This window comes from Centroberyx gerrardi, chromosome 5, assembly GCF_048128805.1.
Source record: "Centroberyx gerrardi isolate f3 chromosome 5, fCenGer3.hap1.cur.20231027, whole genome shotgun sequence".
NCBI lineage: Eukaryota > Metazoa > Chordata > Actinopteri > Beryciformes > Berycidae > Centroberyx > Centroberyx gerrardi.
In genome coordinates this window covers 22,081,109-22,151,495 of record NC_136001.1, presented here as the reverse complement: position 1 = coordinate 22,151,495, position 70,387 = coordinate 22,081,109, and the positions used below count along the sequence as shown (strand labels likewise).

The 70,387-nt window shown below is 41.5% G+C and overlaps 5 protein-coding genes across 6 annotated transcripts; 3 read left to right on the top strand and 2 right to left on the bottom strand.

Annotated features, from left to right (window-relative positions):
- Positions 1–3,572: 3,572 nt before the first annotated feature.
- On the top strand, positions 3,573–9,663 carry prph (peripherin). The gene is made up of 9 exons (XM_071910134.2): positions 3,573–4,120; positions 6,091–6,151; positions 6,906–7,001; positions 7,574–7,738; positions 7,829–7,954; positions 8,110–8,330; positions 8,988–9,040; positions 9,289–9,362; positions 9,506–9,663. Exons 1-9 carry the CDS (start codon positions 3,573–3,575, stop codon positions 9,584–9,586), a joined length of 1,425 nt encoding a protein of 474 aa, XP_071766235.1. The 3' UTR covers positions 9,587–9,663.
- A 1,700-nt stretch (positions 9,664–11,363) lies between these two features.
- Positions 11,364–25,875, top strand: timeless (timeless circadian clock). The gene is made up of 30 exons (XM_071910114.2): positions 11,364–11,496; positions 12,341–12,472; positions 12,648–12,801; positions 12,969–13,083; positions 13,275–13,337; positions 13,469–13,570; positions 13,743–13,898; positions 13,984–14,117; positions 15,198–15,285; positions 15,452–15,628; positions 16,743–16,960; positions 17,053–17,156; positions 17,333–17,502; positions 17,600–17,725; positions 18,913–19,064; positions 19,158–19,255; positions 19,378–19,498; positions 19,738–19,939; positions 20,090–20,229; positions 20,400–20,485; positions 20,599–20,722; positions 20,839–20,921; positions 21,099–21,253; positions 21,500–21,728; positions 22,651–22,719; positions 22,907–23,025; positions 23,269–23,497; positions 24,631–24,676; positions 24,777–24,838; positions 25,180–25,875. The coding sequence occupies exons 2-30, from the start codon at positions 12,376–12,378 to the stop codon at positions 25,302–25,304; spliced, it is 3,744 nt and encodes a 1,247-aa protein (XP_071766215.2). The 5' UTR covers positions 11,364–11,496; positions 12,341–12,375; the 3' UTR covers positions 25,305–25,875.
- A 3,697-nt stretch (positions 25,876–29,572) lies between these two features.
- On the top strand, positions 29,573–43,764 carry LOC139920597 (transmembrane protein 198-like). 2 transcript variants are annotated; one of them, XM_071910647.2, is made up of 5 exons: positions 29,573–30,038; positions 40,344–40,596; positions 41,343–41,918; positions 42,129–42,206; positions 42,484–43,764. In XM_071910647.2, exons 2-5 carry the CDS (start codon positions 40,443–40,445, stop codon positions 42,534–42,536), a joined length of 861 nt encoding a protein of 286 aa, XP_071766748.1. In that variant the 5' UTR covers positions 29,573–30,038; positions 40,344–40,442; the 3' UTR covers positions 42,537–43,764. The 2 variants fall into 2 exon arrangements, with proteins under 2 accessions (XP_071766748.1, XP_071766740.1); XM_071910639.2 differs by having other exon boundaries at positions 42,129–42,277.
- Positions 43,765–44,201: 437 nt separating this feature from the next.
- On the bottom strand, positions 44,202–49,155 carry mmp19 (matrix metallopeptidase 19). Its single transcript, XM_071910753.2, has 9 exons — positions 48,971–49,155; positions 48,613–48,698; positions 48,286–48,416; positions 47,165–47,377; positions 46,794–47,039; positions 45,846–45,971; positions 45,420–45,584; positions 45,119–45,246; positions 44,202–44,970 (listed from the first exon to the last, which is right to left on the bottom strand). Exons 1-9 carry the CDS (start codon positions 49,064–49,066, stop codon positions 44,740–44,742), a joined length of 1,422 nt encoding a protein of 473 aa, XP_071766854.1. The 5' UTR covers positions 49,067–49,155; the 3' UTR covers positions 44,202–44,739.
- A 4,964-nt stretch (positions 49,156–54,119) lies between these two features.
- suox (sulfite oxidase) lies at positions 54,120–63,705 on the bottom strand. Its single transcript, XM_071910814.2, has 5 exons — positions 63,535–63,705; positions 60,905–60,975; positions 58,856–59,036; positions 57,724–57,996; positions 54,120–56,528 (listed from the first exon to the last, which is right to left on the bottom strand). The coding sequence occupies exons 2-5, from the start codon at positions 60,961–60,963 to the stop codon at positions 55,305–55,307; spliced, it is 1,737 nt and encodes a 578-aa protein (XP_071766915.1). The 5' UTR covers positions 60,964–60,975; positions 63,535–63,705; the 3' UTR covers positions 54,120–55,304.
- Between the last annotated feature and the right edge of the window lie 6,682 nt (positions 63,706–70,387).

Below are 70,387 nucleotides of genomic sequence, written 5' to 3'. Positions count from 1 at the left end.
ATCTGGTATGCGACAGATTGTAACATGAATTACAGTAGTTGATGGTTTGGGTTTTTCCATGTTTTATTCCTCAAACTGATTTGGGTGTCAGAAATATTGTATTTCTGACAAATAATGTAAGAAAATGAGTTGAGTTAATGGTGCACTGTAGAATACCATCCATTTTGTTTAATGTTTACAACCTAAAGCTGCACTAGGCCGCTTTGCACGTTGGCGGCCCCAAGTGGCAGCAGTGGCAACTGTTTGGATTTTTGAAAGTTTACAGGACTTCATTATCCAGAAATTATGCAACATGAAATAGAAAACTGTGCTCTCTTCAGACCTAAATTTCTTGTTCTTACAGTATAGTGGCTGGTGGAGGTGGAGATGGTGAAGAAATCTTTTGGCAGCAGGTTCAGCCGTTGTTGGTGAGTCCAGCTTTCCCCGGTCACTGCTGTTTAGGAGAAAGGTTCGATTTTCTGCCAGTAATCACATGCGACCAGACTTTTATCTGGGCAAATAGGGTGGATCAACAGCGTCTCAATAAGGGGGCATGAGACACTCTTCTAAAACTCTTGCCTAGTGCAGCTTTAAGACACCACTTGAGATATTAAATGGCAGTTGTTTAGATTTGCAGCATGTCACATGTACTATGAGTTAGGAATGTGTAAGTAAATGCCGGATCAGGAGAGGAAATTCTAGCTCATGGTTCTGCTGCAGAAGCAAGATTATGCCCCTTAGGGAATTCCCATTGAACCAAAAGGATCAATGGCTAATGGTAACGTTGAGCTGATGGTTAGTGTTACTCAGTCCAGTCTGCTGCAAAATCATTAATGTATTAATGTGTATTAAATAAATGGTATGTGTGTGTGTGTGTGTGTGTGTATGTGTGTGTGTATGTGTGTGTATGTGCGTATGTGTGTGTTTGTATGTGTTTGTGTGTGTATGTGTGTGTATGTGCGCTTGCATATATGCCCTTATTAAAGTGTGGTGATGCAGATAGCCTTAACACTCAGGACATAGAAACCTTCAGTGGCCATATGAGGGGGTTGGGATATAGGTTCTCTACTGGGAAATATAATTGAACCAGTGAAATGTGCTCTAGCAGCAGAGAAGGAGGGGGGAGAGAGAGAGAGTGAGTTATTGACCATAAGGCAGGTTGATTAGATTACAGAGCTCAGCCTCACACAGGACGTTTATTACAGAGAAAGCCAGACATCGGCAGTAGCTGCAAGAGCTGTAGTCATGCAGACTTCAAAAGAGGAACACAAAATGTGTGTGAGAGTGACAGAGAGAGACAAAGAGAGAGAGAGTGAGAGATCTATATTTATTTTTATTATGGTGTGGTCCAGATGTCCCCTCAGGAATAGAAAACCCAGAGTTCATTTTCATTAGAAAACGGGCTGAGAGGTTTAGAGGTTTGTTGCACATAGTGGTGAGGTTTAAGGCAGAGGGTTATAAGATCCATGTCAATAGAATGTCAGTAGAATCTTCTCACGAGTTATCAACACGTGTGTGTGTGTGTGTGTGTGTGTGTTTGAAAGTAAGCGACATTTTGTAAAAAATATAAATGAAAATAACGAAAGATGTCATATTTGACTGGACGTATTGATGGATTTAAGAGAGTGTTAAAGGACAGGATTCGCTTCAAGGTTCAAAGAGTCCGTCCTGAGACAAAGGAAAGAGAGAGGGCCACACCCAGTCTACACTGAGCATGCTCAGCACTGTCTCAACATTTTACTACATTGGCACCCTGTCTGCAGACCTCAATTAAAATGACTGCGGAAAACCGTGCACACACATACAAACACGCAAACACACATACACAGAAATTGTGAAATCATGATGTTCACAAGGAGAAACACCAAACATTCAATGCCAACCTGTGAACTTTTTTTTAAATGTCCCCATCACCACAGACACACACACACACACACACACACCCCGCATACAAAGAATTACATTCTTCAGAAAGAGGGGAAGGTGCCATTTCACAGACTATACAAGACCATTTAAAAAAAATTCAAATTTCAAACGTTGCACCAAAAAATAACGAAATATTACAATTTTTAAGCGCTGAATAGTGTTTCGTTTTTGTAGTTACATGCTTGTTATGTCATTGTATTGCACTCTTAATGCTTAAAGCTTGCATCAATAGTTGATTCAGCAATTTCATACTTTTGCACAATCAATAGGCCTACAGCAGATATCATGATGGGTAACTTTAAAGATGCCAGTTCTCATGCTTTTTTTTTTTTTATCAATAAAGCCATTAGGATTCATTCATCTTTAAAGGAACTTCAATAACAACGCTACTGAAGCTCTCACAGCAGAGTCTTGTTTGTCCCTGGCAAGAGAAACTTCAATTGACGTCCAATATAAAGGTCTTATATGGGGAATATTACTGCAATAAGTCACATTCAGGAAATTCAGGAAAATTTGGCAACATATTCTCAATATCTTCTCTGGTTTGTAAGTTGTAAATATTGTAATTAATAATAAAAATAATAAAAACAATAAATAATTAAAACAGAAAAAGCCATGTCCCCTGTAACCCTAGTTCAGAGTCCATGACACTTCCTGGTACATTACCCACACCCCAAACTCATGGTTGAACAGAAATACCCATAGAGTTATTAGACAACCGGTACTCAAACACAGATAATGGAGATACTGTAGTGCACAGTGTTTCTAAAGGATAGAATAACTGCACAGTCATGGCTCTGCCCCAGGCTCCCCGAATATCAATAAAGTATTCCATTACTGTGAAAGGAGAGAGAGAGAGAGAGAGAGATAGAGAGACAGACAGACAGACAGACAGACGGACAGAGGGAGAGAGGGAGAGAGGGGGTGTGTGGGGTGTGTGGGGTGGGAGTAGAGGGGTGAAAGAATCAAATTAATTTAGCCATATGATTACATTTAGGCTTAAATTGCACTTTCTCTTATAGACACAGGTGCAAGAATCCTTGACATACATTTAATCATAATATAAAGAACATGAAAACTACAAGCAAAAACAGAGACATGAAAACTATATGAAGAGGTAACAGTGAAGACTTAGGAAAAGACTTAGATTTAGGCCAAATAAGCAAGCAATGATGCACAGTGTCAAAGAGAGCATAAATCAAGGTGAGGAGGAGGGTGGTGTGAGTTCAACAATGGACACATCTTTAGTTATTGAAGCAACAATGAGGAAGTGAGTCTGGCCTCTTGCCATGTGCTATAAGGGAAGAACTGGTGAGACAGAGAGTGCAAGACAGAGAGCCAGTGGAAGCACAGAAAGGCAGGGTCTCTCTCTGAAGGATAGGGAGTGGCCTAATCTTGTATGCTGAAGAGTGATTGAAAAAGGAAGGGCTCTGTGGGTGGGGTGAGGAAAAAAAGGGTGGAGGTACGGGGAGGGGTGGGAGAGAAAGGCGTGAGGAGGATGGGATGTCCAGCTCGAGCGCATAAAACCCCGGCGCTCTCCAGTCGGACGTCCTGTTGCTTCACGCTCCAACTCCAAGCCCTCAGCTCTCCAACCTCCAGCCTCCTGTGAGAGAACAGGGACAGACACAGAGAACAAAAGGCAGAGAAGGAAAAGGCAAAGAAGAACCATGAGCCACTCTTCAGTCCGCACCTCCACTTCCTACCGCCGCACCTTTGGAAGCCCACACTCCATCTCCATGTCCTCTTACTCCCCTGTGTCCTCCCGCATGCCCCACTCCGGGGGGCGTTATATGAGTTCCATGTCCCCTGTGGCGGCCACCCGCTCCACCACCTACCATCAGCAGCGTTCACGGCCCGCCGCCCAGCCCACCCGCCTCACCTATGACAAGGTGGACTTCTCTCTGGCCGAAGCCATCAACCAGGAGTTCCTGACCACCCGCAGCAACGAGAAGGTCGAACTGCAGGAGCTGAATGACCGCTTCGCCAGCTTCATCGAGAAGGTGCGCTACCTGGAGCAGCAGAATGGCGCCCTGCAGCAGGAGCTCAACCAGTTCAAGGGCCAGCAGCAGCACGGCCAGCCCAACCGCGCCACTGAGCTCTTCCAGGACGAGCTGAGGGAGCTGAGGCGCCAGCTGGACGCTGTGGGCAAGGAGAGGGACCAGTACCAAGTGGAGAGGGACAACCTGGCCGAGGACATGGCCACGCTCAAGCAGAGGTAGGTGGCAACATGATGAGAAGAGAGAGAAAAGTGTAGGGTGTGGATACTGTAAAAACATATCTATCTACACAAACACACATATCTATAGATAGATAGATGGCTAGATGGATAGATGGATAGATACTGGATTCGTGCATGTATGACATTGTAAGGTATTTTGGGACAGATGGGTGGAGGACAGGTCCATTGGGAAGGTACACATTGGGTTTGTTTACAACCGTTTCAGAGGAGCTGGTGAGTTTCCCCCCTCTTGGTTTACACAGTGTCAAGATGTGGGTTTGTTGCTCATGTAAGTTGAGGAGGGGAAACGGCCGTGGGTGTGGGCAGGCGGTGCTTGTCACATTACCACCAATGCCGCCATCACATCCTCCACCGACACAGCTACACTACACTGTGTTGATTGTTCACTTTTAAAGCACCGATAAGGTAGAGAGTCCTTGGGTACGTGTGCCACTGGAGTCCAACAGCAGTGGTGGGGTAGGGCGTGGCTCACAGGCAGGGTGGACACCACACAGCTGCAGCACACCGCTGGACGCCCTGCACTGCATTGTCTTCATGCGTCTGTGTTGAATGTCTCATCTGTGGACAGGGTTCAACATGACACTAGATAAAGCACCTTAGCACATGACAACAAAGTGCTATGAATAAAACTGCTTCTGAACCAACACATAATGCTTGATGTTGAATTGCATCTTGACATATTTGGTACTAAAATTGCTTTCCTAAATTTTCCTACAAATTTCCCCCCCAAAAATGGGTAGACTTTCACAAACACACCCACAATTATGTATGCAAACATTCTCCACGTTATTGAGGGAGATGACAAGACCGGAGGATGAATGGACCAGACTCAGGGTGGGGCCGGCCGAGGAGAGGGGAGGGGAGGGGATAGAGAGAGGAGGGGAAAGAGGAAATGGGACAAGAGACGGAGAGGTAGGATGTCAGGCGTGGTGAGAATAGCATCAGGAAAAATCAATGTGACTCAATGACTCCATTAGGGTTTTCAGTGTCCCTCGGTGCTGATGGGCCGGTGCCAGAGACCCCATTAGGAAACGAGGACCCCTGTAACGCTACATGAATTAAAGATGAGGGAGCAGGCCCCACTATGTGATGCATTCCCACTAATCGACTTTATGTCCAGCCTGGGCATGACTCCTCTCTGAGAGGACAGAATCCAGTTGGGGTCAAGAGCACATCCACACATCGACCACACAGACACACAGTTATTACCGGTTCGTACAGAATGAGCATCCTGCATTGTGCAGTGACATAACATGTGATGACTCATCACAGTGACTCATGAATCGTAACTGCTTTTGCGAGCCAATGCTAATAATATCAATATCAGTATCAATTAATACCATATTTGTTAAGGTTTGAAAGCTGAAATAAGAATAATATTTATGTGTTAGGAGCCTCATGCATGGGCAGTAAATGGTATTTTCCCATTATAACCCTATAGGGGACAGTCAGTTGGTGAAGACATATTCCACGTACTGCTGTAACATGCAGATTCAAGATTATTACCTTTGTTGCATGTCAACCCCTCTATGCAACTTCTTTTTTGTCCCTCTGTTATACACAAAAAATCTTTAAAAAGATGGAAAGTGTGTGTAGATGACCTTATTGAACTGTGGAGACCATATTAGCTGAAAGGAGCAGCTGCTGATCCCACTGGGAACACACAAATCCTTTTACAGGACAGTGAATTAACAAATTGATCCAGCAGCTTTCTGCCAGCTGATGCCTTGTCACGGAAAAGCCCTGATGCAACCTCAGACATGGAGGGGGTTGTTGGACAAATCCCACCGTCTCTTCCCTCCCCCTCTGCAAAGAAGAGATTGAAAGAGATCTCTAAAGTGAATGTGATTTTTAACATTTTGTCTCTCTCTCTTTCTCTCTTTCTCTTTCTCTCTCTCTCTCTCTCTCTCTCTGTCTCTCTCTCTTTCTATTTATTCTAATCAAAGGCTGGATGAGGAAGCCCACAAGAGGGCAGAAGCTGAGCATAACTTGGTTATCTTCCGCAAGGTAAACACTCAACTCATTCAACCATGAGTACCATAATTGTTACAATGTCCTCAGGCTCAGGTATCAGATCACAATCAACAGCTTTTTACCCTCTCATTCACTTCCATAACAGCGTCATCCTGCGGTGACCAGTAATATGATAGAGCAAACTGATTTGTTTCTCTCTTCTTCAGCAGAAAAAGCTTTTTTCTTTGTCTAAGGCTAGACTTCATCTATGCCTGTGAAACAATAACGTATCAGATTTAATCTTAGTTGTTATTAATTGACATGACTTATATATTTGTAAAAAAGTTTGAATACACTATCTTGAATTTCAAATTTCAAGTATATCCACATAGAAAGCTTTTTGGAGGCCTTTTAACTTGTTATAACTCACTATTTGAGTTAGGGTTAGGGTTAGGATTAGGGTTAGTGACTATTTGAGTGAGACTATTAAACTATTTGTAACCACTGGAGGAAACATGTAAACACACCTTTTACAGCCTCAGAATACATGTAAAACAAATACTGCCAGTTGTTACAGCAAAAGCTCAGACAATAAATTCCAGCGTGATTAAAGTTTTAATTTAATTAATCATAATATGAATATGAAGCTGTTGGGAGGGTGACAGTGTTTCAACAAAGGATGACATATTGCAATTATAAAGTTGGTCTTTAAGGTCTGACTGTTCATTTGTAAGGATAAGCTAAATGACAAATAGTGATAAATTATTGGATGAAATTATAAACAGAGTTTATCTCTTATAATAACTAGGATGTGGATGATGCCACACTGTCCCGCTTGGAACTGGAAAGGAAGATCGAGTCTCTGATGGATGAGATTGAATTCCTTAAGAAGCTCCATGATGAGGTAAGTGCTGCTTCCTCTGCACTTTCCCTCTAGAAGCCCCACATGTAAAACAGACAGAAGAAAGTTTGGTTTTATTCCAGAAGCCATAAGACTTTTGAACAGTAAATGTAAAAGGAATGGTCGTCTCACACAGCATATAGACTGATACATGCGTTTTTTTTTTTATATCTATCTTTTGTTGTTTATGAACTTGCTGTCTTGATTTGCCCCTTAAGGGATGAATAAAGTATTTTGACTGATTGATTGACTTTATTTAGGAATTTTATTAATTATTCAAAAATCACTTCTCACAATGTCTTATACAGAGACCTAGTGCAGGGTATCATTTAACATAAACTCTGGTTTATCACACACTCATAACACCTGAATAAATGCAACGTGTTACCGTTTACCTTTAACAGAATTGTTTATTGCTAAATATAGCTACCAGATGGGTGATGTACGTTGAAAATATGATTCTTGGTAAGGTTTTGATTTGAGTGTGTGTGGTGTTTCTCGTATTGGCCATCATGATTTTACCATTTATATGTGTGTGTGTGTGTGTGTGTGTGCGCACCTGCTGGTATGATCAGGAGATCCAGGATGTGCAAGTGAGTGTCCAGACCCAGCAGCTGAAGATGGAGGTGGACAGCACCTCCAGGCCCGATCTCACCGCCGCTCTGAGGGACATCAGGGCCCAGTATGAGACCATCGCCTCTAAGAACATGCAGGAGTCTGAAGAATGGTACAAGTCCAAGGTAGACAGACACACATGCATAAATACATACATACATACATACAGACAGACAGACACATACAAACACCTGTATTTCTGTTTCTTCCTGCAGTTTACTGATCTGACTGAGTCTGCAAAGCGCAACACTGATGCTCTAAGGCAGGCCAAGCAGGAAGCCAATGAGTCCAGGAGGCAGATTCAGTCTCTCAGCTGTGAGGTCGATGCACTGAAGAACACGGTGAGGCCTAACACCTGTCATTTTACTATACTTTGCTATACCCCACTGTACACTTGTATTAGTATTCTCAATGGTTCTTATCAAATACCCCTATAAGAAAATTCTGCTTCACATATCCACCCCTGCTGACATTGTTGTACCTCTGTGTTTTTCAGAACGAAGCTCTGCTGAGGCAGATGCGTGAAATGGAGGACCAGTTTGGCAATGAGATCGGTAACTACCAGGACAATGTAGCCAGACTGGAGGACGAGATCCACCACCTGAAGGATGAGATGGCGCGCCACCTTCGGGAGTACCAGGACCTCCTCAACGTTAAAATGGCTCTGGACATTGAGATTGCCACTTACCGTAAACTGCTGGAGGGGGAGGAGAGCAGGTGAGGGAGGGAATGTCAAGTGGAGTTTTTCCGCCATTTTTGGTGCCGTTGCATATCATGTAGTGTCAATTTAGATTTTTCTTTCCTTTAACTTGGGCTGGAGGTTGGGCTGGTTTTCTGTGTGGACTTTACAATTTTCTCCCGTCTTTGTGTGGGTTTTCTCTGGGTGCTTCCACATTAAAACATGCAAGTCAGGTGGATTGGAGACTCTAAATTGCCCATAGGTGTACTGTGTTAGTTCTCCCTGTCTTCCACCCAGTCCAGCCCCCCGTGACCCTGAAGAGGGACCAATTTCAATTTTTATTTTTTTTTCTACTTGGACTAAAACTGTCCATTGTTCATGATAGGAAGATTGATGAATCCAGTGCCAATGGAATCCATTCAAAAGGCATTGTGTGATTTAAAAGTGCTTGGGCTCAATCAGAGTAGACCTGCTTTGTGTTATTACAAAGTTTTCACCTGTCAGCTGCAAAATTTTTCTGTTATGTTCATTGTAATGTTTTTCATGGTCTAGTTGCTAGACTTTAATCTATGTAAATTAAGAACCTTGGAGAAATGTAATATGCCAAGCAATCTAGCCTTAATAAGTAAAGCACATACACACTTTTCATAACAGGTTGCTATTAAATAACACCCAAATGTTATATTCTTCTTTAGGATTACTGTTCCCATCCTAAATATTGGCATGAGCAATCACCTTGGTGATAGAGGTAAGATATAGCTCTCTTTTTTCAGCATCAGATATAAGAGAAAGATGACAATCAAAAGCCTTTCATTTATATACTTTATTACCATTCTATAACAATTGGTGAAGTGATTGATGAGTGAGGATTCAGCAATCATAGTGAATCATCAAAAGGTGATTCAACAATTCAAAAATTATGATTTATGAAACACAAATGTATTTGAAAGTAACAATCTCAGCAGGGCTTTAATCTGACTTTACCTTCCTTCACAGATTATGAACAGACTCCAGACAACCTGAGCAAGAGGACTGTCGTCATCAAGACAGTTGAGACTCGTGATGGAGAGGTAAAGTGATATAGACACTGTGCGGACAATAGTGACATGACAGAAGCACAATAACTAGGAGGAATAAATATATATAGTATATTCAGAGTTGAAAATGAATTGAATGAATTGAAACTGATTTGACTGTGTTTCCTTTCCATCAGGTGGTCAAGGAGTCCAGGAGGGAGAAGGAGAGGGAGTCAGCCCGCAGTGAGAGGACTGACATGGACGACAAGGATGAATAGTTAAAAACGACTTAGATGATGTAAAGGTCCTTGCCAAGAACAAAAAAAAAAAAAAAGATTAAATAAAAAAGACAAAAACTAGAAGACAATAAATTCAAATCTATATAGTCCTCATTTTCGCTAGTTATTTGTATCATTGTCTAGCAGAGAGTCTGTGAGTTTAGGTGCCGCGTTAAAAGAATCCCTTTAGACAGTGTCACTTTGGTGCTATTTAAAACCAATTGTTGCTGAAGAAACTAGTAAACACTAATCTCTAGGGCTGAGCAAAACCACTTTTTACCACTTGAGGCCTTGATTTACAGTGCAATCCCTTGAATCCTTAAATGACCACATTTTTGTAGCAAAGCATTAGTACAATCTAAAGAAATAAAAATAGGCAGTTTAACTAAACAGGATTAGAATGATTTGGGCCGGTTCTTAAGAGGCCTATTTGTCTCCTGGATGTGATTTGATTTTGATTTAGCTTTGAGAGAGACTGGTCAACACACCTCGAAAGAAACAAAATGCATTTGTTTTAGTAGCTTTGCTGTTCTCTCATTGTAAGGATCACCAAAAACACAGATTGATAATAGACATGTACCACACAATAAATGATGACAGCAGCCAACTGAACTCATCCAGTGAAACAGATTATTACAGAAAAATGTGCTTTGCAATGATGTGTGTATCTAGCACCCACTGATGAATGACTATGTAAGTGCAAATAAAGTTAATTGGAGCAGAACTGTGTTGTTTGCACACATTATTTATTATGATGTTACTGCGACAAGCCTCTTGTTCTTTGCTCCACTACCAATTTCCTCTTTTCTAACAATAATGTGTTGTTCCAGAAATTGATTGTTTGTGCCAAGGCCGAAGTCTCCATGACCTTGTTGCATTTTACCTACAATATCTGAATTGTTTCCATTTCCACCCAGTTGCTACAGTAGGTGCTACACATCTTAGTGTTGTGTCTTTAGACTCTGATAGCATCAACTCCATAGTCTTAATTTTAGTTTTATTTTTAGTTACTTTTCTGTTTGACTAGCCACAGGTCACTCAAGGACCCCCTTCCTATAGAGCGCTACACTGCTTACATACCATGGGACTTCTGGCCACCTCCTAATATTTGGACTGATCATTTTCTCTTCTCTGCCTTCATTATGGGTATTTTATTCAATGCCAATGCCCACATCAGCTGTGGCATCAACCTGAACTGTAGACATCGTAACTTTAACTTGCCTGGTAACACTGACCTCTCTATGCACTCTAAACTTCTCATTACATCCTGTCTGAATCGGTCTTTGTAAGGTTTCTTCTGTCCTAAGCAGTTGAGAGGTTTCTCTGTTATCGCTGATATTGCCCCTCGGCATTGCTGTCAGCAGAGTGGTAGTGAACAGCAAGCTTTTGCTTTATAGCGTCCCCTTAATATTAGAGATACTTCTTAATTTGCATGGTTTTATTGCATCCAAGCAAGAATACAACAATGTTTTATTTTTGGCCAACGAGTTTCTAAATTTTTCCTCCTCCTATTCCCCCGATCTGATAACTTTTAAGTTATAGCAGGGTTTAGACCCCAGCTACATATCAGACCTTTTAAAGCTTTTAAAGCGTTTGTTTTGCTGCAGTTTTTATTAGATAACTACATCTTTAGGAACCAGCCAAAGAGATCCACATGCGTTACAGTAGGTGGCAGCACGCACCTTCTATCTTGGTTGCAATCCGCCAGAAACTCAGAGAAGAAGAAGAAAATCTACATCCGCTTTCAGAGTTTTCGCTCGCTGTCTTGTCTTGGCGCGGGACTTCGGATTTAATGTGTCAAATAGCAAGCTAACAAAACAAATGTTGGTCAAAATGAGAATGGCCGGCGTACTGTACCCCGCCGGGTGCTGAACAGAGCAGTTAGAGAGTAACAACATCTGCTTGATCTGGTAAGTTGGTTATGCAATTAAGTAACTTCTTTATGTACTGAAAAGACTGGACTGAAGTCAGTGAGCGGTCGCCAGGGACCAAGCTGCTAACTGCTAGCTTCCAACTCGTTACTTTAACGTTAACGTACTTCATTAACGTAGTGTGTGGAGAAGATTGTTACAGATTGTTGAAGATTAAACATGTTACGTTAAACGTTAACTGACATTGCAGTTACAGCTTCACGTTGTAGTCGACATTGGTAAATTGCAGTTACAGCTTCACGTTGTAGTCGACATTGGTAAATTAGACTTAACGTTAGTTAAATTATCTTAACTTGACATGATCAACAGACATGTGTTAACGTCAATAAGGAAATGTTGACGTTCACAAAAGACAAGTGACTGGGACCATGTTCCAGTTTCATCAAAAGTTCAGTTAAAGTCGTCAGGATTATGGTTATATGCTGGTTTCCAGTGGGTCCATACAGGAAATAACGTACGTAAAAGGCGACGTTTATACCTAGAGCCCTCTGAAACCGATCACAATTTCACAATGTCCTTATTGTGCAGTTGCACAGCAGAGACAGGCATAGGCGCAGTGTATTTGAAACGTGACAAATGTCTATGTTGACAAATATTGTTTGGACTGGCCTTGTCCTTATGAATAATATACAAAATATGAAATTAAGTATTATTTCCCTTAAACACAGTATGTATCTCTTTTTGTGATACTCTATTGATCCCTGAGCAGAAATTCTCTTTTTGCCTGTTGGTCTTCTTTGTATAGGATTAGGACTGTAAATTAGTTTCCTTGGCCTTCTCACGTTATTCTTTTCTTATCTTTCTCCATATTGCTGTATGTCAGATTAGGCACCATTACCTGAGGCAGACTGGTGATATATGGACTTGTTCATGATGAACTGTGAGCTTTTAGCAACGTGCAGTGCCCTTGGCTACCTGGAGGGAGAGACCTATCACAAGGAAGCTGACTGTTTAGGTGAGTGTCACCTGATTGATCTTAATAGAAATGTTAGCACTATGGAATGTTTACAATGTTTACAATTATGCTGCAAAATCAGAGAGCAACAGGGAAAATATTGATGGGTTAAGTTCAGGACAGGAGGGCACTTTCCCTGGTCATCGTCTAATCCTCTCCTGTCTCTGTGTTGTAGAGAGTGTGAAAGACTTGATCAGATATTTACGCCATGAAGATGACACACGCGACATCCGCCAGCAGCTGGGGGCAGGCCAGATTCTACAGAATGACCTTCTACCTATTATCACTCAGCATGGGCAAGACAAGCCCTTATTTGATGCCTGCATCAGGTAAACGCTGCGATGGAACTCCCCTCTTGAAGTTGAAATATGTGTTCAGGAATATTCCTCAGAGAAATGAACTGAAACACCCGTTTTTCCTCAAAGCTGTATGAGCTGATGAGTCAGAAAAGATAAAACTGTGGCTCATATAACTCTGCTTCTCTGGTCTTTCACAGGCTCATGGTCAACCTTACTCAGCCTGCCATGCTTTGCTTCGGTAAAGTCCCTGATGACCCAGCTTTTAGACATCACTATTTACAAGTGATGTCTTATTTACAGGCCTATAAAGAGGTATTTTGATCGCATTATAATTGCAATACCATAGTTTATCTGACAAACATATTCCAACATGTAACAATATTGGTGCGTTGAATATTTACTGGTCGGATAAGTTCTGTCATTATTACCATAAAACCTTTTGATTGTGTGTATATGCTGTCAGTCGCAAGTATTTAGCATGATAATTTTATCATTATTTGCAGGCATTTGCCAATGAGAGGGTGTTTGGAGTTTTTAGTGAGACATTGTACAACCTTCTACAACTGGTGAGTGGTTCACTTCTCCTGTTTCCTAGATTACGTTTTTAAAATGCTTTATTTTATATATACATGTGTGTCTCACACTTTCTCCCTCTCTTTTTCTCCTTTGTTTCTTTCCAAACCCTCTTCCCTGTCAGGACTGGGAGCAGAGGCAAGAGGAGGATAACCTGCTAATGGAGAGGATTCTGCTGCTGGTCAGGAATGTGCTTCATGTACCTGCCGACCCCTATGAAGAGAAGGTCTGAGTTTAACATGGATGCCAATATGACCACATTCTTCTAAGTCCCAACGGGGGGTTGAGCTAAATCTGCCCTGTAATAATTTAATATAATATAAATCCCCTCCCCCTTCTTCCCTTTACCCCCTCTCCACTTCCTCCATCCCCAATCTCTGTCTCTCTGGTGGCTGCAGAATGTGGATGATGATGCCAGTGTCCATGATAAGCTGCTGTGGGCCGTTCACATGAGTGGTTTTGATGACCTGATCAAGTTCTTGGCGTCGGCCCAGAGTGAGCAGCAGTGGAGTATGCATGTGTTGGAAATCATCTCCCTCATGTTCAGAGACCAGGTTAGAGAGAAGCACCTTTTGGAGCTGCACAGGTCATTTGCCAGCTGTTTTTTTCTGTGTCTGAGCTTTTCCCGTGTTCCTGCAGACGCCGGAAGCCTTGGTGAGTTCTGGTCAGGCTCGTTCAGCCCAAGAGAAGCAGAGAGATGCTCAGGAGCTGGAGGTACTGAGGCAGAAGGAGCAGGCGGCGAAACGCTCTCGCACCTTACAGAGAGGAACCAGGTAAATACAAGCAGTTGTATTTTGGTATTGAGGTTACACTTTCGGAATGTTGTTGGCACTGTGTGTGTGTGTGTGTGTATGTATGTGTATGTGTATGTATATGTGTATGTGTGTGTGTGTGTGTGTGTGGGGGGGTGAATGGAATTGCCAGCTTTGAATGGTAGCTTTGTGTGTTATTTTGGTAAAACTTAATTTTTTCCACAGGTGCAAGGTTCCTACAGTTACAGAAAACATGGAAAAGTCATAGAATTATAAAATTGTTTTTGAGGCCTTGAAAGTTTACGGAAGGCAATACAGGTCCAAAATGCTTGGTCACAGTGTCAGTGTCACTGATTTTTTTTTTCTGTCACTGATTTTTTCCCAACGAGTCAGAGCTAATGAGGCAGCTTTTAAAAGATCTAAAATAGCTGCAATTGTAGTGATAACTAATTCACATTTTCTGTATGCTACAATGTTAACAATGATAAAAATAGACCACCATGCCACTATTGAGAAGCAACAAGTCAAATCTGCGAAATTTGAGAACAGCAATATAGCTTCACAAATCCAGGAGGAGGAAGCGCTCATTGTAATCACATCTGGGTGGTGACTTCAACCTCTATAGCTCGCCCATGCCCTAAATGACTTACCTGCAACATTTCATAGTGGATCATAAGAATGTAGGCCACAGGCGGACCACAAGTCTATTATTCCAGCTATGTAAAGAAAATAATGTTTCTGTTGGCATGGGTAATTCGTTGTTTATGTCATAGAACACATACAGCTTAGTTGGAGATAGCTTTTTTGCTCTGATTGAAATGCATTCCTCACATAAATATAAATTATACTAAATTATACTCTGGGATGAGTTACAGCTGGTTATAAAGGGAAAGTGAGGCTGCACCTCCAGGCATTCACACTTCAAAATGTCTAACAATATGCAATATGTTAAACCACTGGGCAATGTATGGGCCAGCCCAAAATATCAGAAGGTGGTATATATTGCTTAATGCCAAAGGAAAGTGTGTAAGTGTGTGTAACTGTCTGTGTATACATTTGATTATAAACGCTTTCCATTGCCTGCCTTTTTTACCTTCTCAGACACTCTCGCTTTGGAGGGTCCTATGTTGTTCAAGGTCTCAAGTCAATTGGAGACAACAATGTGATCTATCACAGAGGCCTTCATAATGTGAGTAAATGGTGCCATAGGGATCCTTAAACCCATTTGTGATAGAAGTGAATCACTGAGAAGCACCTTAATATTAGGAGTGGTGCTGTTTGCAGAAAATAAAAAGTAAGTAAAGTTATGGAATGACCGATTTTAATGTAAATCCTGCTTGTTTTTTTTTTCCTAGTTCAAAAACTATACTCATGACACAGGGAAGGCTGTGAGACGTGTTCCTAAGAGGAATCGTCAGGCACAGGACTGTGAGGGCAAACGCCGTTCTGCCCTAAATGTGCGACTCTTTCTGCGAGAGTTCTGCATGGACTTCTTGGAGAACTGCTACAACCACCTCATGTACCTAGTAAAGGTCAGGACTTTCTGCCACTGTCACATAAATGGCTTTTTTGTTGTGTAGCGTACACTCAGTGTTGTGAACAGAACCTACTTTAAGAACAATGTTTTGAGTTCTCTGCAGCAGTGTTTGGCCCTGTGATTGCTGTTGCTGATGGATCCTCCAGACACCAAAAACGGATCAATATGATTTGGACCAATGGACTGAGAAAACCAAAAAAACCACACAACTCAGTCCATGCATTTGGAATGCTGTCTAATGCTGGGGACACAGTAGAAGATTTTTAAAATGCATTGTGTCACATATTCTTGTCTCTCCGTCATAAATTTGCTCACACTAGAAAGACGAGGTATCACACAGTTGACACGCTACTGACATCAGAACCTCTAATCTCACAGGAACTTGCACAATCCAATGTGACACCAATTAAAACAACAAGGGCAGGCAGACAGCCAGACTCAAACTTTTGCTGTTGGCTTCTGACTCACCTCACTGTAAACTTGGCTTTCATTGGTTATTGGCATTTTCCGCTGTTGGAATGAATCTGTGATCAACACACACCACAGCACCCTGCAGATGTCGCGTCATAAATACCAAGCATGTTTGATATTATCAGGATGGGTCAGATCAGTCTGGTGGTTCAAATTGAATCTTTAAACTCCTCACACTACCAGATAATCTGTGCCGACCATCGGTCATGATGACCAAGCCTCTGATCGGAATTTCCCCTCTGATTGTTGGGATGGGGTAATGTGGTGTACTTTGTGGAATTTATTGTCAAATTCAACATTTTCATGTGTATTGCGCACACACGATGTAAAAGTTGTAAGTTACAAAAAAAATCACAGGTGCTTTGTCTTGCTTATTTAATAGATACATAAGTTAGAGGTATTTCTCCTACAATACAAGTCTGCCTACATAATAGCCTCTCACTAGGTGAATGCATTGCCACCCACCTTGGTTTACAAATGACTGTAGAGATCTATTACCTTGTTAAATTGTACTGAGGCAGATGGATGTCCGATATGTTTTTATGAAATAGGAGGAAATTGAACACTGTGAGTAGGCTGGGTGTTGGCAGCACAATGTACATTACTCACACTTTTTGTTTTTCTTATCTCCTCCACAGGAGAGTCTGATTCGGGAGCAGGCTCAGCAGCATGACGAGACCTACTACCTCTGGGCGCTCAGCTTCTTCATGGCCTTCAACCGTGGCAACGGTTTCCGTGCTGACTTAGTTTCTGAGACCATGTCCATCCGTGCTTTCCATTTTATTGAGCGTAACATCACCAACTACTATGAGATGATGCTAACTGACCGCAAAGAGGCCACATCCTGGTCGCGCAGGTGAGAAGATCGATCGGAAGGAGGTGGATAAAAATGTGTCTGTGTTTTCCTTCTTTTTTGGCCCCTGACAAATAGTCACTTTTTCTCCCTAGGATGCACTTGGCACTAAAGGCATATCAGGAGCTGCTGCTAACTGTGAACGAGATGGACCGCTCACGTGATGAAAGCATCCGTCAAAGTTCCAATGTTATCAAATGTGAGATGCCACCAGCTCTACTTCAGACAGCACACTTTTTTTTCTACTCATTTAGTACATGGTCCCCTCATATTGGGCCTTTGTTTTACTCCCATAACTATATTAATATATGAGTATGAGTGTGCATATAGTTGTTTGTAGTTGTCACATCGTCTCTTCTTTCCTGCTCTCTCTAGGTAACATTTTCTACATGATGGAATACAGGGAGATTTTCCTGACCTTGCTGAGGAAGTTTGATGAAACTAGACAGCCATGCTCCTTCCTCAAAGACCTGGTGGAGTCGACTCATCTCTTCTTGCGTATGCTTGAGCGCTTCTGCAAGGGTCGCAACAATTTAGTGGTGCAGGTAAGTGCTCATGCCAAAATTAAAATTGTCGGGTGTGAAGAGTTTTGCTAACAGCATCCACTGAAGATGGTAATATCTGTCTCTATTAACTCTGCAGAAGAAGAAAGCGAAGCGGAAGAAGCCTCGAGGCCAAAAAAAGCCGTCAACTGTAGAAACTAACCCAGAAGCCCTGGAGGAAACCTGGAAGATTGTGGAAGAGGAGCTGAGGGCCTCAGGGTTTCAGGTCAGTGTGGGAATCAAGCTGAAGGGGGAGTGGGGTTCATTGCATTCCAGAGGCAGATTCTTGGAGGCAAACCTGCCACTGTGTGCTATCTTGTTAATTGTTTTCTGCAAAAGAGCTTTTGGCTTCAAACAGGTTCTCTAAAGCTGCATAATAAGAGCAAATTTCACAACTAGTGCTTTCCAAATCAGCTGTTAAGCATTGATGGCTTAAAAAGAACATGTCTCTGCTCAGCATATGCCCCGAGAATAATGCGGCACTCCTTTTGGGCGAGTCTGTGATGACAAAAAATTATAATTTCTGGAATTCTAAGGTGAGGAGCGTAGAGATCATTGGAGATTCTTTTTCTTATAACTCTAAATAATCTCACGGCGATGAGTTGAACAAGGCAGGAGATATGCTTGCTCATGGTTTTCAGTTAATAACTGCTTTGACCCCAAGAGGCCAATTAGTGTAATTTAGTGAATGCTGTATCTGAATGGCAAGACAAATCTTTTACCCAAGTTTCCCCAAAATCAGACCAGTTCTTAGAGTGTGTGGATGGCTAACAAACGCACAGACTCCCAGAGAGACTCCTAAATTCATTCAGGTGTGGAAGACGATCACTTAATGATTTATTGGTGTGTTTAGGAGATTTATCTTGTGCAAGGTGGCCTGTTGCTCCAGGAAATACAGTTAATAGGACACTATCATAAACCACATGGGTCATAGAGTAGCAAATTCATCAAGTAATTATTTAGTACCTCTAATCATCGATAATTTATCATCTTCAGGGCTGCAGATGGTGAGTAAAAAGCAACATGTCCTAGCAAGGGACAGTAGAAAGCCTTGAAATCTTGTGCAGTTCATGCTGTTGGTATGTTTTCAGAAAGAAACTTAAGCATACTTATTATGAACCAGAGTTGATTAAACCTTTATGAAAACTTATGTAAGTAAAGTAATGAATAGAATGCTGAAGCACCCCAAGGGAGCTCACATAAGACAGTAAAGTATGCCATTAATATCAGTATAATCATATCAGTATGGCACTGATTTATAGCAAGTCTATAAACCTGTAAATCAGGAAATGAACTGATGATCACTCAAATACATTATACGCTCAAATACATACTGTACGTTTTTTCTGGTCTGCGGTGAACGGGTCAAATTTACTAAGACTGAATTCTACCTTCCTATTTTTGTGTCTGCAGCTGTCAGAAGGTTTAACAGAAAGCATTGTGCCATTTGATGCCACATCTGAGACTCCTCTGGAAGAGCAGCGGACTGAGGCTATGGTGCGGGTGCAGGATGCCCTGCTTGCCAAGCTTGGACCGGAGGCACTGGGGCTGCTGCGCGCTGCCAGGTCAGTGGGATGCAACACCCCATCAGCCTCTCAGACCAATTACACAAGCCTAGATGCTTAAGTCAAGGTTTTTCTCCTTGTCTTTGTACTCAGGGAGGTCTGGCCAGAGGGAGATGTGTTTGGTTCAGCTGATGTGGAACCGGAGGAGGAACTGGAACTCCTCAAGCAGATTCTTAATGCCAACCTGCCAAGTAAGTTTTTCATTTTGTACATACGAGTCAGTTCGTACCATAGTGTTTACATGATGGTCATGTAGCTGATATTTAATAACTTATTTCAGCTTTCAAGTCTTGCATTTTATTTTTAATTTCAGGGTCGTCTCCCCCTGAGACTGGGATGGAGGAGGAGGAGGATGATGCAGAGTTAGAAGAGGAAGAGTTGGAGTCTGTTCAGATTTCTGAGACAGAATTCAACTTCCTAGACTTTATCAAGAGGTGAGGAAGACTATTAATGCCTGTAGTAATTGATGAAAAGGTCCTCTATTTTAAAAAGAGCCTTCAGGACACTGTGTAAATATAAAATATTTTTAAATCGATTGATGGAAGCAAGCTAGACTTCCATCATGATTCCCAGTATAAATGTCCAGTTGCCCAAGTGGCAAGCCTAATAGCACTTTTGAGTTTGGTTGCAAATGCCTTTTGCAGCCTCTCTGATGGAGAACTTTGTCTTGCAGGTTTGCCAACCCTGGCATTGTGCGTCCATACCTCATCCTCCTGAAATCATATTCCCAAAACACACCTCACACAAACCATTGCATCGCTCGCATGCTGCATCGCTTGGCAGTTGACCTGAAGATGGACGCCCTGCTGTTCCAGCTGTCAGTCTTCTGCCTCTTCAATAAGATCCTGAGTGACCCTGCTGCAGCTGCTTATAAGGTGCAGTAAGGACAAAAAAAACCAACACATTTCTTCAGTGTTGTCCAGTTTATATTCATTAGATTATGTTGACCAGAGATGCTATTGGTGATGGAAAGAGAACCCTGGATTATAGACACAGGAGCTTTACCTTCTTTCTCCCCTTCACAGGAACTGGGGACCTTTGCCAAGTATGTGCTGAATCGTTTCTTTTCAGTAGCGGAACGGAACAACAAGGCATATGTAGAACTGCTATTCTGGAAGAATGTCGGGGCTGTGCGCGAGATGACCGAGGGCTACAGCAAAGATGGGTTGGTGTTCTCTCTGCATTATATTCCTGTACTGTGTGTGTGCAGCCAATGTGTGTCATGTTATGCTTCCCATTGTTATTAAGTTACAGGGAAAGCATGCGTTTGGGTCAAAATATATGCTAATTGGATATATGCTCCACATTGAAATCGTATTGTCTTACATGTGTCAGAGAGGGATCAAAGAAAAAAGCAACATGGACAGAAGAGGAGGAAGAGGAGTTGCAAAAGCTCTATGAGGAGCACCGTGACTCTGAAGGTGTACCTTCTTTCTGATTTCTGTTTTTACACATCCTTTGAGTTTGTTGCATCTAGAATATGCAGTGTGCTGTGGTCCAAACTCTGTCCCTGACTCTTGACTCTTGCGCTTAGTGCCAGACATAGTGGAGACTCTGCTGCCACTACTAAGCAACAGCACCCGCACACGTCGCCAGGTAGTGATACAATTGGTGCATATGGGCCTGGTGGACAGCGCCAAAGACCTGAAGAAACAGAAGTAAGTGCTCCGGGGGGAAATTCCAGAATGGCAAAATGCATTGGGATTATAACGTATGTACTGCAAATCTATAGAGACCGTTGTCGTTAAACAATGAGTTTTTATCCTTTACACAGGAAAGGTACCCGGATTGTTCTTTGGACTGAGGAGCAGGAGCAGGAGCTGCAGATGCTCTATGAGGAGTACAGAGACTCCGACAGTACGTACTGGAGGCCACATCAACACTTTGTAGTACATGAGGGGAAAACAGAGCAGCATGTCACTCTACCTCATCCTGTCTTCATTTTCAGTGCTGATACAATAGTAGTCTCATGAATACCTCAGGATTTGTGTGATGACTACCTCTTAAATGATAAAACTGTCTGTTCTTCCGTAGATGTTCTGGGGGACATCCTGAAGAAGCTTACAGCCAAGCGTTCCCGTGCGCGCGTGGTGGACAAGCTGCTCAGTATGGGCCTGGTGTCGGAAAAACGAGAACTTTATAAAAAAAGAAGTCGTACTGCTCAAGGGAAGAGCTCTGGAAAGGGAATGGTAAAGTGTTTTTTAGTTGTAGTTGTGCTTTGATAGTAAGACCATACAACAAGTTGAGAATTTGGAGATGAAGATGCTCATGCGACAGACATAAGTACTAGCCAGTGCCTTAATATGAAATGAAGGATTTTGAATGGGTTGGTGTTTGTCGCTAATAAATCTAAGAAAATTGAAGTGTATACAGATATGATAAAACTCAGAAAATACAGTATTTCTGCAATAAAAGTCATGCTTGTTCTGCCACAGACTGAAGAAGAGTTCCTAGCTGGCTTAACAGAAGATTTCACAGATGATCCCATGGACAGAGATGATGAGGAGGAGGAGGAAGAGGATGAGTCTGAAGAGAGTGAGGAGGAGGGAGAAGAGCATGAGAGGAAAGAATCAGGAGCTGGAGGAAGGAGGAGCAAAAGCCTGGACTCCACAGTGGTGAAGCGTGCCGATGTTGGCACCATGGTGTACGCTTTACAAAACGATGGTGAGAGCAAGGTCAAACTGTCCTGACCATCTTTGTGATGGCCAGTGTGCTGTGCTTCATACAGGACAGGACAGTTTATGAGGGTCGAGCTTGGCGGGGGTTAAATGTAAAGTGGTCAATATGATAAGTAAGGCAAATCTTCTTGGTAGAATTATTACAATGCTCTCCAGTCAGTCTGACTTACAGCATTAAAATCTGCATCTTCTACAGGTCAAAAATGCCCTGATTCTGATTTTTTTTAAAAATATTTTGTTCTAAATAATCATCAAATCATTACTTTATGGTTTCCTGCTATTCAAAAGCTGGGGTAACTCTCATCAAGGGACTCAATATCGTTGTAATGCCAGATGCAGCAGCTCCTGCAGTCTTTTCCACTATTTCCACTATTTTTCTTTTTTTCTTTGCACCAAGCTGTGCTTAAATGCACTAGCTCTTCTTTTTATTGCTTATTTTATATTCTATAGCTAGCTAAATCGCTGACATGTTTATTCCATACGGCATAAAATTCCCATGGTCCTGAGGTAAAAAATGACTAAACACCAGACCTACTGGTGCCATGTCACTAATGAGTTCATTAGCTAGACTTGTTACCATGGTTACAATGTGGACTGATTGTCAGAAGAAAAATCTATGCCTAAATCATTCTCTTCTGGAATACAATACACAGTTTACACCCCTTTGTAATTTGTTGGTAATGCACACTTTCTTGGCAAAAAGAGGAAATTCAGAAAAGCTTCAGATAACCATGGCTTCATTATTCTGATTATCAACATCACCAAAGGCTGATGGATTTGGTAGAGTTTACAAATCTGTCATGTTTGCAAATACATTGGCATGTCTGACACTATAGGAATACAATTTTATTTCTTCACTATTTACCCTTAAAGTTCCAGCTGATTAGTGCTGTGTTTTCTTAAACCAGGTATGTCGGGACCCCTGTTGTGGCTACAGAATTGCCTAAACAGAACAGCAGATGACCGTGAAGAAGATGGTAAGTGCAACTGGGAGGAAAAAAATAGCAATACATTTTGCTTCCTGTGTTATTTGTCTGTTATTATCTATGGTAAGAGGTTGTAGTTCTGGAGAAAGCACTATGTAAATGATGTGTAGTGCTATCATTGCTATTTAGTATAGTTGAATGCAATATGTTAATGCAGTTGTTGTGGTTCATTCTCCAGGCTTGTCTCAGCCTGTGCCACTTGTCCCTCTCACGGAGGAGAATGAAGACGCCATGGAAGCAAAGAGCTTCCAGAAGCTTCTACGCAAACTGGGAGTACGAACACCAGCTAACGAACAGGTATTATTTAGTGATATTTCACTGTCACATCAGTGGTGATGCCTCATTCTGATTCTAGCCCTTTGATCTGATCTTTGTGCTCTCATCTGAGACGTTTGGGAGTTTCTGGGTTTGATTTATCACAGCATAATTTCTAGATAATAGAGATTAACAGAAAGCACCTCAAGAAGTTCAATGGAGTTTGCTATAATTAGTGAAAATCCTAAAACATTTTTCAATTGTTTTTTGCTGTTTGGTAATCAGGAGTCCTTTTGGAGGATCCCAGCAAAGATGAGTCCATCCCAGCTGCGGAGTGCAGCTGCAGCTCTTAGCCCCACAGAGGAGGAGAGGACAGGGGCTGAGGAGCCAGAGGGACGCGGGAGTCCCACCCAGGAACAGCAGGAGGAGCCGGCCTCAAACGAACAGAGAGCCCAGGCTCTCAGAGCGCTGCTGCTGGCACGCAAGAGGAAACCACACTCCAGTGAGCACACAGGTAGGTTTGGAATACATACATACATGTTTTATATGTACAGGTATGTTTCATATCCTGTCCCTTGTTCACTGTACCTCAACTCTGGTCAATTTCTTTTGCAATTTTATTTAGTTAATCATTAGATTACATGATGCACATATAACTTATTGAATAGCCTTTAGCTAAGCAGCCTCACAGCAGCCAGTCTGTCTGCCTTGTCTGTGAGATCAATGCTCATTGATAGTTTGCAGGAGTTGTGTGTTACCCATGCAGGCAACTTCTACAGTCTAACAGCCAATAATGTGATGTGATGTATATGGCGGCTTATCAAAACTGAGTGTATTGTTTTATTTTATGTACTGACCTAAAAATAGTATTGAAAAGTATGAAGTGGTGTGATATGTCGGTGCTTGAATTTTCTGAGAAATATAACAGAAATCCACTTTAATGCCACTCTTCTCACAGCCAGTCACTATCAGTGTTATTTCAGCTGTACTTGTAGTTGGCAAAGCAACAACGTGACACATATTAACTTGCCAGGCCTTTGGCTGCTATCCAGTCACAACACAACAAAAGTCTGCCTCATTTAGTGCGGTATTCAGAATGGCTTTTCTGTGTTCAAACTGGTTATATCTGGTTAAACTTTAAACCTTAGCAAAACAAAATGCAACCAATCTAATTTTGGAAAATGTCCTAGTCACCCACAGACAGTAATGTTTACAAATAATTGTGACATTGCCAGGGATGTAATGGATATGCTGAAACAAAGTTGAACTTTTTCTGGATGGACGGATTCCTCACCAACCGTTTAGCCAATTAGAGGCTTTCCTACATTTGTTTTGGAAAAAATAACGGCAAACATGGAGACAATGGTACAACCAAAACAAAGATAAAACAGAGAAAGTCTATATAACATTGTGGAGGTATAACATTGGGATGATTGTGATGAGGTCAGTTTCTTATTTAATTTATACTGTATAGACTGTTTCTTCTTTTTTCTATGAAATAGCAGTTATGAGCAAAGTCTTACTCTATTTCTGCCTCGCCCACCATGTTGACATCCCAAAACAGCCCAGCAGACAGAAATCTATCAATAATTCTGTCCATTTTCTAATTAAACGTTGTTGTTGTTTTTTTTTGCTCCTATGTCACAGATGCAACTCCTGTTGAGGATACAGAGTCAGAGAACGTGCGTGGGAGGTGAGATATTGACCTCATCTGTTTGTTAATCATTTAAGCAAAAGCACAGCCTAGAAATGCCTATTTTCACTTCCAAATGATCTATTCCTTTTCACATCAGGACCCCAAAAGAGAAGAGCTCAACTAAAAGAAGCAGAGTGTTGGACGATGATGAAGAGGATGGTATTTCACTCTTCAATCTATTCCTCTAATGATAAACAAGTGGGCACCCAGCCAGAGAACTTGTAAAACGAAAGGCTCAGGGTGAAACTGGATGAGTGTCACTTTTTATGCCACACTGAGCTTAATATATGTGCCACAGGGGCGACCAGCAATGAGTCGTTGACAGCTATTGTAGAGTGGTGTAAACGCTACCTTGAAACAGTCCAAATAATATTGTAATATTTCATACAACTGTCAGACCTGTAGTGTTATTGATTGGGCCTTTAAATCACGACTGAGTGGGTGCAATAGCCATGGTAGTCATATGTATTATTTTGGCTGACACAGTTATGTGTTTACAGAGGATGACTCCACCAACGCGATGTATATAGACGAAGATGCAGATTCAGACCGGGACGACGTCTCTGCTCCTGCCAAGCGCAGACGACAGACGGCCTTAATCGATGAAGAGGAAGATGAGGATTAGTAGAGAAGCCTATAACGGGCTGCGGACACTGCAGACATACGAGACATAAAATTCCCTCCCTTTCCTCAGAGAAGTGAGCCCAAGTCCAGAGAATGGGAACTCTGTCAATCAAGAAAACCCTGGAAATAATGACTCTACCAAGATCCAGTTCTGCATAAGTATTTTTATTTTGTCTTCACTTTGGTAAGCCATTGCTTGGGTCGTTTGTGTAGTTATGGTAAGTAAGCTCTGCCAGTCTTTTCTTTTGTTTGTCATTCTTTTTTATCTTTGTTTTTCAAGGACCAGCCAGCATGGCATCATACAGGTAAATGCACTTAAAAAATGTGTTGCATCGGACAGGGGACTTCTTTTATAAACCAAAAAAATGTCAGGTGTAATTGGGAACATGTAGGTTAATTGTCCCATTGTTTGGTTAAAATCATATTTGTGCAGACAGAAACTGTAGTTTTCCGTTGTTTTCATGTTGAATTTAGTAAAACTGTTGCATATTGATAAATAAATAAGCACTGTTGTCAAAGTAGTGGCCCACCGGCTGGTTTTCTTAGTCACACTGTTGCACCATACCTTTTTAATCACTAGAGGGCACATAAAGTTGAATAATTACTTTTTGTGGATTACATTGGTGATTGCCTTGTACTCAGATTTCATGCAATCTGAATGAATTTGAATCTGATATAATGATTAAAAAACACTACTCATTTAGAAATCTAACATGTACTTATTTTTAAGATTGGTTTTTAAACAAAGCCTTTACTCTCGTGCCTCTGTAGTGAGTGAGGACAGGGACAATAGGACCCAAATTTGAAGAATCGGTTGGTATTTGTCATATAATGGAGCACATTTTTTTTGTTTTTTTACATAAAACACAATCTTTTGATCAAGCTTTCTCCAACAGTCTGGGAGACCGTAGTGTGTCTCCAGTCACTGCCTGAAGTCTCCCACTTTTTCCAGCTGTGTTGGAGGTGGTCTCTTTTGTCTTCACATCTGGACCATGTTAGTGACTTCCTGTTACGGCATCTGGTCAGACCCCCATCCCACAGACCCAGAGGCAGACCTGAGCATCTACAAACGTTTGTGTGTGTAAGCATGTGTGCACATTGGTGGGTGGGTGGGTGGGGTTCAAGACGCTAAGAAGCCATAGATCACTTCCTCTGCACAGAGTAATGCAGATGCAATAGTCTTCCACAAATTCACCCAAACCAGACTTGGAAACCCTCTACAATATGCATACAGGGATGATCCACAACTTCATACCATTACTAACCAGACCAGATAAGAGCTATTACTAGAAGTCCTGACATATGTTTCGGCTGATTTGCGTAGATATTTCTTAATACCAGTTCCTAAATCTTGCTTACAAACATCAATAGAATTTGTCATTAGAAACCATGCTTTTATTACTGAAAATGGAGGCCAGGCTTTCTGTTCAAAAGAGCCTCAGAGGTGTATTCAAAATTCAAGACATTCCTCTTTTAATATGCCATGGAACAAGTACAAGCAAAATTTGTTGAACCAATCCCTCACATTTTTCTCAACCATTGCAGTGCCTGCTTAAATATTTTGTGCTTTGAAAAAATCTCATATTGGCTTGGACTTGTTGACTCGTTAAACCTCTTCAAACAACACTTCATTTATAGGGCACTACCTAGGTTGAAACCATAAACTAAGGTTTGGACTCTTTGAGTTTACATTGTACAGAAAGAAATGCAAAATACCTTTTTTTGTTTTTGTTTTAAAGCATATTGTCACAGACTGTAGAAAGAATATTATTGCCTAGTAGTAAGCCACACATGCTTCATGAACAAAGTTGCATTCTTTGAAGACAGCCCATTGTAGAAAGGCTATGCAGTGATTTGTTCACCACTGCTTTCTAATGCTTAGGTAAATCTACTTGTGGTGAGGGGGAAGAAAACCCCACCAATTTTTTTGTAACATAATTTGTTCTCCCCAGAACTCCCATGGATCAATAATTTATTCAGTGACATGTCATAAGACAACAAACGGCACATAACCATTACCCGCCAGCCACCTTGCTTCATGTTTATGTTGGCTCATTCAGCAGAGAAATGTAGAAATGAACTGCAGTGACAGTGATATTAGGGGAAATCCTACAGAGGATGCATATAAGAATCATCTGCAACGTAGGAGAGGATGAGTGATGGTTCCCAGGATAACATTTGGGGGTATTTGTCAAAGTAATTTGATTGGTTGGTTACATAATTCTTGTAAAAAGTGATTGATCATGAAGTCACTTCCTGGTAAGGATCTACCTGTAGAAGAAGACCTGAAGAAGGCATTAAGTGCCGGAACGTCGATTATATTCATACTTTTGCATCGGAGTTACGAGTGTGCGGCTTCTCCTTTCTTTTGAAGGATCTACCTGTAGCCATATAGGACCTGCCCAGTAACCTTTCTCTGTGGTGAGAGTGCCATTAATATCATGTTACTACAATAACTCATTGTTAACAACATAGTCAGTTGTAAACTATTATGTAGGCAGATTGTCGGTGAGGAGAATAGCTCTCATTTACATGCAAAAGGTTTTTAGTTTTAATTTACATTTTGGGCATTAAACCAAGGGTCTCAAGAGTGAAGTTGAAGTTGAACATAAAATATGACTGGACATTAAAACATTGATCTGTGGCATAAATTGAGTTCTTGCTAAATCAGGGAGAAACTTTGCAAAGTTTCAGCTCAAAACAGTCTTTTCCCGTTTACTCTGTTTACAGGTGTGTGTTTCTGGATTGCATTGCGATATTTGAATTTCTGACTCTGTCAAAGATGTAGAACAAACCCATGATCAGTTCTCCACCAAGTTGGATTTGTCATTTGTCCCTAATTTGTGTTTTTTGGGATAGTAGCCTAGGTTATCTCAATGATGAAATGATCTTATTTAGCAGTTGTTTCTCCCTGATACTTTTCCTATTGAATTCTATGGGGAAATTGGTATGAAGAAACAACCATGAAACTTATGCATGTCAATCTTAAGGCACGTTAGCAGCATGAGGATCCAAGAATGGTTTAATAGCTCATACTCTTGCTCACTTGCACTAATTTAACCAATAATTTACTTTACTCTCTGAGTAACCTGTAATCAAGCACATTCATTGCTGAATCCTCATAGAAATGCAGTTAAATGCAGCCTAGGAAAGAGCCTGAGTGTCTAGGGATGTTTACGGTTAGGAAACCTTTTAGAAGTCATTGACTGCATACTAATGACTAGTTCATAAAGATTATCTCCAAATAAGTGCAGGCACCCTGAACAGAACTGGCTGTAGTTCTTGAACCTTTTGTGTTTTGTGGTTAGAAAAACCCTCAAACAAAAGCTGGTAGTCTACTCTGTTACAAAGTCTCTGGGACACAGCAGCCTATTCCGGGAGGCTCTGTGATGGGAATGAAGCGCTCCTAGAGCCTCAGCACTCAGCTGTAGCTCATTCCCTCTGCCTGGCCTTCAAAGCCCCGGGTTCCTCTGTGCAGACACACGACAAAGCCTTACATGCAGACAGAGAGTCTGTGTCACCAGTTGGCACTTTATCTCAACCCAACAAATCCTCAAATCCCTTTATACACAGATACACATGTATACAAGTGCAGGGGGAAGAAATGGAGTCAAACCATCTCCAAAAGACACAGCCTGTTCCTTCACCAACACCAAAACACTCCAGTTCACTATAGTCTTCATATGCAGTGCCTTTAACACCATCCATGGACCTGTAGATATAGCCTAACAGCTAGGTGCATCAAAGTAGCTACTCATGATCACAGTACACACTCTCTGGGGTCATTAAAATGTATCCAATATCTTCCTTGGTCGTCCATCCCTTAAGAAAATCATCTTATCCCACATTGTCATACTATACAAATACTAGGCCTTGAAAAACCCTTGAGTCCCTATAGGGCTATTATAGTGATATCATAGTATAAGTACGAAAAAATAAACTAGAATCTTATCTGACCACTATACTGCTAGTCCATATAGGTTTATTAAAGTGTTTTTCGTTAGGAATGAACCCTAAGTGTTTCTTCTAACCAATGCGCTTTTTAATTATGTCAAATTTAATGTAAAAATAAACCCAATAATTAGTGCTACACCGTTCCCCATTAGTTAAATCAGTTCATGGCCTCTAGGTTAATTTTAAAAGTTTGAATCATGTCTGTGTGCCCCCTCCCCTTCCCCACGGCGGGCCGGACTGACACGACGCTAGATGGGACAGAGGGAGGGGGGTTGCCTCGCAGAGAGAGCGAGAGAGAGAGAGAGAAAAAAACTTTTCTCCTCTCTCTCTTTTTTTTTAAGTGCTTTCTAATTCAGTGAGAGAAAGAGAGGGGAGGTGTGTGGAGGAAAAGTCGCAGGGTTAGGTTTTCCACAGGCAGGACACAAAAGTGGTTTAGTCGCGAGTCACAGATAGACGCGAGCCCAACGGTTAAACGAATAAAGTTCTCCGAGCCGCCCGCGGACACCAGACACTGCCTCGTCGTTATGGTAACATATTTGCTCAAAACAAGATTTGGATAAGATTTTAAAAAAGAGGATACAAAAAAACGATGCCGATGTGTGTTCCCTTACCGCAGCCTGCGAGTTTAGAAAGAGCCTAGCGTGAAGTTTGGAGAAAACCGGTTTTCCCTGGGACCCTGCCGCCGCTTTTGTGTTTGTGAATGGTGGGGTGTTTTTCCTGTTTGACAGGGCCGATTGTCACGGAGAAGTTAACGTTACAACCGCCGAGCACAGGCTCATCGGTAAGTTTCCCACTTTTACTAAAGCAAAAGTTTGATTTTTGGTCTCTGTGTGGCGGATGCGTCTACATAATTAAGCTACTCTTTCTTCTTACACACTAAGGATAGGGTTCATGTTTGTTATCCAGTGACAATGGCCTTTTCAGTACAGTTTATTACTCCAGTCTGTGCATGGCAACAATAGCCTCATACTTCATTACTGATGATGATTGATTACTTGAACGATTCCACCCCAATTCCTGAGTAAACAGTGCCAAAATCTACAGATGGAAGTGTTTGTAATAACACATAGCACAAGGCCATTTCCATAGTTGTTATATTGTAAAGTACAGTAAGGGACATAAAGCAACTTATGTTTAAACCACTTGAGGACAATGACACAAGGATCCAGAAAAACTAAAGGCTTTATTGGTGCACTGAACCAGACATTTGAGGCCAAAAATCCCTCACAATATGCATTAGTCATTACTGGCTAACAACCCTTAAGCTGGAAAGTATAGTGCCAGTGAAACAAATGGTAAGTAGGCTACTTATTGATTAGTGAATTCTATGCAATTGTTTGTTGAAGTTCACATGATGTTTGAAAAATCCAGAAATGTAAAGAAAGAGATTTGGTATTCTTTTACATTGCTCCAAAACATGGTGTCTGTTCAAACTGTACAGAAGCATCCTTCATTTTGTGAGAGGAACATTTTCATTTTTCTCCATATAATCCTCATAGCGTGCGACAAGCCCCGGCCTTGCGGCTCGGCTGTGTGTTCCAGGCTGGGAGTGCATCTTGGTTTTTGGGCAGTGTGATGACAGCCTACAGGTCCTGTCTTCACAGAGACGTTGCTCCAAGTCTGTAGTTACACCCCCTCAATGCACCCCTCTCTACTTGACCTACTCCAAAGCTAGTCTGTCAGCTTGTGCCAGATGGTTTTGCCCGTTTGAAAACGCAGAGAGGAAGCCCATCCCTGCTTCAGAGAGAGAGAGAGAGAGAGAGAGGTTTGGTGGGACCTTTAGTCTATTGCAGCGCACATGTTGTTTTTCATGTTGCCTTTCAATTAGCAGAGATGCTAGGGTCTCATTTCCTTAGGGATCTTTGTTATTAAAAGACGCTTGAACCATACAGACTTTTCCTTCATCGTCAGTGATTAAAACAAACAAGCAACATGGCAGTTAATAAAATCCTACTGTACTAAACACTCCATTGTACTGGAGATACTGTAAGCAGCTATCAGGGGAACCTTGTTGGGGCGAGGTGGTGTACACAGACTCACTCACTTGGTGGAGGCAAGGTTTAACTTGAAGTTTGGGCAGTTACAGTGCTGGGATCTGCTTTCTCCTTTACACACTAGCGTTTTGCTAATGTCTAATATATCCCATTAGAACTCCCCTGAGATGGCAGCGGTGGTTAACCCTATTTTTTGTAGTGTAAATAAAAAGAGAAATGCAAAATTTAGCTCCCTTTCAAGTTTTGGTGTGCTGCTATCAAAGGTGATGGGACAAAGTTAGATCTACAGTCGGATTCGGCCTGTTTAGACGAAAACAGGCAGAAGACTAAAAGCATCTCTTTGGTTAAATCTCTCTTATAACTCAGATTTTAAATACTGTGTTATTTGCAGGAGTAAAAGCTTCTCCACAGTAAAGATTTTTAAATTGACTTGAGGTTTTTCACTTTTAACTGCTTGCAAAAAAAGAAAAGAAAACACGCTTCATGATCACATCATCACCACATCAGTGTGAATCTGCTTTTAATGGGCCCTTATTTGGACTTGCCAACAACACAACCTGTCATAGAGTTGACAAGTCTGGGCCACAATCCATAAAACTCACCGTTCAGGTCACTTGACTGCAACTGCACCGTGAAGATGATTTAAGAGGCATCTTATCTGATCTCAGATCAACGCTGCCATTTGAATACACTGTACACGCTGTCAGTTACTGCTCTTTCCCCTCTCATTATCTATGGGAGGAGTGGATGCAGACTTAACCTTAGCACTGTTGAAGGGCTTGAGACAGCTGTACAGTTTATACAGTGGACAATTAATACTGTCTGTGTACTTTTGCCTTGTTTTATGCAATCCAGTAGTGATTAATTAAAAGTACTTGAATTGGCTGGACAGAAAAAAGGCTGACAATAAGATTATAAAGTATGTCTGATTTACCAGTTGCAAAAGATGAATCTCATTGTTTTTTTGTTTTTTGTGGCTACTTAATTATTCTTTACTATATTTAATAATAATCAATGGCAAGTATTAATATGAAAATCAAGCATGCTCAGTTTCTCCATCTTCTTTAGTTCCTGTGTTGGGAGATAAAGATATTAATCAAGAATGAGGTCAAAATGCAGGCAAATGCAGTTTCACAGTGACTATTGAAATGTCTCTACCTCTGAAGTCTTCAAAAGATCTGTAGATTAGCATTCCAGCTCTGTCCGGCCACGTGCTCCGGCCCGCTGCGCCGGTCCAACATACTGAGGAGTGTCAGGATTGGCTTTGATCGGCAGTTTAATCCACACACTGGTGAAACTCATTTGTTCTCTCCCAGTATGCCATGTCATTTTGAATAAGAACACTTAACAACACTGTGTTAGGGATGAGCTGTGCTGTATAATCTGGAGAAGGACTCATTATCTGATAACAAGAGCGCTATTCACTGTGACTTCATCCTCTCTCTGACAGTGCATCCTGGGTGTAAACAAGGTTGGCAGTAGCAATGATATGTATTTTAAATACAAAAAAAAGTATTCTGATTACAGATACTTGTGTAAAATTACAGGATTACTTTTGGGAATACTTTTAAAATTAAATTGAGAAAATGAGAAGGCCGTTTAAATAGTGGCAGGCGTTCTACGTCTTTTTTAAATGCGGCACAGAAGAAAATTTGTGTTTGTTTGCAAACCTGAAATACATTTCCTGAACTTTATATTTTAATCATGAAATGTTCATCATGTTTTGATTTTGCCTCTCAAATGATTGTTGCAGAGCTAGCCTACCTAGCAGAAGAACTGACATGACTGAAGAACTCCTTTTCCTCTGCGTGTAATGTTTTTCCTGCACTTGAGGTGTATTAATACACTCGTTATTCAACCCAGTTGGGCACAGAAGAAGGTTATGAAGGTGGATTTAGAGATGGAAGCAGCGATTGAGTTTTGGGTGTAAGAAAACCCCATTGTCACAGCAGGCCAACCACATAAAAACTGATACCAGTGGTTTTGAAGTTGTGGAGAAACATGAACACCCATCCACAGACTACTTATAGCACTTTAAATATTGGTTATAGTTTTTTTCCTGTGGCAGGAGAGGGGGTGTCGAGATGTCTCGGAAAATGAAGGACATATGAGATATTTTCGGCTCGTGAGAGCCTTGTAGGAGGTACAATTATTCTTCACTGGCAGTTGACAGAGAGGGTTAAATGACTGCTCTGACTGCTGTAAATGACAGAGCTGAACTGGAAGTGCCAAAGACATACTGTATATAGGCCCTGCATGGGCTCCCAGCCTCCTAACATACCTATCTACACGTCACCACAATTCATTCAGTAGCCTGTTTTATTTGATTTTATCTTTTTTTTACTCATTTTTCTCTGGAAGTCTGTGTGAGCAACATCACATTTCTTGTACACAAACAGAAGAATGTGAACATATGAAAATTTAGATAACAAGTAACACAAAGTTTAATAATAATAAAAAATAGAGTATCAAATTATTATTATAATTAGGAGCTGGTAGGGGTTGAGCGTCTTGCTCCAGGACTCTTCAGCAGGGCGGATGCTTGCAGCCGGTTGACTCTGCTGGTTGGATTCTGGTCCTCCGGTTGAAGGGACCTTGAACTCTCTATTCCACCCTGCTGCCCACCAGCAGCACATTTGATTATATCACATCAGTGTACGTAGTGCTACACTCCGCCGCGCCCTCACCAACATACGGACCTCCACACTGCACCACACCCCCAGCTGAAGGCTGTTCTCGCCACAAACCCTAATAGAGCACTACTGCAGGCGTACCTGCCCCTCCCTGCTGCGCTGTGCGCTGTGTGCTGAGTTTTAGTATAATTTTAGTAAGTTTATGAACATATGAATGTGTGTATGCATGCAGCAGACATGTGACTCCCTTCTAAAGGCGTCTCATTGTGTTCCTGTACTTTTTCTGCCTTTCTGTAAGTAGCTCTCCACAATCTTAAGTTGAAAGGCTGCTATTGTTTAGACTAAACTCAGAGGCAGCCATGAATTGGAGAGATTATGAGGGAAAATGAAGCTAGAAATACTGTTAAAAAATATTAAGACACCTGAAAGTGTTTACAGTCTCTTGGCCTTGGATTGTCAAACAGTGTGTTTCCTGCCTTTCATAAAGTGCTCTGACATGATGGAGAAGTTTGACCCATCTAACATCATGACACTTTCAACATAATGCTCTTCCCAAATTGCAGAAATGGATGAGTTGTGCTATGTTACAAGTCCTCGGATGTCATCCTTCCTGCCTAATATTATCTAGCTTGTAGGCTTGTTGTTGTGAGATACAACAGTGTGCTGAAATGCACAAAGGAGTGACTTATTCTCCCTGATTTTACCTTATGCACTTTTCATTCTCACGCTGTGCCCCCTTACATGTTTACAGTGGGGTTTCTTAAGCTATGGGTGACAATCCCCCCTACTAACCCCAGTGACATACCTGCCCTCATCCACCCCCTCTTTTCTTTAACATCCTTTCTACACAGGTGGTCATCCTAAATAGCACAACAGATAGTTGGATTGGATCCTGTGTATTGGTAAATTTCTCAAATAGTTTTGTCTAGTGACTGCTGTGAGCAGAGCAGCTGACGACCTGGAAAGACCATGTGACACCTTGGGGAGACAGCTGACAGGAGGGAGCAGAGCTGGGAATGAACAAGGGATCATCCCTGTTAAGATTTTGATTGATTAATTTTGATTGACTCAACAACATGCTGAAAGTTATCGATAACTCATTTTTGTGTGAGGTAGCATTAGAAGTCTCACTTGATCTAACTGGTTTGTATTTGGGTTAATGATATAAATAAGATTATTTTTGTTGCATTTATGTTTTAGTAATTAGTATGCAGTGACAGGAATGCCAGCAGTGACAGGTGTTGATTTTTGGGCCGCAGCAATTTGTCAAAGTTAGTGATTTATTGATTATGTCAACTATGTAAATTTATTGATTTTGCATATTCATAATTGTTTTTGTTTTGAACATGGCTGCATTAATCCCAAACTCTGAGTATATGCTGAGTATATTATAAAAACTCTGGGAATACTATAAACAGAAACCCAATAATGTGGTGCTTTGTTTACCATGCACGTTGTTACATCACACCACAGCAGCAACTGCCGCACCAACACCTGAACCTGCGAGCCAGACAGATTACTAGCTTGCTTTCATCATATTGCAAGGGAACCTTTGCTTTGCTTTGTTACCTCAGTAATGCTCAAATTGCTTCTCTCTGATTCAATTTTGAAAAAGCTGTTTGTACTGATAATGTAACTTTGCTAGGAGTGCAGATTCTCTGGCAGCTGCCTTGTGATTTCCAGTCAACCTAACAAATCAGCTCTTCAGCCATTACAGCTGTGCTACATTTGTTGGCTAGGCTTATACACTGAAACATAACATAAATGTAGCCAGCGATAGCAATGCAATATATTACATATATTGGTCTGGACTCAGGCAATAATATGCAGAAATGTAGTTTGGCTATAATGGCAAATTCCACATTAAAATTTATGTTAATCAACTTTGAATGTTCAATTGTAGATTTTTAATTGTAATTAGTTTATATTAATGAAAACAATCAACAAAATAATTGTTTGTTGCAGTCCAAGTTGAGTTGCATTTGTGTTCTGTTTTTGGATTAAATCCAGGCAGATTGTGTCGTTGGGTAGTGAAGCGAAGCCTCTATGTTGATAATCCCACTTTGTGCCTCTGTCTCTGCTTTGTGGCCCCAAGAGAAGAGTCAGTTCCAACACACTGCAACCTGATGAGCCCTGCTTCCTCTTCTGGGCCCGAGCTTCCTGGTGTGGAGAGGCAGGAAGCTCAGTAGTGGCCCATATGATGTCCTGCTTCATGTGCTCCAATGTGGAAACAAATGTGATTGTGATGAGCATATTTTTTTTCCAGTTTTGTCCAGCCATTGTAACTAATCAACCACCAGTGTGTTAGCACCATCATGTCCATGCTTGCTCTTGTCTATACTTGACCGGTCTTTGAGCCGGTCGGGGTATTCGGCTGAGGGTGGCATGATTTATGGCTGCAACTGTGGTGTGTAAGCTCCTATGCATCTCTCACATTCAGAGAGAGACCATGGTAGAGTCTTCCAAGTAAAGTCTTCAGACAGCCAAGTCAGAACACTGCAGGTTCTTCAGCTTCTCAGCTGGTCTTGGCCGTCAAGCCAGAACACCCCCATCCTTGGCTGTAATCACACGCCCAGCCCCTTGATTAAACACACCCAAATTAGCTATGTGGGGAACTTGTACTCTGCCCTGCCTATTCCTCAGCAGCTGAGGTCTCAGCTCCTCAGCCCCCTGTGACGTGTTTGTTCAGGAAGAGTACACTCTTTACCTAGGTTTTAGTTTCAAGGGTAACACAGCCTATATTCAGTGTCTCATCTACAGTTGTGATGCTTATTGTGTTTTAACTCTCTCCATTTGTCATTATTAGTGGTTCTACTGGAGAACATTTTGTGTTTTTCAATAAAACGTTTAGATTTTCATGGAAAACCTCCAGTCCGACATTGAAGGGATCTGGAACTTTTAAAGCCTCTAACGATCAGGCTGTCACATCCTGGAACTGAAATTGTTGCCAAACTCTGTTTACTGGTATTGTATTTGTTGCCAGGCGACATTAGCTTATTGAACATTCTGCTAGGAAGCATTGGGAGCTTTTGGGGCCTCCAGTGAGTTTAATGACATAATTCTTTTAGATAAAAAGCTCTGCTTCTAGTAAGAAACCCCTCCCTCCATCACTCACCAACTCTCTCAAGGCAAATACTTGGCACCTATCTCTAAGCAAACACTTGGGATCTACCAGTCTCCTTGGTGCTCTCCACCATCTTTAGGTGGTCTCCCTTTTCCTCCGCATGGTTTGCTCTGAGTGCCACTAGAGGTCACGGCATGGGCCTCAGAGTCTTTGTCATGCTGCATAATGGCTCTATTCTCCCAGAGCAGCATGGACTTCCAAGCCTCCTAGACATAGGACACCATTGTGACTCACTGAGGGGTAACATAAGGGGCAGACACACGGCCGTGGGAGTGTGTATGGGTGTGTGTGTATGTACAGAGTTGAGGAAACTACTCTTAAAATGTAGTTTAAAAAACGTTCACACTGAAAGAATTTTAGCTGCTAGTTTTACTGGTAACCCAAAAATCTCATTTCAACAATTGCGGTGTAATGTAACAGTAACCAAATATGACATATGGCAAATTATGAGTTGTTATAGAGAAACTATTAATACTGCAAGTAAGGATGAGACTTGTCAATCTTTTTCTCTGTTAGCATTGGTGAGTTTTTCCTCAAGGTGTAACTAGATCCAATAATGTGACCACAAAATATTTAGTCAAGGTCTTGGCCTACTAGTAGCAACATAGGAAGTTGTGGCAAATTTTGTTATTGCCTAATTACAGTGCAATTATGGAAAAAAACGAGCTACTGTATAATGTAATGTGTTACTATTTTACTATCTCCCACAAAATGTAAAACTACTACTTGAAAAGTAAAGCTATATCCAAACTACATTGTGGTGTATGGAAGAACACAGAGAGCAAAGCGAAACTCAGATAAAGAGGTGGAGGCATGAATAGATTGATAGATTTTTTTATCTCTTTAAATATTTAATTGTTTTTTCTTTTAGAAAACTTTAATTTTGTAGTTTTAGTAGTTACCTACAAGTCTTCAGTAACTTACACAGTGCTTGCTGCCTCCTACAAAAATACATGATTTCATTTGTTGGAGGAAACACTAGAAAACTAGCAATGCAAGCGTATTCCTGCCAAAATGTAGTTATTTACTACTCTGTGTGTAGTGGACGATGAAATTCACCTCATATATCTCACTTGATATAGTCGCATATTCATGTTTCATACTCCTTAAAAGAAAAAGAAAAACATGGCAGAAGGCCACCGGACAGGCAAACTGAAACAGTCAAAAGGCTTTAGGCTGCGGTGTGAGAGGCACCCTGGGGAAACACGTGCTTTATAGGAGCAGCTCTCCAAATGAAGACACCCTAACTCAACTGACCAGCACAGGTGTTTCACATGCGCCGTTCATGTCATATCTGATTTACTGTAAATACAAGCAGTCAACCTCCTAATACAAGTAGGCCGAAGGAATTTTTTGTAGGCTCTGATATCTCCCACTTGGCACCATAAACTGCAGAAGTGAATGAAAATCAAGATGATCCATTTAATTCACACTTAAACGTGAATGCTGCCACGCTGTAGCAACGAGATGTCATCCTGTTCCTCCGCTTCCTCTGATATGACCTGAACGCAGCATTAGAGGGGAAAGCCAAACCTGATAGGAAATCAACCCCAACATGGAGAGCCGGGTCTCGGTTTACAGTCACTGTATCCAACGCTCCAAAATCCCCTAACAGTGAGGTTCCTGTGTGTAGTTTCATCCTAGTACTGCTTCTGCCTCAGAAGGGAACTTGGTTCTTCATTTTGAGTTGGCTGGGCTTGATGTGAAGATTATAGTCTTGATTGTATAAAGATCTTTCCAGCAGTGCTAATTTTGGTAGAAAAGATAGATTTTATTTTGGGCCTATTCTCATTTCATCCAATTTACTTCTTGTGCTGCTACAGTCAACAAAATGCCTTGACGTTTTAGTTTAAGTCACTTCATAAGCAGAAACTTTTTTCTGCTCACAAGGTTATGAAAACTACAAATCATAGTCGTTGCTGTTTGGCTGAAGAATATTTCTCATTTTTCATAAAAAAGATAAAATGGTGCATTTTAGCACTATTTCATCTAACTACATTATTGCATCCACAGCAAATTATTTTACTTAAAGATCTATTTATATCCTCAAAGTTTTAATAAAATATGTAATGGATACCAAAGAATAGTGTCAAGATGCCAACTGGGAAGATATTTTTTTCTTAATTTCTGTCTGTCATTACAATTTTAACTGATGGGAGACAGAGAGACAGGTACCAAAGAACTAACTAAGTCAGCAAGCGAGAGAGAGAGAGAGAACTTTCCAATGGTCTCTCATTTTTTCCATGTAAAGTCATGGGCAGGTCATAATACGTAGCCTTGTGTGTCTGAGAAAAAGGCAAAAAGAAAGCGTTTTGTGTAGCCACATAGTGTAAAGGGGAAGATAGATTTAAGGTGGGGAAAGTTTCGGGTAATGAAGGAGAGACAAAGCGTCAGATAAACAGGAAGAGGGGGACAGAGAAAGAGCTGGCAAGCAGATGAAGAGAAAAGGCAGGGGGCTGACTGTTCCTGACTGTTTCTCCCGAGCTGAAAACGTGAGTTAGCTGTAATCGGATCTGGACTGGGGTGAGATCATGAGGGAGGACCTGCCAGCAGCCTCAGAGAGAGCAGTCCACCCTAAGCCTTGAGCCCCGCTACTACCCTCTGTGGCTCTGTGCGCCTGCCAGATCAACCTATTAAATATCATATATAACCCTTGGACAGTACCAGTTGTTTACTTTGTAGGCACTGTTTTGCAGATATACAATCACAGAAAAGGGGAAGCTTCAAGACATATGAGATTGTACTTTAGTATATAAACAATATCTGCTTTTCTACAGTCATTTTGTGTAGTGCAAACAGATACGATGTCAGCTACTTGCTATCACAATATAATTGCGGTGATCAATTAAGTGTTTTTGTGCTAAGTTCAGTATTGTTTAAAATGGGGAGCCATCTTATGGTCTGTTAGATATGTTTATGGTTTCTGTCTGTGCCCATAGAAACCAAATGTGGTATACAATGCTGCATTCAGTAGGAGAGCTTATGGAGTGTGTGACAGCCGCACATGCAACTAGGCAGAAGTCACAGCTGATCTGAAGATTTCACACTTCGCCTACAGCCTTGGCGACGGCTGAGGAGTTGTCAGCCCAAGTCCATGTGTTGACGGGGACATGCTGTATTTTATTCTTCACTCATTCAACTGTATTTCCTTTTCTCGTATTTCTCCGCTGTCCGTTCTTAGTATTGTGGCTAGGGAATGTTTGTTAGAGGAGCTGGAACCGCCATTCAGGCTCTGTTTACATCTACTCCACTAGAGTTACAGTATCAAAAGTTTGTTTTTGTTTAATTGTGTTGGTGATCTTTGACTTATACCAACATTTTCTCTTATTTTGCAGTCACCTCACCTGCTCAGATGGACTTAAGATAACGCAATCAGCTGCTCTATCCTTGTCCCAAACTTCAACCAGCCCCAAACCCGCTGACATTTGCCCAAAATGGCAGATCCCACTGGGCTGGGCTCTGATGGGGCAGGGGCAGGCACGGCTGAGGTCGACGCCTGTAGCTTGGAGATCGAGAGAAAGTATGATGTCATCCCTACCGTCATCTGCTCCATGTGTTGCCTGTTCGGTATCATCTACTGCTTCTTTGGTAAGACACCAAGCGTGCTAAAACCTCATGTTTTTCTTGTGACACAACACAGTATCTAAACATATCATGTGTACGTAACCGTGCTCTATAGTACACCGTTTGATTTTTCAAGTTGGCTATTCCTTTGCTTTCACTTGATGTCACTGCTCTCCTCTATGACCAGATTGCAACAGGCATTGTCCGTTCCTCCTTGTAAAAATTTGATCTAATCAGGCTGGAACACCAAAAATTGAAAGCTGCATATTGTCAGTCATTGGAAACTCCCTCATGTCACAATTTCACAGCTTAATGGCTATTAAAACTGATTTGAGAAATTGAAGACGCCAGGCCATTTGTTTTATCATCATGCATTAAGGATATCCACCACTTTAATGTTCTGCAGTGCATTGTAATCACGCCTCTCACAGACACAGACACACACAGACACACACACACACACACACACACACACACACACACACACACACACACAAATGAGTCATTTCCCATTAGGATGACTCTACTCTTGAAGACTTTGGGCAAGCCTGCAGCCATTATGAATAGGCTGTTGCCTTTTCTTACATTAGATTCAGCGTAATGATCCCATTTATTTCCTTGATTATTGACTGAATTCATGTCCATAGAGTAAATCTGCAGCGCTTTAGTGTGCTTACTTTATATTCATACAATGGGATATTTCCTTATGTAACTCTTCCTCACAACTCTTCTGTCCTCATTATAAAACTGTCCCGTCCCGTCTCTTCCAGGTTACCGCTGTTTCAAGGCGGTCATGTTCCTGTCCGGCCTCATGTTTGGCTCTGTCATCATTTTCCTGCTGTGCCACAAGGAGCGTGTGCTGGACACCCAGCTGAGCGTGGAGGCCAGCGCCGGTATCGGCCTCGGTATCGGCCTGCTGTGCGGCCTGGTCACCATGTTGGTGCGTAGCGTCGGCCTCTTCATGACGGGCCTGCTGCTGGGCCTCCTGCTGGCTCTCGCCGCCCTGCTGGTGGCTCACCAGTTCTACACCCCCACCACCGTCTGGGTACCCCTGGGCACGCTGCTGGGAGCGGGCATGCTGTTCGCCGTGCTTACACTGCAGTGGCAAAAGCTCTTCACCATGCTCTCCACCGCTGTGTTCGGGGCAGCTATCATGACAGTGTGCGCTGACTACTTTGTGGAGATGCTGGCTCTGGCCACGCACGTGTACGAGTGTTTGCGCCTGACACCCGGGCCGCCTCTCTGCTGGTACAGCTGGGTCATCTTGGGCATCTGGCCCGCCCTCAGCTTGATGGGAGTACTGGTCCAGTGGAAACTGACAGACGACAGCTTCTCTCACACTGAGGGTGAGGATTAAATATTGTGAGGCTTACACTGTGAGAGCAGCTCTGTCGTTTTGCAAAGATGTTTTTCACAGAACGTTTTAGTTAGGATTTTGGATGCAACATGTTTCCATTACGATCTCATATTCTCTCCAGAGTGACTATGATATGAGTCATAATAAATAAAGTGGTGTTGTAAAACTGTCTTTCTCAATTCCTCCCCTCCCTTCTTAGTCATTATCAGCCGGAGACAGAAGAGAGTCCAGCTGATGCGGATCAGAGAGAAGGATGCCAAGAAGCGACAGCAGGCAGGTGGGCAGGAAGGCACGTACCGCCGTAAACCCACCCCAGTGAAACGTTACGCTGGGGATCTACTGGCACCGGTCAGTGTCACCCGACATGGCACAAGCTGTAGTTATAGATTATAGTTATAGAAATTGTCATTTTATGGCATCAGTCATGCTTACCTGTATCCCTGTGAAACTCAGCGGAAAGAACTTTGCTAAACGCGAATTGTACTTCAAAACAAACACCCCACCTTTTTTCTGCCTCTCTCTCATCTCTCTCCCTCTTTTGTTCTTTCTCTCAGAGCTACCTGCAAAGTCTGCGGGACAGACAGACGGGCACAGGCACTTCCCTTAGCAGCCTGGGCACCGCCAACCACACCATGATCGACTTGGACTATGACACGGGCTCCACCGTGCCTCTCACCGCCACCACACCAGTCATCAGGGTCTGAGGATCAGAGACGAGAAGGGACGACGCTTTCTGGTTCTCCGCCGCTGCCTTCCTAATGTAGACTAGATCCTATAAACTGCCCCACTAAGGGTTTTTAAAGTCCCTCAATTGAGTCGGAGGGAGAAAACATATTTTATACCAGCGCACCTCTTATCAGTGTGTCAGTCCTGGATGTTTTGTAGAGAGCAACCTGGAGTTCAATGGCATGGGTTCCCTGTTGGTATGCTGCTTTTTTGGGGAGAAGGGAGAGATGTTGAGCCCCTGTTTGATGAATACTATAACCACTGCATCAATGGGTTTCTCAGAGAGAGAGAGAAAAACACTAAAAACAGATACTAATAAACTAAGGTCATACATTTCCTCATGTCAAGTATTATTAAATACATAACAGCAAGTACATGCCTCAAAAACTGATGTATTTGTGTTTGGTAATGGATTATGGCCATGACATCACATGTGCATCACGAGTACTTCGTATGACACAACATGAGTACTGTGCTTCAAAAAAACTATTAATCAGTGCCATGAAGTGTTATTTGTTGTGGGTACCTGTCTTACTGTTTAACTGTTTGTATGTTTAGTTGAATGATTTTTGAGGGTATGTCCTAAAAAAACAGATTAATTTTGTGTGTTTTAGACGAAATGTGATGAGACAGAAATACAGCACATGACATGTAGACAGATACATGGCCATAAATATGACAAAGTGAAAAAAAACTAAATGATGCAATTAAAATTGAGTTGTTTTTTTTTTTAGAGCTCCTTTCTAGAGCTTTTAACATGATCGTTTATTAGCAACACTCTAATCCTATGACCTTTTTTGTGTTTGCAATGTAGCTTTTGTCAAAATAGGTGAAGTGACTTTCATGTGTTTTTAGACTGTTGAGTATACTTGTGGAGTATCTGAAACTTTTTTTTTATAATTTAATTTATATTATGAACAAGTAAGCAGTAGATTGATGAAAAAGGACAAAAAAAATCAATGCATATTTGCTGTTAATTTGTAGATTTTTAAAGAATTATCCGTTTTGTTATTTGTGTGAATGATTTTGCAGGGACAACGTTCTCTTGTCACCTGAATCTGTACATAATTGTTGATAGGAATTGCGAAGATAAATAAATCTGTTTGATACAAAAACAGTTTTGCTCATTAGTCGACTCAGATAAATTGCAGTGTTTTGTCTCTTTGGGCACCTAGCAACACTGGCAGCGTTACTCACCAGATTTTTCAAAGGCAAGACAAGAGGTCATGGGGGAGGATTTCCTACTCTGCAACTGGTTGGTGTTGCCATGGCAGTCCCAAAGTTTTTTGCAGACAAACTTAATGCATGACAGACTAGCCTTTCATCATATTGAACATAAAGTATTTTTCTAGCCTTTATATGTGGTGTTGATCAGCTATCCTGGTGACAGCGCACATCAATCAAAAACAAGACTTGACTTTACTGCCGACGTCATGTCTGGTTTGTTTAATAGTACAAAATGGAAATATCTTCACATGACCAGTGTGAGTCATGAGATAATAGAATTTATGATGTTCAGTAACAGTATGTAACATAAATGTAAGGCATGAGAAAACTTTAAGGACATTATATGACTGGTTACACAACACTTAAAAGAACATCGAACACTATCAACATCATCTCACATCTCACTGTGAGGAGTAAGACATATAACCCTGCACATCTGTTACAGAGAGAGAGAGATGGCCTCCCTTGGTATCTCCCTGAGTGAGATCATATAAAAACGTACACAATTCTTGCAGTCACACAAACACACAACTAAGCCTCGCAAAATCAGCCTGCTTTTGGAGTGTAGCAGTGGCTTGGCGTTCATCAAATCCAGTGGAAAAGTCAAATCACACTCTACTTTTTTTTGCTGTAGGTGATAAAGCACAACTCAATCATTCACTGACAACTCTCCTCAAATTACGATTAAACTGGAGACAAGAATGCATTATTTCATTGTCACAGTTTGTGCCTGAGTGAAGTCTGCACCACATGTGTTCCCAGCACTCCCACACAGAGCTCCGGCTGAGGTTGACTGGTTGTTTAATGTGCTCTTGCTTTGGACTTCATGGTACCTGCTGCCCCCTAATGTTTCCCCCCTAGCACTGCATCCAGCGCTCCCTCTTGCTGAGCGGGTAGCCTCTGTCCACGCTCAGCTGCTTGTTCACACGCCAGTACTCGTCTCCCTTGAAGAAGAACACCTTGCCGTTGGTCCAGGTGAAGGCTGCGTCGGGACTGGGTGGCACTCCGCTGAAAAGCAGCGAGAGCGGTTTGGGGTAACGGCTTAAGTCGTTGTACTTCAGCTCGTCCCACTGCCAGTGATCTGAACCCTACAGGCAGACAGCAAAGAGATGGAACAAAAATATAGGTTATTATAAGTCACAACAAGTCAGCATGGTAAATACAACTGTAGTTACATGTTATAATGCTGCTGTTCTTTTTAAACATTTTAACCCCTTATGTTTTGACTTTAGCTACCTTGATAAAGACCAGCTTCTTGTTCTTCTCCAGGTACAAGGCTGCATCAATGTTAGCGGGGATCCGTTTCACCTGTTTGGGGTACCCATAATCCAGTCCGAAACTGGTGTACCTCCACACTTTATTGCCTGTGACCAGAAACAGCGTTGAGTCAAGCTAAAAACACACTGACACAAGTTCTGGACTAAATGACAGCTGGTGAACAGAAGACGTAACAGAAGAACAACCGAAGACAAAACTGTCATTATGGAACGTATGACTGAAGTACACTTTATTAGTCTAAGAATAACAATTTCTGTACCTTTAAAAAAGTATGTCTTGTTGGTTCTCTGAGAGTACACAGCTGCACTCAGGTGTCCAGGCAGTCCCTTCCACAGCCTGTCAATCCATATTGGGGTACTGTATCCCAGATCCGTGATCGTCCAGACATAATCACCACTGAAAGCGAAGGTTTTCCTCCACGGACCTGAGAGAAAATTCAGTGAGTATTTCTGACACATTTTTGACAGTACTCTACAGTACTTTAAAGTCAAAGTCATTGTATGATTGTACACCAAACATTGACATGTTGATGCCCAAATAATTTTGGAGCATTTTTGTAGATGTACGAAAATAAACATATAATCAATCCCAGTGTCATTTTTTATAGTATCTTCCCCTTCCCCTCAGTGATAAATCCATTGGTCGACCTAATAAATAAGAGCATATGTGTATATTTATAACTTACCCAACATAATGGCATCAAGTGTGGCATTGCAGGGGTCTGGGATGTTCTGAGTTTCAGAGCTGCTGTCTGTAGGAAGGGGGTTGTAGGAGGCTGTTGAATTCACTGAATTGCCGGGCTTGCGTTCACCTATAAAACAGGTAAATTAAGTAAAAAAGATGAATGTATGCTTTACCTATGCTGACATTTGAAAATGACAGTAATGATGTTGTTATTCCCGGTTGGCACAATTGAATATGACAGACTTTTACATCAATTTCTATTTGTCTATTTACATCAACTTCCCTAACAGATCAGAGTGTAGGGAGCTAATGGAAAGTTAAAAAGCGAAAGTTTTTTGGCTGGGGTGGCTGCATGTATATGTGACAATCATACAAAGTGTCTCAAACTTCTTACAGTTGAAAACGTAGCCAGATAAACTCAAAGGGTCTGGGCTATGGGTATGAAAGATGGGTCTTGTTCATATTAAAATGAGTCTTCTTGATCTGCAGACATATTGATAAACATCATGACTGATGCCCATCAGTCATGAAGGCTTCATCTTTGATGCAACAAGTGAGCAAATGGCTCAGAGTCAGACATCATCAATCTTAATTATATGTATTCATTATTGAGTTCACATAGTAGAACATGGGCTCATTACTCCAGCTTTTGATCTACAAACAGAACTACAATAATTCCCATAACCTTTAACGGCTGCTCCCTCTCTTCATAGAACATGTAACCTCTTTGGTGTCTTCAAAAATGACAACGCCACTGCCAACAAGAAGTTCAGGATAAGTCTGTTCTTATTATCTCACCAGTTCACCAGTTGGGTAAAGAAGCACCTACAAAGCTTGAATCATGAGTACCCATGCATGAAAATTCGAAAAATATTTTTACACCGTGAATATCAATTTGACAGTTCGGGGCTAGTCTTAACACCGTCATGCTGCGAGTTGATGCACTCACCATATAACGCCTGGATGCCCTGCACATCATCGGGATGCAGCCTGAAGTTGGCACGGTAACCAGTGTAGATCGGCGCCATCAGAGCGGTGCTGTAATGAGAGTGACCTAAGCCCAGGGCGTGGCCTATTTCATGGGCGGCTATAATACGCAGATTAGTACCATAGTACACTCCCTCGGTCCAGTACTCATCATCATCAAAATGGACAATACCCGATTGTGGTGGCTCAGCATGGGCTAGTACATGACCTGCAGAGGATAAAAACAAACAACAGAGATTTAGTTAGTTGGCCTATTCCAGGGGTCAATGGCAGTAGGCCAAGTAGAGGACAGCAGCACAAAAAAACAAAACATTATTTATAGAGCAAACACACCACGTCCATCAAATGGGACAGAGCAGTAGCCATCTTTCTTATGGAAGGAGATCTTTATGTCTGCTCTGCCGTACTCCACCTCTCTGAAGCTCAGCGGAGTCACATCACTCCAGTACTTAAAGGCGGACCGGATGGCCATCTTGGTGACTGTCTTCTTCATGTCTGGTGTGTAGTTGTAGATGCGGTAGGTCAGGCTCCGCTTGCGCCAGTGACCTTTAAGAGAGACCACAAATGTCTACCTACCAGATTCACAGTTTTACATAACCAATACATTTCAGTTCGAGACAAGACAACACCAAGACTTCAAGTCCACAGCAAGTAGCCGGTGTTTATTGATCATAGGGTTTGGCACAGACCTCTAATGCTCATACAGCCCAGGAGATGATGGTGATGATCATTTATCATTCCATAATTCTGCCCGAATTTGATGAAGATGGCACTTCAATGTTATTTCAAAGGGCACAGGTTGAGATTGAGTTACCATACTTCAACCATTAGGTCCTTCCACAGTCAAAAGCTGATTGGTTAATGGCGAGGCGGAGTGTAAAATAGGTGATGGAAATTGATGCCTTTTGAGATCCAACTACTATTGTGATAAATGGATTCTAAAAAAAATGGCATTCTTACATTTTTCATAACAGACTGTAATGAAAAATGATAATGAATTTAATATATCTTGCCAACTTGTGTACAGTTACGTACTACAGGACATAATGTTACAGTGTAGTTAAACTGTTCTGTTTATAAAATAAACCAAATAATTATCCGTTTTGAAGCATTCTATATGCAAAGCAAAAAGCAATTATTACTTCTTGCTGGCAGTCTTGTAAAGCTGCTCTTCTAAAAATCTAACAACTATTTCAATAGTAACTTGCGCCCCTCTATCAGTCTAATGAATAGGGACGCAAACATTAGCTGGCAACAGGTGTACTTACGAAAGAGGATTAGGGCCACATGTGAAAAATGTATTTGAGTTCTGAGATTCATCTCAGAATTCTGAGTTCAAAGTCAGAATTCTGAGAATAAAGTCAGAATTGTAAGAAAAAAGTCAGAATCTCAGAATTCTGACTAAATAAACATTACAACCACTAATGTTCACACTTTACAAAACAGCATCTCACCCAGCACTCTGAATTTGTGAAGTTTCTGGTTGAAGGGGTCCTTCATACCACAGCGGGGCTGCCTCATCACCTGCAGGGTGGCTTCATCTATTTCTCCAGTGAGAGGCAGATCATTCACCCTCTGGAACACCCTGGGGAGAAGAGGAGAGTAAACATCTGCATGCTGCATCAAATAGAAGGAGGACAGGTGTCTGGACTGACCTCTTCTTCCTCCACTGTATCAGGGAATTTCACTCCAGTAGCACTACATAAGAATCTAATATGCAATTGACTGCTTCTGGTATGACATATGACCTAATTTTCAGCACTTGAGAGGGACTATTGTACCTAAGAGCTTCAATAACTTCCTCCAGGTAAGATGGGTCCTGAGCGTCACCATGGTTACTCAAGTAGCCATACTTCCTTAGATAAGCCTGTAAAATGAAGAAAAGTAGTAAATCAGTCCATACCTTGCTATGAGACCTTTTGAAAAAGACAGACAGCAATGACAGTAGTGGACTACATTGGCCACTACATAGCCAATATTACTATCATGCAATGAATAGAAAAGGCCTGTAGGCTGCGAAAATGAAAAACAAAGTCCATGGCTGTGCTATGTACAATCATACACTCACTATTACACGCTTCTAATGAATGTGTGAGTGTGTTCAAACAGCCTACAGAGCAAACTTTAATCTAATTTTACCTGCGCTTCATTTAACTCCGTCCATTGCTGCACCACTGCAGAAAACGCGCAGACTGTGAGCGCCATCAGCAGCGCCAGCGGCCCAGTGCAGTCCATCTCCAAGTTTGCACCGACAGTTTTTGTGGTAAATGTCCGTCCGGTAAAACCTCCAACACAAAGTCCTCACCAGAGGCCACGGCAGACTGTGTCCTTTCTTCCGTGTGCTCCGGCACTTTTAACTCAAACTGGCGGGTGAGTCATCCTTGCGGCCACGATGATCCATCTCTGAAGTATGAGGATTATAAAAGCAGCCAGATGATCGCATGCCAATGTCTGCTGTTAAATTATACAGCTGTGGAGAGAGACTGGAGCTAAAGTAGTGCCTGGTCTTCCCCGACCACTTTATGGAATTATCAGGCTGTAACGCTACAGGCTTTTTACAGACCTGTCACTTTGTTTTCATGTGTAAACCTCTGAACAAACTGCGCTCACCCCTAACAAAAAATCACTATAACATTCCCATAATATTCCTTAAGGGAGTAGAGTATGCGGTATTCAGTAGTGACTTTACAGTGACCTTATTGTTGACTTGCAGGTATTTTTTTTGTCTTCTTTGATAATCAGGGGCGTAGGAAATATGGGTCCTGTGCACAGGAGCTGAATCTGGGCCCCCCTCTGTGGCATATTGCAGAGAATAGTCAATGAGTCATGTGACTACGTGTTTACAGCCCGCGCTGAGGCGCATGCGCAAGGACCCAGCATGGCCAGGGAGGCTGATGCCAATTGACACTGTGCTTTGAATAAAGGCTAAATTAACAACAGTATACTGTGAGCCGTATCATATATGTCAACAAGAAACAACACACCCTCCATTTTCCTCTCATCCCCACACCACAATTATTCCATCTATGACAAACATCAGTGTTTACCCATCCACAGCTCAAACACGCCTCCGCACATTCATTTACTGATCAATTATTGAACACACCCCCAGTTGGAATTATGGATTTTGGGCGCTACGCTGATAGCGCTAACTGGCTGCCACAACCATACTCTCACCAGTTTTACCCTGCTCAAAATCTGTCTGGGGAGGACAGGTTTTAGTTGCACAGGAAAATCGAAGCCAAATTTTATTCCTGCTTGTTCCAGGTCGTCTTAGGTAACAAGGCACAACAGTTGCTTTATCATAAAAACCAGAGCAGTTGAAATAAAAGTATGACATATTTGTAAATATACACTTGAGGACCACAAAGGGCATTTTAGCCCAGATAAATGTGTCAGTAGTCAGTATCCCCACTACGGCACCCCAGACTCCAACAGTCCTATAAAACACCTTAAAAGACTTAAGCTTCCTTCCTATCCTTACAAAAGTTGGGATACAATTACCACAGGTTTTTTCCTTTTTTTTTCTTAATTTGGGAGCAGGAGAAATTTTAGGGAAAATCCTGTTACAGCAGCTTTAGCTGGTCACACAGCTGGTCTCAAGATGCCCAAATTGTTGACAGGCATGGAGGCTGGTTGGCATCAAACTTGCCCAGCCACCTCACACAGGCTGAAACCTGAGACAACACATACTAAGACTTTGAATAAATGCTTGACTTGGCATGCCAAGAAATCCTAATTCACCAGAAAAACTACTTTTCATCCACCGTCCTCAGTGACTGATGGATTCCAAAATTTAAGAGACACTTATACAATTTTATCAGGAAAATTGTTGTTATAATAAAAAAGAGCCCAGTTGATAACCTGCCAAACTGTCTGGTGGGCTGGTAGTGTTTGCAAAATTACCAACCATAACCAAAATTTACCAGCATTTGTTGGCTAGTGTCAATTCCCCCATTTTTTGAATTTCCTCTCAAAGTTTTCATGAGAAATTGTTTATATGTCCAATAATTACCCATGAAGCAAAGACTGAGAATATTGCCATGGGAGCTCAAACAGAGCGATTCTGCCTCAGTCCACATCACAGCTGCACACACTGCACATTCTTTGCTGTGCACCAACTTACCACACTGGCAAATAACCAAATGACAAGAGGAGCTCAAAATGTAGTGCACTAGTTTGCATGTACCACCAATGTGCTAGAATTTTATACATGTACTGATTTACTGAGCAATAAAACTACGAGTCAGCTTTATCTGCACAGTATCTAGTGAGTGTGTAATCATGGTGACAGCAGCAGCATCACTGACACGATTTCATGGAAAGAAAGGAACAGAAAGAGGAACAAGCAAGACGTGGGAGTAGATACAGACGCATCCTTTTTTGGGTGAGGTTGATTTTAACACCTAAACCACAAAAGCTGACAACTATCTTTTGATTCTGATATCTGATAACTATCTAACACACACGGCTGAAATATAAGCAGCATAGACAGATGATCTAAGCATGTATAACATTCGGTCCAACAAAAACAAATATTTATAAAACCACAGAGCTTGATTTCATAAGTCCATTGAAGTAAGTGGATATTCGTCATTCTCCTTGCTGACGTTTGTCCTTTTTTTTTTTACATTTATTCCAAGACTCAGTGAGTAGTGCACAGCAGAGATCTGTGTACTCATACCAGCGTCATGATTTTGTATCCATGTACTAACAAAACAAATCACTTGTTTCCTGCGTTAAATGCAGGACCATATAAACATGTTTTCTTTATCTGTTCAACGCACTTCTGCTCACCGCAAATTTAGTCATTTATGAGTCAGAGGAGAGAGAGAGCAGAAGGGTGGATGCATAGATATATAACATCGTGAGAAGGAGAACAAAGATGCCTGCCAAACGAGTTTCCCGGCAGGTCACTCCCCTTGAGATATTATTAAATAAACAAACTTTAAAGTAAAAATCATTACTTTATCATACATGGAAACTAGTGGAACATAGTGTCATACAGTGAGTGTCTCTATTTCTGTGTCGTTTGCAATGTGCATGAGTACATCACAGTCCCAATTCACTGCATTATTTCATCAAGCAGTTGCATGCTTTATGGGCTTTAACTTTAATACAATATAGGATTTTTAGGTCCAGTCCCAGACTAACAATTCGGGAAAAACAATTGATGGTCCTGATTTCTTTCAGACAGCCTGTCAAGTATTCTATTCTGATTACTGCAGATTATATATTTGTCTGCATTGCCTTGTTTTATTTTAGACTATTATATTTCCTATCAGTTTTTTTCATCCTGTCCTTATTCTCTCTCATGATTGCTCATTGTCCACCTTCATTTCCTCTCTCCCCGCTCCTGCTGACTTTCCTAACAGCTGGAAAACCTCCTTTCTTGCCAGGAAGCTGTCTCACTCTGTTCATATCCTGTGTTCACTGTTGCCACATTTATGAATTATTAAGTAAAAAGAGTAGAAGAAGCTACCAAGCCTTCATTTCTACTTTATAAAGTAAGAAAAAAGGGTGGCCAGATATTGCAGTCAAATATACCTAACAGTCTTTGCGCTGTGGAAAGGCATGAACTGATTGGCAGTCGGTTGCTGCAGCTCTCAGTTCCACTGTTGGGACTGTTTGGGTGAATCTGACCTCCTACCACTTTCTTCTAACAGGCTCCATTCCTAATTACTGTACCTGCTGCCCAAACAAGGCGCAGGATAGGAGAAAATAACTTAGAGGTTATAGAAATAAAATTCTGTAGACACAATTAGGACACAGAATTAATATATGGGTGCAAGATACCTGGAAACCTCCAGAGAGTCACATGCATGTGCAAGTAATATGACTGTAATTAAAACCATGAGATGATTTGGCACAGTTATGCATAAATTTGGTACCAAAGCCATGACACTATAGTTTGACACATCCTCTGTGTGACAGATAAGGTTGGATATACCCTTTGTCTATTATTATATAGAAAAATGTAATGTTTGGGGTGCTATCCAACCCTTTAGTACCACGATGTAACTGAACTGAACTGACACGTTTTTGACTGGATGAATCTTTGCAGTTGAAAATTGATTTCTACATATTTTTCGGCATGGAAAAATGGCCAAAAATATTCTAAGCTCATGTGTGATTCATTAAATGAGACTAAGATGTTTAAAAAGAACTTGAACCATCTCCAGTAAATCACTGAATCCTGAGATATTTTTGACAGTTGCTTTAGGAAGGTGAAACTGAAATTCAGCAGAACCAACTTCAGTTTCCAAGAGCCCAAAATACTCCTGCTGTTCCTGGGCAGTTTCTTTTTTTTGTGTGTGTAATTGGGCCTGTGCACCAGTGTGCACATACCTGTTTTGCTGAAAACTTAAGATCGCACTGTGTAAGTTTACTCAATAATACATGAAAAAATTGAGTTTAGTCGTGATTATATAACATTGTTCATGAATCATAGAAAAAAAGGCTTCACTTTCACATTTAAATCACCCTTCTTGTAGAAAAAGCATATGTGATTCAAATTTGACTTTCAAGAACAAAAGGCAATTCTAAGTTGACTGTAGTCATGATTCTGCTGGCTAACTGAATAGTAAAATTAAAAATCAGTACAAACACTTTCCACATTACCCTCATCTGCAGGATTACTGTCATGCAAAATTATTTCTTTACATGTTGTGTTTTTCTAAAACATTTTGCCTCAGGTTTCAAACTAAACTTAAATTATCTTTTGACCTTCAGAGGTTGATATGGTGTCTCATAATTCATCATATAAACTCAGAACAATCTCCTATTGAACCATGGCTGCAGTTTTATGATGCAACAATGCCTACATGGTATTTCTCAATTTATGCTGTTGCTTTAATCCTGTAAGTCTGTTGGATATTTCCATGAAGACCGTAGTCAAGTTTGACCTAATAATTAGTAACTGGCCATGGAGTCATTATGGTTAATCATAGTGTATTTACTGAGAGTGGAAAAACTGAGTAAGGACCAACATGCACTCACAGCAAAGCTTAGTAATTCATATTTTAAGGAATATGCCATAAATAACATGTATTGCATTAATGCATGTTATTTATGGCATATTCCTTAAAATATGAATTTAACTATTTATAACTATTTTTCCATTTCTGTACACACAAAATGTATGTGTAATGCATGCTGTCTGTGTCTTAGTAATGCGTCTCTATAGCCAAGGGATTACAGTGTAGAGAAAGCTGTTGAATACCAACCAACACTTCAGGAATTCTGGGACAAAGCAACAATTGAATCATTTAAGCAATTTATTCTCCAAGCAAAACAATAATGCACTGTCCTATTTTTAAACAACGCCATTGTTAGTGGATAGGCTTGCTATTTATCAGCAGAATGAGTGCAATATGAGCGCTTTTTATTGATCAACTTCAACAACCATGTGCATTCCACAGTACATTAAGTGCCAACCACACGGCTCAGCTGACAGAATTCCATCACTTTTATTGATTTAATATCAATGTGACTTGAATGGTTTAACATAAATGAGTGAGCATTTCAATGACTTCAAATGTTGTATTCCTTTCTGGAACATTTGTGCAATTGTCTGTTCAGAAGTTCTAAAAGAGGCAAATATTCTGGTTTCCACAACAGAATTCGAATAAGTTAAATGGGTCAGCCGCATCTGACTTAATCATTTAACTTTGTCAAATTCCTCCAAAATAAAAATAGTTTTTACATCTTCTTAGTTACAGAGGTAATTTATCAGCAGAGCTATAGTTGCACATAAACAAATAATGTTCTCAATCCCATGTTTTAAATAGTCCTAGTTGCCTCTGGTTCTGGTAAATCCCACTTGACCTCTCTATGGAAGTGGCCATTCCATGTTTAAATAAACAAAGCAAACCCTCCAACAGCAATGAACATGAATGAGCTATAAATTCTACAAAATAGATTCTGGTAGATTTCTGTAAAGTGTTCCTTTTGGAAATTCCCGTGCCCTTCGCATCAGGAATACACCTCTCAAAAACACTACAGCCCATCATTTATTATCTAAAAATATAATTTTTGACTTTATAATTCGGATACATAATTAAACAATTAATCCCTTTTAATTTTAATAACCAGGGTTAATAATTCCAACACACATTACAAAATACCATTATTATTTAACATAATAATATTTTACTATTATTCGTTTTTCCATTTCACATAGACTCTAAATAATTAATTGGAATCACCAAAGTATAAGTGAATGACCAATAGAGGCAATGTTTGGGTCTGACCTCAAGCAGTTATTTACCTGCTTCACCTCACCTGGTTGCTTCATCTTGGTTCTGTATTTTGCTGAGATTGTTTCTAATCTCACAGGCAACATGACTGCATAAACATTCTAAAGCTGTGTGTAAATAAATCCTACAATATTTGTCAGTCGTAATGCATCCAAATGTGCTGTCTTTGCATCAAACGGGGTCTTTTTTCTTAAGCGTCACATAAGACTTTGAGTCTATTCCTCCTCTTCATCCTCTTTGATCTTAACCTTCACCCTGTGCCAGGCGTTACTCAGCACACCCCGCAGATTCCAGATGGGCGCAACCGAGTCTGGCTGCATGTTGTAGCTGTTGTCCACTGCCTTGCAAATTATCTCCAGCTCTTGAGCCTTGGGAGGAAGGGGGGCCGTTAGCTCCCACAGCTTCCAGGCCCAAGCCCGTCCCGGTGGGGGCGAGGGTGCGGGCGCTTGTCCCTTCTCACTGCTCTTCAGCTCGGCCACCTGCCACGTATTTCCTCCGTCCAGAGAGACATCCACGCGTACCACCTCCCGACCGCCGCCGCTCCAGGCGTAGCCCTTCACCGTCACCTCTTCGGCGCTGCGATCGACCACAGCACCATCCGCCGGCTGGGTGATAGCTGACTGGATGGGCAGCTCCTGGATGGCCGGGGCAGACTTGAAGTCCACTGTATCCCAGTCGGTGCCAGGGGAGAAGCCCTTGTAATCATTCTGCTGCCAGTGGCTACTGCTCTCCTCTGCACTTACTACGATCTTACCCAGCCACTTAACATTGCGTGCGCCAACTGTTCCTGGTACAACAACTCGGACGGGATAGCCGTGGTCGGCAGGAAGATCCTCGCCGTTCATTTCATAAGCCAGCAGCACGTCACCTTCCTCGCTCACCGCCTTGTTTAAAGGGATGGAAGCCCCATAGGTGGTCCCCGTTACGTCTTTGTCCAGCCCTTCAAACTGCACATGGTGAGCCGACTGGGCCACGTCTGGCCCATAGCCGGCTGCCAGCAGCACGTCCCTCAGCCGCGCGCCGCTCCATGTGGCATTACTGATTGCAGCAATGCCCCAGTTGAGTCCTTTCACCTGCTTGACCTTATTCATCTCAGAGCGGCGGTTACCTGCACACTGCAATGTGGCGGTGACAGTGTGTTTGGGGAATTGTGTCTTTAAGTCTTCTAAAGACAGCGTCAGCACCCCTCCAGGTAGCCCTTCCACCTGGAGCTGATATGAAGCAGGATCCACATGCGGCACTGGCAAGTGGTTCCTTTTGAAGAAGATAGCAGAGGGTGTTATGTAGTTGTCAGAGAGGATTTCAGGTGGTGGCTCAGCGTTGAAGGGCTTGAGGCTGTTGATACGCAGGACGGGGTGGCGGTCGGGGTCGGAGGAGTAGGGGTCAGATGATTTAACAGCCTGCTGCTTCCTCTGGTCCTCCGCACTCAGCTCGCCAACCTTGTATTAACCACAAACACACAAAAGAAATTCACTAGGCCATATGGGACAAACACAAGGCCACAACCCACCACACATTTTCAGCTAGCCCACAGACTTTTCTCTTATACCTCAACTGGCCAAAAATGCAAATCAAACACATCTTTCTTGCTGCATACCAATGCAACCTTCCCATTCTGTAAGCAAGCACATGTGGTATTCTTTTCTCCTGTTTCCTGCCGCCTATTATGTTGTGCTGGCCAGTGACAAGTGACAAGTGAAAAAAAACAACAACCAAGCATGCCTCTCCTTGGCCACTTGAGGGAGTGCCAGTATTTAGTCTACAGTTGATGGTTTTTAGTTCAGCGACTTCACTTTTCCTTGTGGTTCAGTTTTTAAAACAGCACACAGACATTGTCATATCTTTGGTCACCAAAAGAAAGGAGAAAATCACTGACATGTTCGTTCTGGATGGGATCAAATTCCTGCTGATCTGAGGTAAAACTAGCCACTCACCAGACCTCACCTTGTAACACAGTCCAACTGTGGTGGGATAATGAGTTCACATCAATCTCTATACTTCATATATTATTTCAAATTACAAAGTCATGGCAAACATTGTTTGATGGATACAGATTTGGATAAATTGAATAGATGTTTAAGGGGCTGTTCTCAGAATCTTGTGCTTTAGTGTTTGTTACTCCTGTCCGATTCTTATCTCCGCTGTGTGTTGGATGCCCTGCTTTGATGAACTTGTATGGTCTGAGCAAACGACAAGAAATCAGCCAGCGCGCGACAGCTTTTCTTCATATTCTTGTTCATTGGTTTCATAGGAAGAAATCCATACATTTGTTTGGGTGGCACTGGGTGACACTGATGACACTAGCACACATTTTCAAAATCAGTTCTTTGATTTTTGGATCTTAGTCATGGTGTTAGTACACAGGTGTGCGTGTGTGCATGTGTGGGTGTGTAAACGTGCGCTGAATCCGGTCACAGGTAAACCTGCGAACCCAAAATACATGCACACCGCTGATGGAAAAAATCTTAGGGGAAACACTGCTATATTTCTAACATTACATGTGAACAGCTTATAACATCTGGATCATCTGGAGTTTGAACATTAACTTTTCAATCTGACACAAAGTAAAGGTTTATGTTGACTTTTTATGGTCTTTTTTCGTTACTCAGCACTGGTAACCAACAGTTGGCCCACCTTGTATTCTGCAAGGATGTCCAGCACATGGTCCTGGCTGTGGACAGCATACAGCGCCCAGAACGGTTCAAGGGCCCCGCCTGCCGCTAGCAAGATTTTATCACCACCAGGGTGCATGGCCACAAACTCAGTAATGTCGTAGACGCTGCCTTTGTAGGTGACCCACACGCCATCTTCCAGAGAGCGGTGCTTGGTGACTTCTTTCTGGCTGAAGATGGGAACAGAGGAGACCTTGCCTATGGTTTGCACTGTAGTGGTGGCCGCCCGCTCAGCCTGCACAGGAGGGAGGAGAGCTAGAATCAACTTTGTGATCAATCAAAAAGGACATTTCTGAGACATTAAGACTGGGAACCAGTTTTCCAGGATTTTCCACCGAAAAGTCTATCCATCTTCCTCTCCAAAGGGAGGTTGTATGTCTCAGAAAGTAAATATTGCATAAATGTAAACATGTGGGGCTATACAACTGTGGCTAAATGGTAATTCAGATTCTTTTGTGATCATAATTATTTGTCACAATTATCAGTCTCAATTTTCAACAAAGTACAAATACATTTTATTACAGTTTTTGTATCCTGAATCAACATTTGGTCCATTTCTAAAGGATAACACCGGTGTAATCTTGAATGAATTAATTTATTTGACAATTTCATTCTTAGTTTTTTCCTATCGCCATTAATGTCCATGAAAAGTCTAAACCCACCGATGTGTTTGCCACAGTCAGACGCTACTACTGTCTGTTCCACTGCCTCCTGGAAGTCATAGCCTCCCACTATTAAGAACAGCTCGCTGAAACATACTGTTGCCTTGACTAATGTAATACATCATTTTAAGGTTCTGAACCAGCAACCCTCAGGTCACAAGCCTGCTTCTCTGACCTCTCGGCTATCGCCACCCCATATATTGAAATCTGAGAAATTAAGCTCTATAACAATCACCATTTGTCAAAATCTATATCATGGCATACTACACATCCCTAGCTTTTTTGAAATGGCTTTTTACTCCAAGAACCGGGAACAAAAAAAAAAGAGGTCTGTCTACTTTTCATTATAATAATTATAGCCGTGAACACCACTAATGCAAATTAAACACTGGACTGACTGGATTGTCATTAATGATGATGTCTCCCTCTAACCTTGCTGTGGTGGAGGCCGTAAGCCAATACAGCCCCCGTTCCAGCCAGCAGCCCGGCCAGGACATGTTTCCAGCTGGGACTGTGGGCACGCTGGTACGATTCCCTTGATCTCCGGTCCTCACTGCTGCTGCTCCAGAGGCGAACTGCACACGGTGCTACAGTAGGTGCCACTCGCAGATGCCTAAATTTGAAAAATGGAAATTTAACTGTAAAGCAAATTAGGGCTGGAGTGAAACTGTCAGTGTATACTGTTCAGTACAGTGTGCAAAGAGCAGATAAACAAGGGTGTGAGTATTTGCACATAAAAGATACAATTAAAAAAAAATCATAAAAAAAAAAGTTCAGTCTGTTGTTACAAAGACCATCAACTGCATTACCATTATTTATTGAAGATGGCCATGTACTGATAAATGCGAAAATCTAAGTAATGAGTCGCCTCTATCTATCAAGTATTGACACCCTTGGAAAACTCATATACACTCTAGTCAACCGTGTAGTAAATACCAGAGTAAATAACAGCCATATCTGTCAGATGTCAGAAAACCCCAGAAAATCCCATAAAAGATTCAACGTCTGCCACTGATCCATGAAACAACTTCTAAAAGTCATACTATAAGTCTCATGTGCTATATGGGTCATACTTCCAGAAATTTATACTAACTTTAAGTTAAATTTGAGTCCAAAAAAAGGAACCCAAGGGTTCCACTAACTGTGGCACATTTTAGAATAAAGGCTACCACACATTGGGAATAGGCCTACACATTTTTTGTGAACAACTTGTCTCTGAATAAAATAATTTTCTGAGTACACCATATAGCCTGCTGTTTGTGCTACTTTTACTTTTACTTACTTAACACACAATTCCCCTGCAGGGGCAATGCATAATCTGTGGCCACTGGCCAGTGCACTGGTTATTCACCTTAAGGGCTAGGAAAATAAACTGTTCCAACTAGATTGTTGGCCCAATTCCTTCTGTTTGCTTGTCTATTAAGCCAGTAACTTAAACACACAGTATGTAATTTCTGCTGCTAGGGGTCTCTCAATCAAAACAATAACAAAAGACATAGTTTGATGACGTCGTGAAGTAGCGTGGGATCATGGGAGTTTTTTTTACGGGGACAGCTTCGGCGACAGAACGTGCAGCAAACGAGAATGAATAATCGGGATCCATCACGAGTGAGCAATAAAAACAATAGAATGAAAAAAACAACAGAGTGGCTAGAGTGGCTAGCTAGCTAGTTCGCCGTCTTCCTTCCTCACTCGCTAACGTATCATCTGGTGTTTCCCGTGTTTCCCTGGAAGTTAGGGGGTAAAGGGGGTATGACGCCATTGACAGGCAACCAAATGAAACGCACCGTTACCTTGAATAAAATTATGGATTTCACTGGGGTTGAACATTGTTGGAAACATTTGGGATAATGTAAGTACACAACTCAAAAATATATATAACATAGGTCTAGTCGTTTTTAGATATTTTAATGCGGAAATGTTACATATTATACCTTTAAGTCTTGCCACTTTGACACTGTAATGTCAATGTTACACTTTTCCTTCAATATGTAGGCCTATAGTGAGAAGTTTTCTACCAGCTTTTCTGCATATCTTCATGACACCATATCTACAAAACGATGTTGACAGAACGTGTAATACAGAAGCTCCCAGATAAGGAAGCAAATGATTGTTCTTGCTTTTCCTCCTGCTAGGTAATGATCAACCTAAACATTGAAACAGACTTTCATAAGTGGGAAAGTCCTGTGAATCAGAGCATGACTGACTGTGTTTTACATAGTATAATATGTCACAGTACATCTGTTGGGACCTGAATGCCACACCAACCTTTACCAAATTGAGACCTTTGGCTAGGTGGGGCTAAAATGAATCTCCTTTTATGCCAGTGATAGGACAAAGCAGACATCAGCTATATAAAAGGCTCAGGTACTTATGCCATAAAGTTCTTAAACAACTTTTGTAACAAAACCTCAAAAGAAAGTAAGCTGTCCGAAAGGGTTTTATGACCACCTGTGACAAGTGGCCATTTTGTTACTGTACCTCTGAGTCTTGAGAGGGCCAATTCTAGTCAGGCTTTGGCAGCGTTTGAGAAGCAGCATTGCATTGATGTTCTGGGAAGAAATTAAGAGGAAAGAAAAAATCATCTTACTGTGGTACGGCACATAAGATAAGATAGCACTTTATTGATCCCTTTCAGGAAATGCAGGATAGCACCATTACAAAAAAACAGCTTAGATTTCTATTTGAACAATTGGCATACCTCCCATCGATTTCAAATATTACACAATAGTAAAATGTACTCTGGTGAGCTCACATTGACAAAGGTTTTCTTTTGCCAAACAGTCTATGGGTAAACTTAACACTGGGTTGTCCATTATTGCAAGAGTGGGGAGTTTATCAGTGTTTGTGTCTAGAACGCCACCCCATGTGCAAACAGGTCACTGGGCTTCAGCTTCTGTTTCCTAAACCTACATGACTGTTAAAGCCTCCAGTAACGTCATGTGCTCATGTCCTACTGAATAAACTTTGTCAGTCATGTTAGTACATACCGAGTGCAACCTGGGATAGCTAGTAAAAACAAATATGCAACTGTGTGCATAATTTAGCAGCATGAGGTCTTCCCCATCACAATATACAGCTCTTTCGGCACAACTCAAACTTACCATTATCTGTTTTCTCACTTCACTGCCAACACACGTTCCTGTTAGAAGGACCAGTTGGATGTTCAAACCCCACCTACTGCTACTCATCTGACCAACCAGCAGTTACTTCAAACATCAAAACAAGCCAACCAGCTCAAGGGGTGTGAACAGAGAGGGGGGCTAGCTTCAGTTCAGAGAGTGGTAGCTTCTGTTGACTCTTTCCTAACCACTGAAATATATATATATAAAAAATTGTCTTTCCATAATGGTACTCCAAGCACCTCCCCAGTGTACAATTAAATAACCAAGTGAAGTTCAGTGCAGAATGATTATACTCTAGTGGACAAATCGTGGACAAACAGGGCTTAGTTTTCTTCCATAAACAATGTCTTGTAATGGTGACAGTAGAGAAATTAAGTTATGAGTGTAAATAAGACTACTCCAGCCTGAGCTAAGGCATGGACCAAATGTCTTAAAAGCCTTAGTGGAACATTTTTGGGCAAAACAGGAGCCTTTATGATCACTTGTCAAAGCTAACAGCTACATCAGTCCCTCTGATACATCAACACACTCTGAATGCCATCTCTGATAACAGTATGTTCCAGCTTCACACCTAAATTGAATGGAAGTACAGGCTTTTCTAGGAAGAACGGCACAAAAGTAAATTTAAATGGCTATAAAATGAAATTTGTAAGCTGCATGTTGTTATCAAATGTTGTGCAGCGCTATTGAATGGGAGACGATTAGATGACAGCTTTGACCATCAACTTACAGGTCACTCATAAAATTACAGATAACATGTGGACTAACTCACTTTTATTGATCATTTACACCTGGCTTATCACCGCACAGTTTTAAGTCATTACTCCTGTATCTGCTTACAGTAAGGTAGCATGCCTGAGAGTCCCACTGTTTCCAGTCAGAAGCACAACAACTCCTTTAGAAAAACTCACTGAGGGAATGCTAACATGGAGGTCATGGACCCATATACTGTAGTTACCACAGTTAAATTGATACCATGTGATCAGACTGATTTCCCCTCCACAAACTTTAGTAACACTTTGTAATGGATTACTATCTGACAGAGTGTCTGCTTCATCAAGTTACAATTGAGGCTTTTTAAAAAACCTTTTAAACGCCAGTTAGAATGAAATATGAGACCAATGGCCCAACTGGAATTAATACAATTGTAGACCTTTCAGAGGACACGTTTTACACAAGTGAGCAGATTTCTCAGTGAGGAAAAAGCGCAAGAAACCACATTTTTAAGACTTTTACTTAAAACTATAGAGCTTTAAAATTTAGAGTTAATGTTTTGAGTTAATATGATATAGTCTATTTGACTGTATTCGATTTGAATTCCTTTAACGTTAAATAACACACAGAGAACATAATTGAAAACATTTTATTTTTTTCGGATTCTGCAGACCCCCTGGTCTGACTGTACTGCCACGTCTAGTTTTTGTTCATTTTTATCAATGAAGCAATTACAGGTTTTACAGAAGATAAAAGTAAATTGAATAGTTATTTGGATAGTCATAGAGCTCACTCAGTGTCAAAACCACTGGTCAAAACGCTAACTTTATTACAAAAAGCAAGTGACATCCAGTATTTGTTTTTGTCACAGTTGTATTAGCAGTAGCCTATTTGTCTTCAACATCTGACTGTAATGTTTTCTCTGTAAATACGCTCATTTGCATTTGGCAGCATCTGCAACTACAATAGTAGTAATAGCAATAATAGTGCGTGTACTGCAGGCCTTACATTTCAGTTTTATGAAATGTGAAGCTGAAAGTACTGACTAAAAGTAAATCTGGCTTTGTCACGTGCTTCCTCATCACCATGGCTAACGTAACACTAGCAAGCATGCCGCGGCCAGCTAGCCTGACCGGCTGCCGACAGTCGGTGGTTTGTTCCCCAGGCCCGCTGAGTCTCTCTCTCTGCTGTACGTTCAGAGAGACTTTATGAACATACATCGGTGTAACGCTGGGTTCTGTTTCTGCAGCCAAATGAAAGCAAACTACTCACTTCTGTTGTGTCCGACGCTTGATTATACAGAGATGCTCTTCACGGTGGTGCACAGCCGAAAGTTGACGCAGCTTGTTGAACACACGGATGAAGAGGCGTTCAGGGCAACTCGTAAACAGGAGGCAGCTGTTTGTTGACCAGAATTTCGCTACTGCCCCTTTTTTTTTCTTTACCTCGGCCCACCCCCAGATCAACAGGAGTGTATCTTCCCCACAGCCCGGTGCTCTACCCGCGTCAAACCACCGAAACAAAAAACGAGACTTCCGGTCACAGCTTTCAAATTAAAACACCGATGGACAAACACTGTAGGAAAAATAAGGAATACATTTAAGGATGTATCTGTTGTAAATTAAGTTACAGTTCAGTTGCAGTTTTTATTACCCCCCCCCCAAAAAAAGTTAATTTCACAGCTTCTATAGCCATATATTGGCCTAAGCAAGATGGCAAAATTAAGGAAGGACTCAATCGCAAACCATATTCCACACAGCTTGAGTGGATGTCTATTAAAAAGTCAATTTTAACTACTAAATACACAAAAAAATTAAACACAAAATGACCAATTTTGTGCTGCTATTTTGGAGGTAAATGTCCCTGATGTCCGGTGTTATTGTGCCTGTCTCGTCTCTGGCAACTTGATGCAGCTGCTTCACTTGTTTTCACCAGGAACGCTGGTGGTGGAAATCGAGCTGTCGCCGAAACTAACTCAGATCTCTTGAGTCACCAATATTAAAGCAGCAAATTTGTCTTGGCGTGACCACTTTTATTGGTTCACTTGCTCTGTAATCGCAGTGCGAATTCACATTGAGATTCAGTAAAAAATTTAATTACCTATTAATTACCTATTAATAACCTATTGATAAAAATCTTATAATAATTTGTATTTGTTTGCTAATCTGTAAAATTGTTTCAGTGTTCTCACAGTAGTCTCCTTGATGTTTTGTTAATAAAACTCGAGTCTAGTGTTGTCTTGTATTTTCTTATGCAACTGTCATTTTGTGACTACTTTTTAGGTGCTGGTCATCTGGTCATCAGCAGTCCAAATATGACATGCTGTCAGTGTGTGATCGTGTGTGCGCGCGCGCGCGCGAGAGAGAGAGAGAGAGGGAGAGCGAGGAGTGTTCCTGGTGGCTCCCGTGATAGAAATAGGCTTTTTGGGAGTCTACTGGTACAGAAAATGGATCCAGGTATTAAGCCCAAGTGCAAAAGCTGGGCTGAAGGATGGTACAGCTACCGGCATTTATTGGGAATCAAGTCGGATGTTGCAATGTCTGGGATACTACACAGATCTCCACTCCAGCCCCAGAAATATTAAATGGTATAGATGACCAAGAGGAACAGTCATGAACAGTCTGATTCTAGTGAAGGAAGGAGGACAGCCCAGCTTTCCTCATCCAGTAGCCTATCACTCAAGAAGGAAAGAAACAAAAACACACAAAAAAAAGAAAAAAAAGGATGGATGCACATAGAGTAAAACCCCAAATTAGTTGTTTTCTTTCCTTCTTTGTTTTGTGGTTTGTTTCTGTGTCTGTAATTGTTAGTGCTGTCTTTGAGGGAGAAGCTCAGATTGCACTGGCCAGGGTTTGTATTCAGCAACATGTGGCTGTCTGGTCAGGAGCAGTGAGGCGGTCTCACTGCAGTCAGCACACCAGGAAAACTGTATCGGATATTACGAGTGGATATTACAATTTTACCATATTATGATTTGCTGCTATGGCAGTGCAACTGAATAAAGTGCCATAACTTGCATTAATAACAAAACTACCCTATCAGCAATAACATAACAGAGGTCAAATAAGACCAAGGTTGTTGCTACTTGTTTCCCCTCCCTGATGTTGGTCCATGTGTGTTTGTCTCCGCTTTTGCTTTACTGAAAATGATTAACATGTTGGAAGTGATTTTTCCATAGACCTTTCACTTGTTCCTCCATCCTCAATTGTGAGAAACTCTGTGAGTTTTCGCTCTGTTTCCCCACCGTGTCTGTGGGAAACATGGAATCAGACATGTCACCTGAGAAAGATGAGTTTGTGGAAAATGTCATTTCACACCTCCAAGATCGAGATATTTGACACTCAAGCTCCCAAGGTTCTTCTGCGTGCATGTCCCAAGCTATTCATGATGACTAATGGAGACCAGGGAATCTTCAAAAAACCTCAAAGGAAAGTCAAAAGAACACTTCAACTGTGGACATCAACATGGTGTCCAAAGAGTCTGGCACTAAACAAGCAGATTCTGCTGCTACCAGCATCATTAAGAACTTTGTCACTACTTACTTTAGAAGTTACTTTATAAGTAGAAGAAGAGGAAGGAAAGTCTGGACACTCAGAGAACTTTCCAAAGTTGGAGACAAGTGTCTGGTCAGCTGCTGTTCAGTTGTACAGTATCCACACAAAACTCATGGATCGACAACCACCAAAAAAGACTGGAGTAAGAGGTCAGGACTTCTCGCAGACTATCTACACCTCCACTCTGCAGACATGCTGAGACCGACTCTAAAATAACCCCTACCATCTATCATTTCAGCTATCCAACTGTGTCCTGAGACAAGAACAGATGAATAATGCAGAGGACTGTAAAGCTGAAGAATCCCTCGCAGCCACCACACTTGTGAATGGTGTCCTTTCTGATTTGGGCAGCATCTCAAGGTGAAAGACCCATTCTCCAGTTCTAGATTACATTGCATGCTGTTTATTCAGCTGTGTGTTCTTCCATGGGGAAATCAGATGATTGCTTAAACTATGACACTTGTGATTCTGTGTCTAATTCACCAAGTGGCAGTTCTGCCTCCACCAGTCATCCTTATGATATCAACAAACAAAGATGCAACTATGATCACATATTTGGCTCATTAAGAGGGTTATGAAGTTAATAGATTTTAGCTATTCATTAAATACACATTTCAATATATTTTGTAAGTGTGGACATCAATATTTTTTGATTCATTATGTCCAAGAGTCTGCACCCAATAGGCTGGATTCAAATGTTTTGAGATGATTTTGATGGCAGCAGGACTGGGCCATGTGCCATGAGGGCCAAGACCATGCAGGTTTTCATTCCAACTCAACACTACAGCAGCTGATTTCACTGATTAGCACACTCCCAGCCAGAGAGGAGGAAGGAAACTAATCAGTGAAATCAGATGGTGTAGCCCCGAGGAACATGAAGCCAGCTTTGTGAATAGAAAATTTTTCACAGCCTCAACGCGATGACACTATACTCATCATCAATGAATATGCCCGCTGTGCTTTAATGACAGACAGATAAGCCTATTCATTTATGAATTTACATCTGCAATTCTCCTCCTGCAATCCTCTCTAGTCTTGGCAGCAGCGTTACTTTTCACTGTCCCAATGTTTCTGTATTGGTTCTTATTTATTCTTTATAATAAATTGTTCTGGGGGGAAGAACATAAATGTTAGCAATCTATTTCTTTCCCACATCTACTTTCAGTCTACTTAATGTGTTGAAATTGTCAGCAGCATGTTTACATAATCCCACAATTATCCATAGTCTATTACTTTTATTGTTATTTTCTAAAAAATTTTATTGCTTCTTTTTATAGTCTAGTTGTATGCTTATATGATATTTCTTTTCCCCCATTTAATCATATTACTTTTGCACTGACCTAATTTCCCCACGGGGATCAATAGTTTCATCTTCTCTCATATATCTCAATAGCTGCTCTGGATCTGTCCATGTTGTAGCCTCTGTTACAAACCCCGCCTCCTTCATGTGAACACGCTCATAGCGGATAGGTAAATCCTGGGCTGACAGAGTGAGTTGATAACCAGCTTTGTGAGACCGGTTATCCTGGATTGCCGCTGTTAGGTTTTGTCAAGCCAGCTATCTCAAAGAAACCCCTGGATTAGGCTTCCTTAGCAGTACAGCCCCCAGGGAAAAGAAACACAAAACAGTTTCAGACTGGATCCTTGGGATCATAACTTGTTATGGCTTCTCAATAAATTTCACTTGCATGCACTTTATTTCCCCAGACTTGCTTATTCCTCTAAAAACAATAGTTGAGCTTCACAGCTCTTACATTCATTTTCATAATATTATGGATGTGTTTGGGGAAATACAAAACCCTGAAAGGCCACTTGCATCTATAATCGGTAACGCTTTATTTTACAGCCTAAAATAACAATGCTGTAGTTACAGGGTAACAAAACAAGAAGTGCGGGAATTAAGGGGTAACAATATTGTAATTATGACGTAATTAGGGGGGACAAAACAAATGTTATTGGTGCTTGTTCCCTGTAGTTATGGAGTAAGTATTTAGACCCTAAATTGTTTTATAAAAGGATTAGGAAGATTTTTATTTTACCTTTTATATTATAAAATTGACATATTTGATATTTAATCTCAACATACTGTATATTACATTCAATAAAGCTCTTGTATGTTCAATTAAGTCTGTTACTGTGTGTTGCAGTTCCATATTTTTTGTGTATGGTATATTGTTACAGAAATGTCACCAAACAGCTGGTCTAGGGTCTCCTCTCCTAGCACCGATTACCAAAGTATTCAGATGGACTTATGCGATTTTCTGTTAAACTGTATTTACCGTGGGGCAACCTTGTACTTACCCTATAATTATGGTGAACAAGAGGGGAACAAGCACTGCTTTATTTTACAGCCCACAAGCACCGATAACATTTATTTTTCCCTGTCCTAATTACGTTATTGTACCCTGTAATTATTTTCAAGTATGCAGTAAATACAAAAATAGTTACACCATAACTACCTTATAAATCTCTCAGAATTACAAAATTGTTACCCCTTAATTCCCGGACTTCTTGTTTTGTTACCCTGCACTAGTACCCCATAATTACAAACTAGTTACACCGTAATTAGCGGGCTGTATAATAATAATAATTTTATGTGTTTTTTTTTTTTTTACAGAAAACAAGTGGTATATTAAAAGCAAAATGGACTCTTAGTGAAAAAACAGCCACATTTAGAATAAATATTGATTATATTGTTAGTAATTGAGGTAAAGAAAATGTTAATGGCCAACATATATTTACAAATTCTGTTACACTTTCACTGCTTTAGGCTAAAGGTTTCCCATAGCTGCAGGAATAAAGGTGTGTTTTTAAGAAATGTGCAAAGACACTATAACAGTAGTGTGCAAATAAATGTATTCAAATAAAAATGATTCAGTTGTTAAATGTGTAAAGTGGATATGAAGATGACAGGAGTTCAGAAGTGGACTGCAGGTGAGAGGGCAGTCAAGCAGGACTTTGGCTCATCTGCTTCTGTTTGGCAGGTCTGTTGGAGCGGCGTCTCTGCTGTTGCAGCCATGTTGTCAGCAGATTTCTTGTTCTTCCCCCGGAATATGTGGGATAGCCAAGAAAAGAAGCCACACTTCTTCTTCTTTGGTTTTGTCGACAGGCTGTCTTTGGCACTGGAACTCTGAGGTCCTGTAGGTTTGACCAGTTGGACGGGTGGAAGTGTCTTTTCCAGGGTCAGACTGGACAGATCCTTGGTGTCCTTTACAGTTTCAACCACAAGACTTGGTGAAGCTTTGACCTCAACCTGGATGGCTGGAGCCTGGGACTCCTGAAACAGGTTGGCTGATTCTTCCTTCAGCAGGTGAATCAGGGAGTATTCAGCAAGAGAGACGGGGAGAGCCTCCTCTGAGGTGGAGTTATTGTCAGGTCCAGCAGAGAGGACAGTGACTTTTGTTCCCTCACAACATTCAGGTTGATGCAGGACGGGGACAGAACTTTCAGCAGCGGCCTCAATCTGTGCACAGGAGTTGACCGTTTCCCTCTTGATGATAAAAGGACATTGTTCGTCCTCCTTCTCCAAGTCCTGGAGGAACAGCATCAGTTTAGAATCAGCTTTTACGATTGGCTCCCATTCATCAAGATGATCTTGAGTAGGAGCATGGTGTGCAGCGCAGGCAGCCATAAATGTAGAACTCACTGTTGAGGAAGCAGAGATGTGCTTTTCACCAAGTTCCTCCTCCTCCAGGAGGACTGAGAGGAACTGCATCAGTTGAGAATCACTGCTGACTAATGGTTCCCATTTGTCCAGCTGGTCCAGAGTCAGCCCATGCTGTGAGGAGCAGTCAACTACAAATCTAGAGAGATGTGATGAAGCATAGAGGAGCTCCTCACCAAATCCCCCCTTCTCCAAGTCAAAGTGGGATTTGACCAGTGGCTCCCACTCATCCAGGCAGCCCAGAGTGGATCCACAGGGTGAGCAGCAGTCAGACACAAATCCAGATGTGTCACCTGGGGGAGCATAGAGGTATCTCTTTCCAACTGCCTCCAGGTGGCAGTCATCGTCAAAACCAAAGGAGGAGTGCTGAAGCAGCCTCAATCTCTCAATGATTTTGAAGTCATCAGTCATTTGAGCCTCATGGGATGGAGCCTCAACAAGGCGGAGCAGGTTGGATTGAGCCTCAACATGCTGAGCTGGGTGGATGGATGCTCCAGCATTACCTAACACTGTGTCTTCAGTCATGAGAGGAGACTCTTTCTCTGTGGGAGGAAGGTCTCCTTTGTCCATATCCAAGAGAAGTTTGTATGCTGATGAAGCTGCGCTGGCTATTGGTTCCCATATATTGAGGCTCTCAAATCCACAAGCAGGTTTGGAGCTGAGACCAACAGCAGACTGAGGTGAAAGGTCACAGTCGAGCTCAGCAGGCACTCCAGAGAAACTAGAGGCTTCAGCATAAAGGTATTGCTCCTTATTCAGGACTTTCGCAAACATGCAGTTGATGTTTTCATGGCGATCGTCATTAAGGGCATTGAATCGAACGAAAGAAATGCAATGGCAACATCTTAATAATCAAATAACCATAAGGCCACCTGATGTAGCTTCATTCAAGGTCAACATGCTTCAT

Excerpts from the sequence above, each read along its gene's own strand:
- mmp19 (XM_071910753.2), bottom strand. The coding sequence starts at position 49,066 with ATGGACTGCACTGGGCCGCTGGCGCTGCTGATGGCGCTCACAGTCTGC. Across the intron at positions 45,585-45,845 it reads ACTTGATGCCATTATGTTGG|GTCCGTGGAGGAAAACCTTC; the intron begins GTAAGTTATAAA and ends ATTTTCTCTCAG. Across the intron at positions 44,971-45,118 it reads AGAAGCTGGTCTTTATCAAG|GGTTCAGATCACTGGCAGTG; the intron begins GTAGCTAAAGTC and ends GTCTGCCTGTAG.
- suox (XM_071910814.2), bottom strand. The coding sequence starts at position 60,963 with ATGCTGCTTCTCAAACGCTGCCAAAGCCTGACTAGAATTGGCCCTCTC. Across the intron at positions 57,997-58,855 it reads ACGGCCTCCACCACAGCAAG|GCTGAGCGGGCGGCCACCAC; the intron begins GTTAGAGGGAGA and ends CCTCCTGTGCAG. Across the intron at positions 56,529-57,723 it reads ACATCCTTGCAGAATACAAG|GTTGGCGAGCTGAGTGCGGA; the intron begins GTGGGCCAACTG and ends GGTTAATACAAG.
- LOC139920597 (XM_071910639.2), top strand. The coding sequence starts at position 40,443 with ATGGCAGATCCCACTGGGCTGGGCTCTGATGGGGCAGGGGCAGGCACG. Across the intron at positions 40,597-41,342 it reads TATCATCTACTGCTTCTTTG|GTTACCGCTGTTTCAAGGCG; the intron begins GTAAGACACCAA and ends CGTCTCTTCCAG. Across the intron at positions 41,919-42,128 it reads CAGCTTCTCTCACACTGAGG|TCATTATCAGCCGGAGACAG; the intron begins GTGAGGATTAAA and ends CTCCCTTCTTAG.
- timeless (XM_071910114.2), top strand. The coding sequence starts at position 12,376 with ATGGACTTGTTCATGATGAACTGTGAGCTTTTAGCAACGTGCAGTGCC. Across the intron at positions 13,899-13,983 it reads CCCTCATGTTCAGAGACCAG|ACGCCGGAAGCCTTGGTGAG; the intron begins GTTAGAGAGAAG and ends GTGTTCCTGCAG. Across the intron at positions 17,726-18,912 it reads TGAGGGCCTCAGGGTTTCAG|CTGTCAGAAGGTTTAACAGA; the intron begins GTCAGTGTGGGA and ends TTGTGTCTGCAG.
- prph (XM_071910134.2), top strand. The coding sequence starts at position 3,573 with ATGAGCCACTCTTCAGTCCGCACCTCCACTTCCTACCGCCGCACCTTT. Across the intron at positions 4,121-6,090 it reads ATGGCCACGCTCAAGCAGAG|GCTGGATGAGGAAGCCCACA; the intron begins GTAGGTGGCAAC and ends TTCTAATCAAAG. Across the intron at positions 9,041-9,288 it reads CAATCACCTTGGTGATAGAG|ATTATGAACAGACTCCAGAC; the intron begins GTAAGATATAGC and ends CTTCCTTCACAG.